This window comes from Micrasema longulum, unplaced genomic scaffold (genome assembly GCF_059751315.1).
Source record: "Micrasema longulum isolate JH-2025_06_02 unplaced genomic scaffold, ASM5975131v1 h1tg000740l, whole genome shotgun sequence".
Lineage (NCBI taxonomy): Eukaryota > Metazoa > Arthropoda > Insecta > Trichoptera > Brachycentridae > Micrasema > Micrasema longulum.
Window position 1 is genome coordinate 116,378 of NW_028277934.1, and position 62,909 is coordinate 179,286.

General features: G+C 34.0%; 2 protein-coding genes across 3 annotated transcripts; one reads left to right on the plus strand and one right to left on the minus strand.

The window, feature by feature from the left end:
- Nucleotides 1-1,009: 1,009 nt before the first annotated feature.
- On the minus strand, nt 1,010-23,971 carry LOC148279255 (uncharacterized). 2 transcript variants are annotated; one of them, XM_088230211.1, is made up of 5 exons: nt 23,878-23,971; nt 12,006-12,247; nt 9,444-9,599; nt 5,464-6,168; nt 1,010-2,712 (listed from the first exon to the last, which is right to left on the minus strand). In XM_088230211.1, exons 1-5 carry the CDS (start codon nt 23,885-23,887, stop codon nt 2,371-2,373), a joined length of 1,455 nt encoding a protein of 484 aa, XP_088086337.1. In that variant the 5' UTR covers nt 23,888-23,971; the 3' UTR covers nt 1,010-2,370. The 2 variants fall into 2 exon arrangements, with proteins under 2 accessions (XP_088086337.1, XP_088086338.1); XM_088230212.1 differs by lacking the exon at nt 9,444-9,599.
- A 30,585-nt stretch (nt 23,972-54,556) lies between these two features.
- Nucleotides 54,557-59,496, plus strand: Pdf (Pigment-dispersing factor). Its single transcript, XM_088230218.1, has 3 exons — nt 54,557-54,603; nt 56,488-56,616; nt 59,098-59,496. The coding sequence occupies exons 2-3, from the start codon at nt 56,506-56,508 to the stop codon at nt 59,251-59,253; spliced, it is 267 nt and encodes an 88-aa protein (XP_088086344.1). The 5' UTR covers nt 54,557-54,603; nt 56,488-56,505; the 3' UTR covers nt 59,254-59,496.
- Nucleotides 59,497-62,909: the final 3,413 nt, after the last annotated feature.

Here is a 62,909-nt window from a genome sequence, read left to right on the forward strand (position 1 = left end):
TTTCAAAATCCATATTGTTGTGATGAGAGAAGATTATTGCATTTTAATTTAACAGGAAATATACCACTCGCAAGTGAATCGTTAATAAGGGAAACAATATGCCCTGCTAGTTGATCTCTTCAGTAGGAGAGTGGAAGCGGCCTCCGTGGTGTACTCAAGACGCTTGACTCACTCAGGGAAAGCTCCGGGTTCGATTCCCGGTGAGAACACAAAAATTCAATGTAATTTTTCTCTCGCCTGGGTGTTTTGTGATGTAATTCACTACTGTAATTGGGCCTCCTGGCCTGTTGTGGTGCAAAAAATAAAATAAAATTAAAATAAAGTATTTTAGCTGTAACTCCATCTAGACCGGGAGCTGCTTTTAGTTTTGAGATAAAATTAAGAATTCCTTTTTTATTCGTTTTTGCCATATACATGGTTTGTGGTGCTTTGGGGTGTCTATAAATTGTATTACAATCATTCGGATGGTATTAAAAATTTGCTGCTTAGTTTTCTCCAATCGATAGAAAAATAAATTAAACTCTGCAAATATTTGTTTAGGATCTGTTCTCTCAATATTGTTCCCAATGAGACAATCGATGTTCTTTTTGGTGACCTTTGATTCATTAGACATAATTTTATTTATCATAATCAATGTTTTTCTTCAGTCATTAAGATTCAAGAAATTCAAAACTTTAAAAAATCGTAGCACGATGTGAGATAAAATATTCAAAAATAGGCTCAGTTTAACCGTCATTTAACAAATTAAAAAAACACTGAACTTATTCATTGTAATGTCGGTAATTACCGACAAGTGCGCTCATTGTGATTGATGCACTGAAACACATACATAAGCTTTTAAATACCATATTTTACTGGCAACAATATTTTTTCAGTCACCCACTAAAACAACCCGACTATTTTGCAATCCTATAGTAAGAGCATATTTACAATTTGGGTAATAAATAAACAATGAATTAAAATGTTTTTTATTTATATCTATCAAAATTTTAATTAAACTTTACACATTTCTTCATCTCCAAATAAAGTATTGCTAAATTAAATAAACTTTTTGTTTTGTTTCTGTAGTTTCATTAAATTTTGATTCCTTGATTTATCAATGTCCCGGCCCTATGGGCGTTTAAATAAACATTTTAAATAAGGGCAGAGTGGTAATAGTTATTATACTTAAATAGATCATAAGTTTTATAAGTGCATATACATAATTGACGTATAATAAATAAATACGATATCTTTACATGCAATATATGCAAATATTGAATTGCTCTCGACAATTTGAAAAAATAGACATGGCAAATCAAGATGCACATGCAATAGGGTGGGCTGATACTATTTTTTCTGAATTTCGAAATGAAAGGGGTCTAAAAAGTTGCCTTTGGATTACTTGGAATGCAAAAAATTTCAAAAAAAATATTCGATACTACTTTTTGCCCTCAACCAGAGCTTTAAGTTTTCGAAAAAGTAGATTTTTTGCGCTAAACCGGCTGTCATTTCGTATTTTGGTAAGAAAATCAGTACAATAAAATTTTATAATGTGCATTAAACCTCATAAAATAAGCATCTAAGGGCGTAAGTTGCACTTTGTTTTGTGATAAATGGGTAGAATTGTTTTAATGAGCCATTGTTTTCGTCAATATTAGCCAGGGGCTCAACGGAATCAGTTCCACGGAGTGTAAACTTTTTGCATTTCGGTAGTTGTAAAACGTGTTCGAAATTGTAATGAGATTAAGTTATATCTTTACTAACAAAAAAATAATTTTATCAATATAGATAAATTACAAAATGTTCAGACACTGATAAACTTCAAACCTCGGTTGAGGGCCAAAAGAAGTCTGAAATACTTTTTAAAATAATGTTTACGTTCAATGTGATTCAAAATGCAAATTTTTAGACCCCTTTCACTTTGGTGTCTAAAAATATAAAAAACTTCATTCATCATCGGCCCGCTCTAACGTGCAACCATTAGGGTAAATGTAAAATAAACATATATCCTTATTTCGCATTGTCTGTTTCTGTGTTACCATAGAAGCAATGCTTGCAGGCAGCTGTCAAAATTTAGAAAGATGTGTTCGAAAATACAGCTAATTATCTACTCATTCCGTGAATCGGATTGTATTCAAGAATGAAATGATACGCTTGTTTTGTTTTTCACGGTTGTAGAGCAATTAAAGCATTTTTGTCACATATGCAGCGTCACGTCTGATCATAGAAAAAGTTTTTAAAAAGATTTAAGGGACGGACGTCTTTAAAAATGCCATTTTATTCACAAATTAAAATTGCCCTTTTCACTCTAGTACCGTGTCTATTTAATTAAGTCATTGTCAGATTTCAATTTCAGCATCTTAAATGGTATCAGCGATGACGTTTCTTTCAACTTTTTTGTTCTGGTTCGATTTCAATTTGAATAAATATTGCATCATCTTCTAAATATAGTCTCTCGTTTAAGGTCTGGTGGGAAACGAAAGAGTAGAATCCATATTCAACGTTTTTATTTGCTTTAGACGGGCGTTTTCTGTACTCATGGTCTTGATATGGTAACCACGTTTCGATGTGTTTCAAACTCTTTTTAAAGCCCTGTTCCAGAAGTCTGAGGGTAACTTTGTAAGGAAAGGGCCATGTTAGAATTGCGTCGTACTCTCCGTATAATATTTTAAAAAACAGTGATATGTGGGTATTAATTTCTGCTCCTGTTCCATTCGGGTATATCCGCATCTTAAAAGAAAAAATATTTGTGAATGACAATGTTCATCGTAACATCTTTTGTATACCTAAATCTGCGTTTACATCATCATGCTTCATCAGCACCCAACGGTAGAAACACCAAACACCGAATGCACCATATCTTGATCATCCGTTTCATAATGGAAAGGTGATCTGTCTTACGCTTTAAGTGCGAATCCAGCGACATTTAATAATGAAAAAAATAAACGGTACACTTACATATCAACGGTCGAAAGGAAAAAGTTACTAAGCGACATGTAGCAAATAAACAGAAGAGCCAATCACAGATTTGGCGACATTATTATTTTATTTTTTTTAAATAAAAACCTTTATTAGCATAAATAAACAATACATTCAGTAAAAAAATGGAACACTTAAGGTCGAACTTGCCAAAAAAGAGTCTAGCTCTTGTGTTTTTAGGTAGTTATTACGTAGTTTCTACATAATTTAAAATATGAGATTTAATGAAACTTTTATTTGCTCTTTTGTAGAGTTGCTACACGTCACTTAGTATTTTTTTTCTCTTTCACCGTCGATGTCATACCTTTCAATGAAACATTCCAGTCTAGAACCATTGAGGTATATAACTAGAGTAAACATGAGCGTCCGAAATATGTTCCCTCAATCTGCGGCCAATTGGCATATGTTTGATAGAACCTTAGAGTATATACATCTTAGAGTCCGTACTATTACAAAATTTGTAAGAATTTTTGAAAGGGGGGCGTGGTCGTATGTTTAGTGAAGACGTCTTTCGTTTCCAGATGTTAATATGTTAATAATTGTAACAAATGCACGAATTTGGGCGAATTTTTACAGAGATTGGTAGGGAGAAGGGAGTGCAATAAGAACGTTTATTTTAATTTAGTAACAAGTTTACTAAAAACATTTTTGATGAATAAAAGTAAGCAATAATAAACTTTATAAATGACATTGATGGGTACATAAATGAATTTAATATACAAATATGCAATTATAATAAAAAACGTTTATTTATATGCAATTATAATTAAAAAAATTGAAAAATTAACCAATTTGTTAAAATTTTGTCTCACTCTGACGGCAGGTTGTAACTTACATCTTTAAAACTGGTTAAATGAGGTCTCCAATTTAAAAATATTCTCCGAATTCATTGTTTTATTTGAGAACAAATTTTTATGTTTTACCATTCTTTCGTCGTCCATTCGTTCTACGTGACCAAACCATCTCAACATTGTTTATTAATTTCGAATTCATTCCTTCTCACTTACCTTACCTTACCGCCTACTCATATTCGAGAAATGTAGCTCATTGTTGATGTATTATATTTATACATATTTTTATTTTTTAATTCGGGATAAAAAATAATTATCCTATTTTACATCTCACCTCTTCGGCTAACCCTATGAAAAAAAATATGTTTGTCGGTCGCTCCGTTGAGATGCAAAAGAAACACAAACACGCTAACTTTTGCATTTATAATATAAGTAAGAATATTCGAGTACATATATATATTTTAGCATTCATTTGACAATGCATAATAGTAATATGCTATAATGATTCGTCGTTATTGGAATGCTGAAAATATAATACGATAGGAAGTTTTTAATCTTGGTTGCGATTTTTTTTACGAAAGCATCTTGGTGAGTCATTTAAAAAAAAATTAAGGTACAATAAATAGTACTCATTAGAAAAAATCCCGAATTGATTATTATAAAAAGAAGCCTATACAGTGTTGTCTTTTTTTTGTACCCATTTTTTCACTGTTGAATGCGGCACCTGCTAATCCTAGCAGCACACCAAGGGTCTTTTTTTTAAAAGTTTTATTTATTTTAACAAATAAGTAACATACATAATTGTATTTTTGCTCCCGCAAAGCCGAAGCTTGTCTGCGGGTTACACTACATTTTTTTTTTAATTTATAAAAAATAAGTACACAGTTTAATAATAAATGAAGAATAAAATATATTTATGTGTACACTTAAGTTACATTTGCTGTTTTTAATAAGTTTTTGACTATTTTTTTTAGTGAGTTAAGGTTTTTTGCCTCACAATTTTCAGCTGGTATTAAATTATACGGTTTTGGTAATATACTCTCCATTGTTCTATCTCCATAGTGGTTCTTCTGTCGTGGCACCGTCAGCTGCTGTGCCGATACTTGTCGGGTCACGGTCTGATGGGTTACTTTTGTTTCTTGAAAACTGGCATTTTACGTGATATACTTTTCCAAGGATTTAAACTTGCGACCCTACCGATCTACGAGTGTAATCTCTGCTACCAATGACTTGGCCAGACAAAGTCAGGGGGTATTGGTTGCAAGTTGCAGGTTGCAGGTTGCAGGTTGCAGGTTGCAGTTAATAACTGCTATAATATTTCAATCGTGGTGCTCTTTTCAAAGAGCCGAAAATAATTCTGCTTGAGCTTGCAACTTTTCGTGTGTACCAGGCGATATTACCAAATTAAATTATATATAAAAAGTCTATGATACCTGAAGAAATCATACCAACTAAAGCGGAAAACATTCAGGATTGAGAAACATTACATTAAATTACTATGATGTCACTGAGAATCAAACCTGGAACCTCATATGACGACGTAATTATGTTTTATAATATGGAAAAAATATTGTATATGACCTGAACATAAGACTGATTATCTACCTTCATGTAACAAAACAATATCGAGTTATGCTGCGACAGGTGTTCCAGTACACTGCCCATTGCACCAGTAGGTGCGAATAAGTGTGTGCTAATGATAGTACTTTACCTGAAACTTATATCCGCAGTTATCGGTGTAGTAGGGCGGCGAATAGTAGTATTTGTTATCCGATTTCTTTGCTTCGTTCAACTTCTCAGACCAGTTGTCCACTTTCCAGATGAACGATGCTTGACAGCTCAGTGGCCGATTCAAATAATTTTCCAGTTGTTTCTTATGCTCGGCCGATTGGGTCTCCAAAACTAACAGCTGCTGCTTTTGCGACCCCGTTAGAGTTTCTAAGTCTTTTAGTCGCTGATATTGTTTGATTTTTTCAGCTTTTGAGGCAACTAGCTGCTGCTGAATTGTATTCGTCAAAGTTTCTAAGTCCTTTTGCTGCTGCTGTTGCCTGTCGGTTATTGTTTCTAGGGCCGCCAGTTGTTGCTTATTTCCAACTTCCATGGTCTCTCTCTCTTCCTCGAGCCGTGCAGCCAAAGTGGATAGTTTCTGCGTTTGCCGCATCGCAAGCTCTTTCGAAGAAATTAACTTTTTTTCTAGGGCCATCAGCTGTTGCCTATGTTTTGCTTCCACAGTCTCAAAGGCCTCTATTAACTGTTTTTGCCCTGCTGCCAAAGTTGACAGCTTCTGCTTCTGCCGCGTCGCAAGCTTCTCCAAAGCAATTAGCTGCTGCTTTTGAGTCGCCACTAGAGTTGCCATCAAGGCCAGATGATCCTTGCTCTTCTCTTTTAGGTCGCATTTCAGGTCGGATAGAGAATTCTTAAAGGAAAACATAATTTATTACATTTATTTAGTGATTAAGGAAACGCTATGAGGAATCCACTAACAGAGACAGCACATTCAAATATCATCTGGATTTTTTTTTGTAAGAATATTGTTAGAAAGATATTAAAGTTTCATTTAAATAAAAAGGTGAGGATATAAGATGAAAGATAGTAGATTCTTACTCAACCACTATACTAACCTAGAAATTGACGACATGATAACTCCATTCGTCAGGGGTGGGATCTTTCTTGGGCTGGCCATCCAAAAATATTTCGCAAGTGCATATAAAGGGAAATGCAAACAAATATAACAAAATAATAATAATAATAGAAAGAACAAGAGTTGGTAGTAACAAGCTCTTGTAATTACGGAAGTACATTCTAAACTAAACTGTAATTATAAAATCCTAAAGGCCATTTTACTAGACGTGATGTGACGGCGGAAAAATTATGTATATGACTGAAGGGGTCACCTTGAGCTGGTCCTTAATCACTTAACAAAGGGATGCGCTGGTACACTTGGCACCTGCCCATTATTCCATCCACATGGAACTTCAGCAACGGGAATTATTATTCCATCCACATGGAATTGTTATTCCATCCACATGGAACTTCAGCAACGGGAAGAAAAGGAACGTCTTCAGACACGATGCGCCCTGTCATAACACGTACCGGCGGACATCAAGGAAGGTGCAGGTGAAAACGCATCCAGTAGTTGATCTGTACAGAATCCGCAGACATCAACCGAGGGTCATAGCAAAACTCGGTTTGCTGCCGTCAATCTCTAGGGAAACTCGGCAGAGTTTGTAGATTGGGTAAACAATCTACTGACGGAAAATGGATGAATTGCGGAACACCTTTACCTGAGGTGTTAACGCATTTTTACTTAGCTTATAACTATTTTACTCACTGACCCACTAAACTGTATCCACATAATGCGTGCGTATAAACACAATATATACATCACGACACTCGAGGAAATATTTTATAAAACACGGTTATTACTTTAAATAATATAATTTTTTTCACTAAGTCTGTGGATTTTGAAGTTGCCAATTTTGTCAGACAAACTCAGACGTTCACACGGTGTTAAGCTAGGGTTTCCTAGGACAGCGGTGCCCATATTTTAACGGTCGTAGTGAACGGTGATGCGGTGGACAGCCGTCGTAACGTCGACAAGAGAGTGGTTTCCTAGGGAAATGGTGTAAAATGGTGTTGATAACACCGTTTTCCTAGGAAACCCTAGCTTTACTCCGTAAACGACCCCCCGAGAAGTGTCGGCGCTGACTCCCGTCGTAATATGAAGTCAGACTATAAAAAATATTCGTTATTCGGTGAAAAAGACTAAGTCATTGTTTTCAGCAAGTTGAAGGGAGAGAGACATGAGAAAAATACGTTAGTCATTAACACGTGTAACCGAGGCCTTGCAACTGGCGACTGAAATCTGGGATGTTGTTTATGCAGAAATTTTAATGAATACCTGAAAGTTATCAAATAAACACTTGTACTATTTTTCAACAGATTTAAGCCATATGGTGGTTCATAAATAACGTTACTTCAAAAACAGGGAGGTTTAAGATAATACAATATAGTTACTGATAATTCCGTAACAATATTTTTGACACATTTTCAGAAAATTCAAGAAGCTGTATAACAAACGAGGCGTGACTATCCAATGCAATGTGAATGCCTACAAAATATGACAGCTTATAAATAGTAAAAGTCTAATTTACGGAACATGAACCAGACTTGGAAGACTACATAAGAGTTGGCGATCGATATAAACTTCTTTTTAAAAAAATACGAAAATTATTTTTTGCTTTCAAATAATCTATTTATAAAAATTAATCACGCTATTTTAAATTCATAGAAAACAATTTACAAGTTTATTGATGAAAATACATTAAAATGTATATTTTTCTCTTTGGATGATTTTTATATCATGGGAGGAAAGTATGAAAATCGGGTGCAGGAAGAAGTTCCAGACAGAGTATTTGGTCAAGTTTGAATAGTAATTGGACATAATGACTGGGGTTAATAGAAACAAAATAATCCATTCCAACAAGTTCGTCCTTAGATGGTCTGTAGAAAAATAATGTTGCTAGACGTTGTACTAAAACGATAGTTTTCTAAGAGAGCGGTACCATCATCTATCGGCCGTCATGTAGCGGTTAAAACGTTATCCGTATAAACTAGATAGCGCATGTTTCCTAGAGACCATCGATTGTAAGCAGGATATAAAACATCAGTGACGTCAAACCGTTTTGAAAAGAATTTTCTAGTGTAACGATTGAGTGACTAACTTTAAATACCTCGGCAGTCAAATCACTTCTGATCTGGATCCGGATAAGGAAATTAGATGCAGAATAGAAATAGCACGATCAGCGTTTAATGGCATGAAATCATTCTTCTGCAGTGATAGTCTTAATTTAAAACTGAGACAGAGGATGGTCAAGTGCTATATGTAGTCAATACTGCTCTACGGGGTTGAAACATGGACTTTTAAGGTGAATGCCATGAACCGATTAGAGGCTTTTAAGATGTGGCTTCACCGGAGAATGCTGAAAATCCCGTGGACAGATTTAGTGACCAACGTGGAGGTGTTGAGACGAGCCAGTGCCGAAAAAGAACTCCTGTCCTCAATAAAACAGAGAAAACTCGCATATCTGGACCATATCATGCGCAGAAGCAAATATACGCTTCTACAGCTGATTATGATGGGAAAGATCGGGGGAAAGCGTTTTCCTAGAAATAATAGTTTTTGACTTCCGATGTATACCAAACAAATCTAGTCATGATGGTAAGATTGTCTATTTTCCGCCGCAGTTTATCTCAGTTTTTAAATAAGTTCATAAAATTAAACTTATGTTAATAAATTATTTTGTTCAGTTAATAAAATTGGTTTATCACGGCCGTATCTCCCGTCGTTGGTCACCGTTAATATGGCCGTTTTGTTAAGCCCCCGCATATAATGGCCGCTAGATAACGGCACCACTTTCTTAAGTCTAAAGCTAGGGTTTCCTAGGACAGCGGTGCCCGTATTTTAACGGCCGTAGTGAACGGTGATGCGGTGGACAGCCGTCGTAACGATGACTAGAGTGTGGTTTCCTAGGAAAACGGGGTTATCAACACCATTTAACACCGTTTCCCTAGGAAACCACTCTCTAGATGACGTTACGACGGCTTCCCACCGCATCACCGTTCACTACGGCCGTTAAGATACGGGCACCGCTGTCCTAGGAAACCCTAGCTTAAGTCGTTTATGCTCACTTGACTCTTCACAGGGCTCTCCCCGCGGTGGCTATCCGCACTCGCACGCGGCTCGGCGCACTCCGCTTTCCCGTGCCGTGCTAACAGCCGGCGCTGGACGTTCTCGCCGCACTTCTCGCCCAAGAGCATCTCGAATCCACAATTGCGCAAGTGGATCTATGGAATTATTCAAATTTGCATGAATCGTCTACTTTAAAAGCCAAGCAAGTTATGAGATTTTGTGATATTGGGATTTAAGGAAAATTAAAAACACTTAGTCATAATATTTTAAGTTGGTCCAAAAGTCAACACATGGAAGAGTAGAGGAAATGCGTTTATTCCGATATAGACAGAATAATGAATGTTACAGTGTGCAAAGTGGTCACTCAAACCCGCATATGATTGGTCATAAGACCTGTAAATGCGTAGACTTTCATATTGTTTTCTAAATTGCAATAAATTTCAAGTTCGTTCTAAATATTTAATTCATTTTAAAAATCATTCCCGATTTGTAAAATAACCTTTTCTTGTTATTTTATATTATTATTTAAAAGTCATGTAAATCTAAAAACGTTGAAATTAAAAAAATATTTTACAATGTTTTTGACACCGTAAAACTAATTTTATGAATACTGTGTTTTGATGTTTTAAATGTATTTTGATAAAACATTAGATTTTGTTTTGATAATACATTAGATTTGGTTTGGATAATGTATAAGATTTTGTTTTCATAATATTTTGATTATATATTAGATTTTGTTTAGCGTCCTTGGTCTCGGACGATGGTTTGTGGGCATATATTTTCCTGTCATACCTACAATACTTACAACCCGTCTCCGGGGCCGCGCTTATGATGGAAATCTAAGGACGTCATTCCTTAACCATGACGGTATAGTTTAAGATAAATTTTCTCGCGCGATTACGAAGATACACTACCGACCCCTCTCCTTCAAGTGTTGGGTAGGTACATCGATATAAAAACAAGGGGAAGCGTAGGTAGGTAAGTAACAATGCTTCATTATGACCTCATAGCTGGATAAAGTCTCATGAGCGATTGCAAAGATACACTAGCGATCCCCCATCATCAAGTTTGATCTAAGTACATCGGTGTGCACCGAAGGATCTAGTACCCCTCAATACGCATCAAAATTGACAAATTATTTGTCTATTGAGCGATTTTTCCTCATATTACGGTTTATTTTACTTTTTTATCGTTCTACGGTTGGCTTTTTTCTTAAAAGCCAATTAAAAATACAAGGGATATATAAATAAAGTTTGAGGTCGAATTGAATTCATAAGTAACTCTCAGTTTGGAAAACAAACGCCTAGATGCGTGGCTAGAAGTGGCTAGATTCTGCCCTATTAACATATAAGAGCATCTAGGCATAAAATGTCACCACTATAAAAAATAAATTTAGTTATTATATTTTTCTCATCTGTTTTACTACCTTCCTGAGTGTACGTATCAAAACGTTAAAGGAGCCGGTTTTGTAATCGCTTGGTAGATAAATACCGTTAATATTTAAAAATTTTGACAATTACCAAGACGGTATACAAACGGTTGTTAAGCATACCGTCTTGGTAATTGTCAAAAATCATATAAAAATCAAGTTCAAGCGAGCATTTTTGCTTGAATTGGGATTTATTAGAGTTTATAAACGCTTTGAAGTGGGCACTTTTTATCAAAGAATCTTATTCAAAGTATAAATGAGAAGTATTTTTGATTTTAATGAAGTAATCGGATTTGATCATATGACGTCGAGATGACAAGTCAGTAGAACATACCGAGGTAGACAGAGATAGTCCAGACATAAAATATACCGCCTCGAAATGTACAGATGGAGATAGCATAATCGCGGCATTGGAAAACTGAGTCACCTTTTCAGTTCTCACTGGAAATTATTATATCATTCAGCGCGTCCACGCCGCATCGGGGGTGGGCTCCTTTCACTTCAGTAGGCCGAAGTATTTAGTTGGCTTAATTTGGGCGAGGACCCTGTATTGCGGGGAATAACGCTATCACTGGTCCAGGCCTCAACGGCTGTGATGGCGGAGATGAAGTGCGTCAGTACGGCGGAACCGGCGGAAGGGGCACAAATCTTCTCTGAGGCCTCCCGGACATAATTCGGGCTATGGGCTGTTGGAAGATAGCGGCTTCGGGCAGAGCACTGTGTTGCGGATGGCAGCAGAGAAACAATAGCCGACGGTGGCATTCTAAGCTCCAGTTAGCAAGAGGGGTTACTGCCTTGGCATCGAGTCATCGAGTGGCAACCGGCCGTAAAACAGAAACCACAGAACAAATCTCCTAGTCCGACGTGTGGACTGAGGACTGGGAAGGCCGACCCTAGATTAATGCGCCTGGTAAATAACAGCCAAGAGGAAGAAGAATATTACATTTATATTATGTGTCGTAACAAAAATGTAAACTCCGGACGGATTTTTTTTTTGAATATTAACGGTAATATTAATTTTTATTTTTTATTATTAATTTTAAAAAATATTACTAAATAAAAGTAAAAATAAACGGATTATTTTTAAAAATATTAAAAATAATCCGTCTCTATAATGACAGTTTGTAGGTACCTTTTGGTGCTTCGTAATGCGTTCCATCGTTTCCTGTAAACTATAGTCATCATTTTGCAGAGAAAGACATTCCATTATAATTTTTGACTCTCGGACCTCCTCTTGTAAATCATCAATCTTCTTCAATTGATTCAGAATTTTAGCTAAATTATCTTCATCCAGAGAAATCCTTGTTGTTTTGTAATTATCGGTATTCGGTTCATCTTCATCTTCACTGGTAGACAATGTCCTTGAAATCCTCGCTGAAAACAATTCGAAAAATATTTGTTCTATGCTCTATGTATTAAATCATCGATTGTTATCACTAAATCACTGCAATTACTGAGTTCCAGCATGAAGTTTAGTTAGAAATGCAGTTACTTCTACTCATCATCGCCATTACTCACGCGCTCCACAGCACTGTGTCGTATCTTATTCAAAATGCAATAAATGCACGCATTCAAACCGCAACCTCACCTCACCTCTTCTGTTCTTCTGTCCATCTCCAACTGGGACAGGACCAACACTCACCATCATCCTCCAATAAAATAATGAAGAGGTCAAAAAAAACTACCATAAATCTAAAATTTTTTTTTTAAAAATTTCAACGGTCTCGTAGATTTGAATTTGTTAGTTATGTTTTTTTGTATTTTTGAAACCCATCATAAAATTATCAATATGCTGTGTTAAATGAGGAATCTGGAAGTATAGGCATTTACAGAACTAATGACCTACCATTGGCTGGTTTAGGTAGCTACACTGTAGCCTGTGTGACATTCACAATTTGTCTATGTTTAAAAAGAAAAAATAAAAGAATTTGAAATTAACAAGTCACTCAAATACCAACCAAATATTAAAATTCCTAAATTGCATACAAGTCATGGTCAAAATAGCTTTGTCTTCAAAGGTGTAAAAATTATAATAATCTTCCCAATGAACTAAAAACTATTCAAAATAAAATATTAGTAAATAAATTTAAAGTTAATCTAAAGAAATTTTTTGAACTCTTGTAAAAACAACATTAAATTTTAATTAGTATGAATGTATTATTGTTTTATGTTTTTTCTTATGTTTTTATTTTTCTTTTTCATGTACTCGTATTAAAAATTATATAAACTCTTATAAATAAACAACTAAAACAGTGTAAGTTACTCTCCAAGCACAAGAGTTAGTCTCTTTTTTTGGAGAGTTACAGTAATAATATTTACTAGATGTGTAAAAGTAGATATGTTTAGAATTTTACAAAAACATATACTAAAAAGTATGATGTTTATAAATGAAATTTATGAATATATTTTTTTAAAAAAACATCAACAATTCTCTCGATTCTTCCATATCTCGATTGTAAAGTGGTTTCTTAAACCTGTCAATCCTTGTAAATGCCTTTACTTCCATATTCCTTTCTCAAAAATATTGACCGTCTCTGTTGCAATAAATGCCAATATAAGTAACACCCCGGGGTGCGAAAGCTATGTCTGCAGACATTCGGACATACTAAAAATATTATTAATGAAATCACTTAGTTTGCACTGGACGGATTCATATAGAGAATGCACCACTGTCGGTATTAACCGATTACTCTATTTAGAGTAAGTAGAGTTTGGCATTTGCAAGAAGAGTTCTATATTTGAATATAAATTATTTTATGTTTTGGAATTCAACCATAAACAAGTACCTAGGTACCTAATTAAATTCAATATTTAAATATTAAAAATGTTAGTTTTGGAACCTACATATCAACGAAAAGTCTGTTTCCTTTTATCCGGACAGTTTTTGCACGCTTTCATGACTTGATCATTTTTCTTTTATTATTATTTATTTATTTATTGACGGACCTTTAAAGTGCATTCCAACAACACATTTACTTATACTAAATACAGGTACAAATGAAATAAAATACAACTAAATAAAATTGACGCTAAGACAAAAAATATATAAATAATTACTATCTAAGATCTAATCTATCTTTTCTTTTTTTTTCTTTATTAGGGCCTACTACCAAAACTTGATAACATCGGCCAAAAACAAGTTACATTTATAAACATAAGAAAAACATAAACAGACAGGAATAACAATATACATACAAACAAAAGACAAGAAAAATATGAGTACAAGAATAACATCAATATATCAATTGTAATAATAAACACATATCCAAACCAATAAAAATTTCAACATAAATTGAAATAGGCACTAACAGAAAAACCCACCAAAACCTGATAGTGCCTATTTAACAGAAAATAGAAACTTAGAGTAAAATTAGAAGGAAGATAGAACTTAATAACTAGAAAAATTACAACAAAATAATCGAAATATTAACAAACTTAATCTTATATTAATGATAAATTATAACTATTAAAATTAAAATTAAAAATTAAACGTCGGAAGTAATAATGACAAAATATTTTACGCAAACCTAAAAATGTAAGATAAATTTATTGTAAAAAAGTAAAGAATTAATTTAAACATAATTATTTCAATGACACAATTATTACAAATCATAATAGGGAACAGTTTGAACTTAAGAAAATATAAACAGAATTGATCAATACACAATTAGTACAAGAAAAAATTTGAGATAAATGAATTGGAAAGGTTATAAAAAACATAAGTAAAATATCAAATAATTTTTTCCTCCCAGTCATTAAAGGACATGTAAAAAAAATGTGATTAAGATCTCCAATGCCTCCACATTCGCAGGCATTGGAGTCTAAAATTTTAATTTTAAAAAGATGGGACGGAGTGCAACAGTGGCCAGATCTGATACGGCAAAAAGTTACAATCCTAGACCTATTGAGTTTACACGCGCTATTGTACCAAGGTTTGGAGGGAATATCAGGCTGGATATTACTATAAAAAATTCCCTTCGACAATTTCGAAAAATTCCACTCCACTTTCAAAGCATCGAAATTAACTACTCTTATCAAATTAGAAATATCGGAGAAATCCACCCGGTCGTATTTTAAATTACCAACTTCAGATCCCCACCTTGCAAGAGAATCCGCTTTTTCATTGCCTGATATTCCAATGTGGCTTGGAATCTAGGCGAAAACAATATTTTTGGCGCATTGATATAATTTAAAAAGAGAAGCAAAAATATTACAAATGATAATTGAAAAGTTAGAACTGAATGGGGGATGACTGAAGTAATTTTAAGCAGCTGAGTGAATCAGTAAAAATAACGGACTGCGAATAGTTCATTTTTTCAATATGGATTAAAGATTCCAGAATTGCTATGCATTCAGCATTGAAATTAGGGAGTTTAAAAATACCAAATAAATTGTCTTGTTCACAAAGAAAGGAAGCGCCAACGCCATTATCTAATGTCGAACCATCGGTAAATACATACTTGTGATTGGGCCACTTACAGTTAATAATTTCTGAAAATTCAATATTAATAGAAGAAATCGATTATTGAGTGGTTTTAAATTTTTAAATTTTGAAAAGCCAAGATCGAGATGAATTTCAACGTTTGAGAAAAAACTGAAATATGGAGAAAAATAAAGTGGTAAAGTATGATATCGAAAAATCTTAGTAGTAAAATAGGAAAAACGCTCGTGACTAATCGAAAGAGTAGGGTGATTTTTGTTTCGCCAAAGAGGAGAGTTATTGCAAATGGAATGAAGATATTGGACTTTAGACAGAACAGGATGATTTTGAAAACGGATGCGTTTGATGAAGAACGAATCCGCTTGTTGTTGTCTTCTAATGTGAAGGGGGGGGTCAACATTTTCAACCTGTAAGATATTAGTTGGAGCAGATTTCATGCAGCCAGAAATAAGACGAAGTGATTTGAATTGAATTTTATCGAGTTTAGAAGACAAATGTTTTGTTAGTGGTTCGAGCAAGAATGATGCATAATCCAAATGGGATCTAATAAGAGCATTGTAAAGGAGTTTAAGGGTCTTGGGGTGAGATCCCCACGAAACGCCAGCTGTCGACTTTTAAATATTTATAAATCTATCTTAGTTCTTTCTTTTCTTTTAGTTTCAAATTGAAAATCAAATATCATTATGGTACTAGAGTATTGATTTTTGCACGATTTTGATATCAGCACGACGAGGACTTTCATGATTACATGAAGAAATAAAACGAAAAAAAACCCTTTTTACGAATATATAAATAGCTCAAAAATGCAAAAAATAAATAACGTTTGTCCTTATTTACGAAAAAACGTTTGTTCAACCATTTAATGGCTGGCAAACCAACGTTCGGGCAACGTCTGTCGGGTTCGCTATTCTATAAATAAATGAATGTTTGTTTGTTTGTTTGTTCGCGATAAACTAAAAAACTACTGGACCAATTTACACGCGGTTTTTTGCAAAATAACTAACGTTGTCTTGAAAATGTTTATATATTTTTCGATGTCATCAGAAGAATAAAAGTTAGGAGACTAAATTAATGTTTAACATCAGTTTTTTTTTATCATTAGTAATCCTTGAAAATCGAAAGTTTTTTTAAGAATTATTTTAAAAATAAAGTTTTTTGTATGAAAGGGGTGATCAGGTAGGTACATTGAATTTTGGACTTTTCCTAATGATCGGACAACTTGTCCAGTCTTTCTAACTGATCCCGGCAATGATATGATAATTCGAGGACCGGCAATTGACACAGGCTACTGTTTATCCTAGCTAGGCTATGTTATATTATTATATTATATATAAAATATATTTATTAGGTATTATCATTTATAAGCATTTAGAGTGGCACGATCAGGTTAACGAAGTTAGTCGTAAACTTTATAGCAGTTTGCACTCACTTAAAAGATTACAGAATTTCTTGCCAATTAATGTTAAGCAAACATTAGTCCAGAGCTTAGTTCTTCCACTCCTTGACTACGCGGATGTATGTTATCCAGATGCTAACTCTGAATTGCTTGATAAGTTAGAACGATTGCAGAATATTTGTATTCGTTATATCTTTAATCTTCGCAAATTTGACCACATAACCGAGTATCGCACGCAACTACACTGGCTCAGTATCAGGCATAGAAGAAACATTCGCATTCTATCACTTCTTCACAATATTTTAAATAATCCCACTTCGCCTGTTTATCTGAGAGAGCTCATCCAACCTCTTTCACAACACGGACTATCTCTTCGTTCTAGTAACGAGAGAACCCTTTTAATACCCTGTCATCGCTCTAATTTTTTTGCCTCCTCTTTCACAGTAGTGGCCGCTCGATTGTGGAATAATCTACCCACTAATGTTAGAGACGCCCCTTCATTATTTACATTCAAGTCAAGATTGAAATGTCACTATCTAAATATTTAAATTGTTCCTTTATCCTTCTTCTTTCCTTCCCATCCCCTCTCCTCTCTTCATAGTATAGTGTTATTTTTTTTTATATGTATATTTATTTTTGTTAATCTTTGCTTTTAGTTTTTGTATAAAATTGTAAGATTCAATATGTCCATGTATTTATAATTTTCTCAAACTGAACGGTTTGGGTAGGTAGGAAGAAATTGACTTAAGGCAATATGCCCGCCCTTATATGTATATTTATTGTATATGTATATAAAGTGTCAAATAAATAAATAAATAAATAAATATCCCAAAAAATATATCATTCCATCAGGAAAATTCTTATTGCTAAACAAAAAAAACAATAATTTCCAACTATTATATTTCCCCAATACCACGCAAGCGTAGCCGCGGGTAAAATGGAGTATATTATATTATTTAAATGAACACAAGATAATTATATTATTGTTCAGGTAACCCTCCTCCAACCCGGCAGATAGGTTCCTATAAAATGCCATGCGGTGTGAAGAATAAAGACAATCTCGGTTAATTCAGAACCTATTCACACATTGCATATACCAATTTAAAGGGAAATTAATCTTAAATCATATAGTTATGGATTTTTATTTATTTTAATACTTTTGCCACAATATGTTTGCCATGTTGTAAAATGAAATATTTCCCAAATATTACATGGTTCCGCTGTTAATGTTTCTATGTGTCGAACAACTTCAAAATAGTGTTCATTGTTGTAGGATGCGGAACTTTAAACGTAAGACAGATAGAGGAGAAGAGAACGGACCGTTGTATAATGTATAATGCCAAGGCCCAAGACGCATGGCTTCACAAAATACCTGAGATCCCGAATGGAGCAGCTTGGCCTGTAGTAGCAACCCACGTTAACATTATGAACACTTCTATGAAAGCTAGAATATGTCTTTATAACCCTAATATGTTTTAATACTAAGATTTAGCTCCTTCTTTTGTTACTGACCGACTTTGTTGTCTGATGCTATTTTATCTCAGCGCGTTATAGAAAATAAAAACCCTCAGCCAGAGCTCTCCAACATCCCTGTTTATTCCACAGCCACAACCCTCTAATATTAGAAACACCATTAAGATTACAACAGGGATGGAAAACATTTTAGAGAAGGGAATGTGGGAGTTTAGACATTTACAGGGCTTATGACCAGTCGTTGGCCGGTTTAAGCGGCCACATTAAATGTCAAGACTTCCCATACTCCCTTCTCAAAATGTTTTTTTTTTCTCTCTGTTGCAATAAATTTCGTTTTACTATTATATATTTTTATCAATTTATATATCGTTGGTTTGAAGGTAAAACTCGTCATGTGACAGGGTGGGTGGATACTTATTTATAACTTCTTTTTTTTAAATTTATTTATTTGGTTTCTACTCGCGGCTGAAAATTTTGCTAAATGAACTAAATGGAGATTAGTCGGCCTAATGTTGTACTGTTTTGTGTGTTTACCTGCCTATTCATAAATTAAATGATCAAAAAATTAATTATTCGTAAATCTACCCTATATTATTTCATGCTGCTGTGCTATGCTGAACAATCGGCTAAATTGGCGAATAGGAAATTGACCTCTATTCTTTAAATAAATAGGATTAATTTTCGTTTGTAACAATGCAAAACTTTCAAAACTTGTGTCGAAGTGATCCGAAACGATCGGAATACACATGCGTCCTAAATCGTTTTATAAAGCGCTGGCTATCTCAGTATTACATGAAATATTTTACACTGGACTGGTACGACAGAGACAACGTTTTACAAAGTTGGGATTCTCATTCGTTTCTTATGTTATTCAACAACTGTCGACGCGTAAACATACGAAACGGGCTGTCAAATATTTTTAGGTTATATTTATGCTCATACTACATTATTCATTTGGGTTATGGGTTTTCAATAGCATGAAATCAAAAAATTCGTAAACGCGCTGTAATTGCCCGTTTACTTTGCGTTAGTTTGTTTATGACGTGAAAATATAGTGAACTGTGGTCATATGTACACAATGAAATTTTGTTTAACTTTGAAATGCTGAAATTAGAGAAATAAACGATAAAAAGTATGTTCGTGGTATATGCGTTCAATATATGTACCATGTACGGTTGATTTCTGATCAAAAATGTTCAATTACGAGTACTTCCTTTGTTTTTCATATTTAACTGCAATGGCAACACGGACAGTTTCGGATCTTATTTCCAGTAAGAGCACAATAATTTATGTACATCTTTAGGTTTTTCGTAATTTTAAGCTTGATAATAAAATAATAACTAAAAATCGTTAAAATAGGGTACCTACGAAATTTAAGCAAAAAATACATACGTTATATTCAATTCAATTCATTTTTTTAAATAATACACACATTACAAACAAAAATTGAATACGTACATATTATAAAAAGAGAAAAAAGGTTCTTGTAAAAATAGTAGGAGAATCCTGCTCCGGAAAACCCCTTCGGATACATGGAACAGATCAACATCCAGAGCGATGTTGTTCGGCATAGCGGTAGCCCTTCCAACAGGCATAACTAACGCAAGGTTGGTCCTGTATATCGAAATATGAAACGATCTATGTTGACGCTGCCTTAGGTAATTATCGGAAACATACAAACCAATGCTCATCATAATCTCAGAATTGTCGATCATACCGCGCAACAATCGATAAAAATGTGTAGACAAATACAAATTCCTTCTAGTCTCTAAACTGTTGTAGGCCGAGCATACCCTGGAGAAACTCGGTCGGGTAGAGCCGATAGTAATACCCGCACTCTCTCATGTAGAGATATCTCAGAAACTTCTTTTGGATTTTCTCCATCATAAGAGAGTACTTTAGTTCATGTGGCCCCCAAATCATCGAGCCACTCTCGAGTCTACTTCGCACCAAGGAATTATAAAGAGTTCTCAGTACGCGGGTATTTTCAAAAACCCTGGCAGTACGTAGAACAAATCCTAACACCTTCAATGTACTACCCCTGATTGTCTCTATGTGTTCATGAAATGTCAGGGTGCTCACAAATCTAACGCCTAGATCCTTAACATTCGATGTTCGTATCAGATTCTGGTCATTCATTTTGTAGCGAAAAAATAGAGTTTTCTTCTTTTTTTATTTTAAATTTTGAATTCGGAGCTTAATTGTTGTGAACTCCTGAATCTCATTAACTTCAAAATACCTAATCGAGTCACTAGAAGTACGGAGTTGTTTGCAACTACGAGTACATACGTGGGTACTAACTACGCACGACACTCTCCGATTCCGCGTTTACATTCCTTAGCCAACAAATTTACTTGTGATATAGACATTTTTAATACGACAATTATCCATTTTAAAACGTTTTTAAATGCACTGTTTGAAACAAATTATTAATGTCGTAATAAAACTTTCTTTTACATACATTTCTTTTTCTGTTTTTGATGTCGAGTCATGTATTATTATTTATTATTATCTTTTTCTGAAATTAATGTATCAATTATTTTTGTGTACCAGATATTATGTTATTATCTTATATATACTCACTGTAAACTAATTTTTATTATTTGTTTTTAACAACAATTTGTTAATACCATTTTTTTATACGCATAAGTATATGTAAATGTATATATTTTTTTGTTCAAATTCTTTACAAGTTATTTACAATTTGTTTTTTAATTCAATTACTATTCTCATATCCATATGTTTTTTTATTTCTTTTTTGCTACGTAAAGTTTCCCTTTTTATTTTGCATGGCAGTATGCTTTTTATTGTTTCTACATGTATACAAAAAGCGTTGTTTATCTTTTAAAGAATTACTTACTAAAATTTTTGGAAATGCCCCTTGGGCGTATTGTAAAATTAAATAAATAAATAATATTAAATAATAAGTTATAAGTTTTTTGATTGTAAAGTTCTACTGATAGTCCATTTAATAAAGTAGAAACTGAAATTATGAAGAAAAATGACATAATTTTATGCTAACCAATCAACGTATGTACATGTACGACCGAGGTATAAGTAGTATTCAAAATAACTAATAACATAATCTTAGAGTATATTATACACCTTGTCTGAATATAATACATACTAGCAGATAACGACGGGCATATGCTAGTAACATAATATATAGGCATCATATTTATATGATGTAATAGGCGGCCCCTATGGTGTAGTTGTTAGGAAGCTGTTCGATTCCCGGTGAGAATACAAAAATTTAAAATGTAATTTTTCTTAAGCCTAAGTATTCTTTGCTACAATTTACCACTGTGATTAGAAATTGAAATTATTATTTAATTTTTTTTATTAAAAAAAAAAAAAAAAGAAATATTTGCGTTCTTATAATTTGCGCAAATATTTAATTTGAGGGCCGTTTTCAACGAGTTGTAAACAGCTCACTATTAGAAAATGGGAATCAAGTTGGGGTAGAGTGGGATTCGAACCACGGACCTTTGATCCGTGAGTCCGAGACACTAGCCACGGGACCACAACCCGATAATAATAATAATAATGATAGACAGGCAGAAACAGTAGCTTTCTGGGCAAACATAAAAAAGTGAGTATTTGACTTATTTATTAATAACTGGATTGCCTATTTTGGGAACAAATAAATAGTTTAAAAAAGTTATTTAGAAAAAAAATAATGGGAAAAAATCGGTGGAATTTTGATTGAATTCTGTAGATTTCTCCCGAAACCGGTAGATCTCGGGAGGATCGGGTTGGCACCCTACCGATTGGTTGGTTTTTTGAGAAAAAACACATTTAATTTTTGTGTTCTCACCAGGAATTGAACCTGGAACCTTCCGTGCGTGAATCAAGCGTCTTAACCTTGATTGTATATATGGGTGGGTCAGAATATTAGTGGATCAAGTCCAAATTTTATAAAGTTGGATTTTAATGTTTCTATGGGTAGATAAAACAGATTTCTATATTGTATGTTAGTAACAGAATAAAAGCTTTTCAATTTTCTCCATAGACGACAATACTTCTATAGATTAGAGATGAAAATTTGAAACCTTTCAGAATATTAGTGAATCATGTCCATTTTGACAGCTCGTTCACCATCAGAGGTAATATTATTTTGACTGTTGATTGCTAAAAATGAGTTTAGATTAAGACTTTAATTTGTCCAGTGATTCAGAATATTTACCAGATAAAGAATCTACCGATAAAGAAGAAATTATTGATGGTTGGATCATTTGCAATGCTTTATAGCTGAAGGTTTTTAAAAAAATCATAATCATAATTGGACACATTCGATGATATGGTGGCTCTATTCAGAGCACTCTTACTGAACAACACTGATATTCATTTTTAGATGATACAATCCATGATACTGTTAATATTTCTACATAAGTATCATTAATTCAAAGAAAATTTAAATGATGATATGCCATTTTATGAAGTTGACCTGACTAAAAAAGGTCGAGCAAGACCTGTCCAGTAATCGAGCAAGACCTGTCCGCAATCGTCCAGAACCCTTTGTACATCTGTCGTCGAGTGGTTACTGATATTTAAAAAAAAGATATGCTAGATTTGCTTTCTTATATCCCACCTATTTACCACTGTTTTTATAAACATCTCCCCACACAAAGCCACCCTCGACAGTCAGAACAAAACGACCGTAACCATAGTGAGAAAGGTTTTGAAAATGATGAAGCTATTTACGATTAATGTTGTATTTTAATGTTGCTCTGTTTTAATTTTTTTTATTCTGCTTCATTTTTGTTGGGAAAATTTTCATAATAATAGTGAATCATGTCCATTCTATTTTATTTTGTTTGTACTTTAGATATTTAAAAAGCCTTCGTGTAACTTATTTTTTGTCTATTCATTTAAATTGATTCATGTACTATCAAAATAAACTAAGCGTTTGCCGCGAAAACATCCCTAGATTTTATAAAAGTCTTTCAACTTTAGGTCTAATTATCTCAGAATCCGGATCGATGGACTTGATCCATTAATATTCTGACCCACCCATATTATAAACGGGTTGAGATCCCGTGGCTATTGTCTCGGACTCGAGGCTTGAAGGTCCGTGGTTCGAATCCCACTCTACCCTAACTTGATTCCCATTTTCTAATAGTGAGTTGTTTACAACTCGTTGAAAATGGCCCTCAAAATTTTACATTTGGGTAAATCATAAGAATGGAAATATTTTTTTGTTATATTTGGCGTTATTCTGATGGACAGATTATTCATTCTTTTATTTTATTTTAGAACAAATTATTTGTGTTTTTATGATTTGCCCAAACATTTCAATTTTTTGGGGTAATTTTTCTCACTATTAGAAAATGGGAGCCAAGTTGCGGGAGAGCGGCGTGCGAAGCTCGGACCTCTGATCCGTGGTCCGCACGGTAGCGGTAGCACGGGACCACAACCCCGCTCATTATTATATTTTGCAATCCCTAAAAGCAAAAAATAGATTGTGAGGCTCAAAGGGGTGAAATTTATTAGTGCCCGAGATTCTAATTAATCGACCGAGGACCGATCAACTGAGGCCCGAAGGACAGATAAAGTTAGGCTTGAAGGGCCGATTTTCTTAGCATGTAACAGCCGGCGATAGCCGACTGTTGCCCTTTTAGTTTCAATGTGTCTGGCTTAAAAATACAGATAAAAGAAAGAAAGAAAAAACAAAAAGAGTGACAAAATAAAAACCTTTGGCCATATTGCAATAGTTCACAAGAACAAACACGCGCTTGGTTTTACACGAACGTTTTGTTGAGTATTACAACGACGCGCGACGCACGACGCGCGACAATTGCTGTTTTACTTTTCAATTTTAGCGAGTTTCCTAGATAAGTGAATATTATAAAAATAGCTTATCGTAGCCATAGCATACAAGAAGGTGACTCCAATCACCAATCACCAATCGCTCGATTATCGTATCTTATATCTATCAAATTTTATGAGTATTTTCTTACTAATTCTTGTAATCCAACACCAGTTCAATCAATACTTTTAAGACCATTTTGTAGATTAAAACGTTTTATTTTATTTATTTATACTTTTACATTGTTTGTATTCTTTTTTTATACAGAATAAGATTCCCTCACTGGGGTGGGGTGTCCCGTGCCAAGGGAAACATTTTACAAAATGTGAAACATGCCTTAAATTATGTAGTTATTTGACAAAGTTAACATAATAATAATAATAAATTCGTTTTAACAATATCACCCGTAACTGGCGTATTGCATAGACTTCGTGGCTTGCTTCCTCATTCCGTTTTGTTTGCCGTCTACTATGCTATGATGCATTCCCACCTATCCTATTTATCATGTATATGGGGTTTCGCCAGCAAAAATCAGATTTCGGAAATACAAGTTCTTCAGAACAGAGCTCTGAGAAACATTCTTGGACTGAAATGGGATTCCCAAGTCAAGGATATCTGTAGTATTTAGTGAACATGATAGAAATAAAATAAAAAGGAATCAATTCATTAGTTACGTAAACCTTGACAAAGAAGCTTGTTTGCTTTGAAACCGGTCGGTGAAAAATAAAAATTAGTGGTTAAAAACAAAGTTGTTCTATTTATTTTATTATAATGAATAACCACAAAGTTAGTGCTTCAAATATAAACTTTATAAAAAAAAATACTTACTTTCAAGGTGGCAGTGGCATCCAGCCACTCGTTTCCGAAACTGAAAGTTATGTCAAAATTTAATTCGAATTCAAACTTTACTTATTTTCCTCTCATATTTTTAATAGGATTTTAAGAAAAAAAGTGCCAACCCCAAAACGCTTAAAAATTTAAGTAAATCGTAATTTCTCGGTGGAACAAAATTTTTGGCAATTTTCATGCGTAGATAAACGTATCGAGGGGTTCTAGACCCATCGAGACAAACCGGTGTACTTACATCAAAACTTGATGGTGGGGGGAACGGTAGCGTATCTTAGAAATCGGTTGGGAGAATTTTATCTTCAGCTATGACGTCATACTGGAGCTTTGTCATTTAAGTGCGTAGATATGTGTACCGTGACGTAAGATTCCACTTGTTTCATATCGATGTACCTACCCACAACTTGAAGGGGGGGGGGCGGTAGTGTATCTTCGCAGTCGCTAGAGAGAATTTATCTTCAACCATACCGTCAAGGTGAAGGTATGACGTCTTTATCTACGTCGAAAAACGAAATGTTGATTTTGTCGGTTTTAGTTGGGAAGAATTACAGTTCGCACAGTATCAGGGAGGCATTTACATGAAAATGACGAAAGAACCATGTTCAAATACTTATTCGTTGAAATTCCCGGACACCGCCATTCTTTTTAAAGATCTGAGTATTGAGATAGGTATGCGATTCAACAAAAAATGTATTTTTTGAAGGGCGCTAATCGTCCTTTGTGCCTCGCCTCAACCTGTCCACGGGTATTACGGACATTCATTTTTGGCTTCCAAAAATGAGATGACATTTCTGTAACAATAAGTGACACTTGTGTGGGCAATAATAATATGTTCCGCAAATGTCACCGAACTCTGGACGCCATCACGTGGCAATGCAGTGCTGAAAAACCGTTTTTAATCCTCAAGCCGTATTTCACGAATTTCAAAAAACGAAGGCTAGGGAGGCAAATTACCTACTTACATAGAATTAAGACTAGCCCAGAAACCGCGTACGCTCATCAAACAGAAGGCGACTAAACTACTCATAAATTAGTAGATTTACGTTTCGACCCATTAGTTTCTTTGCAGACGTCGCTCAGTACGCAACTCCTGATTTGAATTCAACTATGCCGCGTTGTGTCCTTTTAAAGTGTAGAAATACTGCTAGGATCAGGATTCAATCACATTTCATGTGTAATTAGCAAAATAATGTATATGTAACAAATGCTTTACTTAAAAATTGAATTATTTTTTCATCAGATTTTCGAAGAAACAAAATAAACATTTCGTTGGTGTTGCCAGGGTAGTCAATTTTATTACCCTACTTTGTTCATCTAATAAGAGAACTAATGAAAATTGGATCTCGTATAAAACAACTCTATCGTGGACATTTGACCGACATTATCTTTAAAACATCAAATATAATTTAACATGATATAAAAATATCCGTTTTATGTAAAATAAAATTCGTTTTATATTTTAAGTTTAAAGTTCATTAATTTAATTACTTTTTTTAAATGACCCTTCACTAATCCACTCTGCTGTGTCAATCAATATTTCCGCGTGCACAATAAAATTTTAGATAAATTAACAGATTGATTTTTTTACCTTACATTTGTGTTATAATTATATTTTTTCCCATCGCGCAACATTACGCGGCGGCATTACGAATGCGCGCGGCGAAAGTGAGGCATAGTGGGGGAATTATTGGACACAGTCTGATGTATTCAAATATGGTTCTACGATCCTTCTAGACTATTCTTAATTCTATGCCTACTTATATAAATGCCATCGACTGCGACTGCTTATTTATTTAAACATAAATAACAGTAAATTTATATTTGAAGCACTAACTCTTTGCTTATTTATTATAATAAAATAAATATTAAACAACTTAACAAATAACTTTACTTAACTTACAACAACAACAAGAACAACAACAAAACCATCAGGCCGTTTCCCGCAAGGGTAGGCAGAGAGGATAGAACGCTACATTACTCTTTCTTTGCTCACAACAGATCTCGTTTTCTCTTCATTCATGCATCTTCTCATGCACGCGCGCCGATTATTCCGACTTTTGACATGTCCATCTTCAAGTATTTGTTGGATTCGGTCATGCCATGTCTTTCTCGGTCTTCCTCTATTTCTGCATCCATGAACATTCGCACTGTAAATATGTTTAGCCGTTCTTTCGTTGTCCATTTGTTCTGCATGTCCAAACTAGCGCGGAGCTCTTTTTTACACATTTTAGGTATTTACCATTGGCGTATTGTTTCGTTTTTTAAAAAAAAGTTTTTTATGGGAACTACAACCATCAAAACCCGTAAAAAAGCGCCGTTTTATTTTTTATATATTTTTTTTTATTTATTTACAATTTTAAAAAACCCATTAGGGTTACATTAGAAAATTAATATTGTCTAGTCATTTTATGTCTCGTATAGTCTAGTTAGTTCAGTCATCATGTGCTTTTTCAGATTTATTTTAAATTTGTCTCCAGTAAAAGTTTTCAAGTAGTAAGGTAGGTCGTTGTAGTGTTTAAGTCCATTATGTAGTATTTATGACTGTCCTGTGTTTGTCTTTGCTTTTTCAATATGATAGTGTTGTTGTTGTCTGGTGTTATATTTGTGTATGCCAGCATTTTTGACTAATATTATGTCGTTGTCTTGTATGTTTCCCAGTGTTATTTTGTGCACAATTTTTAAGGTCTTAATTTTAGTCAAGTAGTTTATGTCAAACTGGTGTGTTTTTTTTTGTACAGTTTAGTCGTAGAGGTCAGGTAGGGTAGGTTGTATGTTAGTTTAAGAATTTTATTTTGTTGTCTTTGTATTCTTGTTATGTCTGTCTTGTTACCAGTTTCCCAGAAGGTGATCATGTAACTCAATTTACTTTTGACATAGGCTTCAGCTGTCTTCGGGCAAACGGCGCACGGTATACAAATATATCTTTTTTTATAAAACGCAAAACATACCGATACAGAAAATTTTATTCTGTTACTCTGTCTAAAAAAATAACATAATTGTTTCAGTTTTGAGGTGCGGAAAACGGTACAGCGATACGTCGATTTTGTCTATTCTAACAAACGGTCTTACTTGCAGTGTTCTTTTTCGCACAGCATCGGGGAGGCGTCTGCAAGACAGGGACAGGAAAACAATGTTCGAACACTTACTTATCAAAATTCTCTGTCCTCACAATTTATCTAAACCAAAACACAAAAATAAAAATGTATGCGTACATATCTTATTTGGACTATTTACAATTTTTTTTTTTTTCATTAATAAATTTCATAAAAAGTACATGTTTTTGTAAAATTCTAAACATATCTACTTTTACACATCTAGTCAATGTTATCACTGTAACTCTCCAAAAAAAGAGACTAGCTTGGAGAGTGACTTACACTGTTTTACTTGTTTATTTATAGGAGTTTATTTAATTTTAAATACGAGTACATGAGAAAGAAAAATAAAAACATAGGATATATAAAGAAAAAACATAAAACAATAATACATTCATACTAATTAAAATTTAATGTTGTTTTTACACGTGTTCAAAAATTTTTTTTTTGATTAATTTAAAATTTATTTTTTGATTTATTATTTTTAATAGTTTTTAGTTCATTAGCTATAATCAGATGTGACGATGATACAAAAGAAACCAATATATGACAAGGGATAAGACAGGGATGCTCACTATTACCTGTTCTTTTTAACGCTTATAAACAGGGTGCGATTGACGACTTGAGAGAGACGATGAGTCACAGAGAAGGTGTAAAGGTACACGGGCAAAAGGTGGATATGATAAGGTTTGCTGACGATATTGCTATGGTTGCTGAAAGTGAAGAAGAACTGCAAGAGGCCTTAACAACTATGGAAAGCATTCTTCAAAATAATTACAGTATGAAGATAAATAAAGATAAAACAAACACCAGATGAGAGTAGTGATGTCGGGAATACCACTAAAGAACACCAAGGAGTTTGTCTACCTCGGAAGCAAAATAACGTGGGACGGTCGGTCTAAGAGCGAGGTCGACAGCCGTATACATCAAGCTAGACTTGCATTTAATAAAATGTCAAAAATAATAGAAACAAATAATATAGACCTAATACTAAGAATACTCCTAATCAAGACCTATGTATGGAGTATCTTGATGTATGGCTGCGAGACACGGTGCCTATCCGAAAGAGATAAACGGAGACTAGAGGCTTTTGAGATGTGGTCCTATAGAAGACTACAAGGAATTTCCTGGAGAGACCACATTACAAATGAGGAGGTTCTCCAAAGAATTGAAGGTGGAAGGCACCTGCTCAGGACCTTGTCCGAAAGGCGAGCGAGATGGATCGGCCATGTAATACGTCAAGAAGGCCTCCTGCATGTCATATTGGAGGGGATGACCGAGGGGACGAATTCTAGGGGACGCCCACGCCGAGAGTACCTGGAGGACCTATTAGAGGACGTGCGCTGCTCATCATATATTGACTTTAAAAGAGCCGCACAAAACAGGGAGGAATGGAGGAGAAGAATGAAAGTAATTGCTGCCAGCCAATCCCAGGATCGAGACCAGAGAAGAATAAGTTCATTGGGAAGATTATTATAATTTTTTACACCTTTGAAGACAAAGCTATTTTGACCATGACTTGTATGGAATTTTAATATTTTGTTGGTATCTGAGTGACTTATTCATCTCAAATTCTTTTATTTTTTCTTCTTAATAAATTTGTACATTAGAATTTATTTTATAAAGAGTGTCTACTGTATGAACCTTAAATATTTTATATAGACTTTCCGTATTGATATCAAACTTTCGATTGTGGTCATTTAATCTATTTTGCAATATAATTTAATCTATTTTGCAATACATTAGCAAAGCATTGCCGGGTTCAGCTCGTGTTTATATAAACCTAACGGATTAAAAAAAAAGATACAAGATAAAAGATAATAAACCAACAGTTGACGTTGGCTGCTAAAAAATGTTTATGTTAATATTATTTTGGATCCACATTATGTATGCACGTTAAGCCATATTAATTTGTCTGGTGCTCTCATTACTTATTACATTAATATTATTATAATCAAGCATTATACATGACTATTATTAATACTGATTTGTAGCTTAGCCGTGTAACTCCAGACTTACTAAATTGGGATCTGTCGTGCAAGCTCAGAAAAAAAAACTTTTTTTAAGCAACAGACATTTCAGTCGCAAAGTCTTGAGTAGAAAATATGAAAGAGCACTTTTGCTCTGTCACAGGCTGAACAATATTTTAAGTATTTGAACACTTAAGCTAGGGTTTCCTAGGACAGCGGTGTCCGTATCTTATCGGCCGTAGTGAACGGTGATGCGGTGGACAGCCGTCGTAGTGGTGACTAGAGAGTGGTTTTATTTTTTAACGGTGTTATCAACACCATTTTTATAGGAAACCACTCTCTAGTCACCATTACGACGGCTGTCAATCGCATTAATGTTCACTACGGCCGTTAAAATACGGGCACCGCTGTCCTAGGAAACCCGAGCTTTACTCTCATACAAATATACAAACAAACACACGCTCTTACATATATACATGTATGTCTACGCAACGACACATTTATGAATGTACCATAGTTGAATATGTGTGATTATTATTTGGGAACTTCGCTGGTCTATCTTTTAACCTTATCTTTACTTCTTCTTTTTCTTCTTCTGCAGCCTTATTCTCTCCACTGCTGGATAAAGGCCTCTTCCAAACGTCTCCATTCATCATCCACGTTTTACCGGCAATAGAGGCAATGTCGTCGACCTATCTTTTCTGTGGACTTCCAACACTTCTTTTGTTTGCCCATGGTCTCCGCTTTATTATTCTGGGTGTCCATCTGCCATCATTTTGTCTCGCCAAGTGCCCTGCCCACTGCCATTTCAATTTCGCTGCACGATCCATGATATCCACGACTCCGGTTTGGCGCCTTATTTCTTCATTTCTTATTCTGTCTCTTAGAGATACACCGAGCATCTGTCTTTCCATGAATCGTTGCGTGCATTTTAATTTCTGGATACTTTTTTGTGTTATAGACATATTTACTATGTAATTTAATCATTGTTGACTGTATGCTTCTATAAAATCAATAAGTGTCTCCGAATCGTCATCATCATAAGCTCGACAGCTCTAGGGGCGCCTTGGCGGTATCCGGGAGTCTCCCCCACTCACGCCGGTCTGTAGCCCTTCCTCTCCAGTTCCTCGCTTCCAACGCTGTCGTATCCGCACTGATGCAGTCCATCTATCGGATCTTGGATCTCCCTGCTCTTCGTCGCCCTTTTGGCACAGAGAGAGTTAGGAGTTTCAAGGGATTTTCGTCGTCCATTCTAACTATAGTATCTCCGAACGTTTGTAGACAAATCTTACTATTGCTACAAATCTCGCCTGCTATTCCTAGCCACACTCGCTTTGAAAGCTGCTATTTTTAGCAACATATACTCGCAGGTATTTGAAACTCCCGACCCTTTCGACGACTTAGTTTGACTCGAGTCAGGGGATTTTGAGCATCAAGGCACATGGGTTTTAGAAGTATTGGTTTGTAAACCCATGCATTTAGAGTACCTATTTAGCCTTTCTACTGTGACATCAAGACCACTGACTGAATCGTCAAATAAATCAATTTCTTGAATTGTGCGACGTTAGTGTACTTATGTTTATACTATTTTCATGTATGTAAAAGCCTTATGGGCGTAAAAATTAATTAGATAATATAAATACTTCTACTACTACTACTACTATCACGCCATTTCCCCGTAGGAGTAGGCAGAGAGAATTGACTGACACACACGTCTATCCTGACATACATTTCTAGCTTCTTTCGCATTCATATATCTTGCCATACAAACATGCCCTTCGGTTCTGCCTGCTTTTGACATGACCAGACTTAAGATTTTGGTTTATCTGATCATGTCACGTCTTTCTTGGACGTCCTCGTCCCACGTTACTGTTGATTCTCGCCGTATATACCTGTAGCTCAATCGCAAATAACTTTTGACGAGCTTTAAAACATGCTAAGCATTTGAGCGATCACAATAAACAATAATGAACGTGCTTAAGTTATCGCAGTCATAAGTCAACGCATGTGCAATCTCTAAGTCAACGCTTGTTTTTTGTTCCTGTAAATAAATACAGTTCACTGGCGAAAAATCGGCGTTTACTATAAAAAATAATACAATATTTTGCATTTGCAAAACAGTAAGGTATACCTTATACATAATAGTGAAAATTTAATTACAATTACTATGGCGACTGCTTTTCTTGACATTTGGCTCACCAACCACCGGATAAATGAAATAAATAGCATGATAAATAATAAATAAATAAATATTTTGTTTTGGAATATTTTCCATATTTACAACGATGAAATTCAAATATGTGATTGCGCAGCAGGATGATACGTCGCGAAACGTAAATATTTTGATATTTAATATAGGTGTTCACGGATGTTGCATTGTGATCGCGAATACTTTAAACAGTTGTTTCATAGTTATGATGAATCATAGTTATGATGAAAAATTGTTATCACGTCGATAGTTATTTGTGATTAAGCTACTGTTTTACTATTCTTTCGTCATCCATTCGTTCTACATGACCAAACCAACTAAGAGACTCTTTCTTAATCTCATTAATTATACCTGACTCTAGCTAGATTTACACTAGCTTTTTTTCATTATTCGTAACCCTCTCATAAATTGATTTCCCACGTGTTCGTCTAAGAGATCGCGTTCACTCATAAAAATAAATCAAAATATCACGATTATCAATAGACGGAAGAATGAGGAACTTCAGCCCTACGGGAAATTGGATACAATTTTTTTTTTCTCATGGGGTAAAAATTAGAGCATTAAATTGTAGTGCAAAGTTTCTTGAAAATGTACAGAAAAAATAATAAAAAATATTTTGATAAAAACGCACTACTTTAAATGACGTCACTGGTTCATGTGAATCGACCTATGATCTGAGAGCTATGGAAGATTTCCGGTATGCTTGTCGCTTCTGGACCAATGGGAAGAACTGAATGAGAATAAGCGGAAATGAACCTCTGACGTTACACGCGGAGTTATTTCAGAAATACAAAACTTTGAAAAATCGTAGCGCCGATAATACGATATATATATATTTTTTTTAAATTGACTTAGTTTAACAGTCTACAAACAAATAATTAATTTTTTTAAACCACTGAACTTCCTCATTGCTTGAGTTGCCTGTGGAGATTTTAATGATATCTATGTAATCTCTCTGCCTTTTCTTCTTCTTTATTTCTCTATAAAAAATTGCGCATATTTTAAAGATTTTGTCAAATATTAGAGACACTAATACCTCGCTATCTAATTGTGATTTATTCCTAACCGACGTGACGCGCAAAAAAGAACGTTTGTCATTTTTTTGTACTGTTGATCGATCCAATAATTAAATCAATAATTTTCTAATCCGCCCGCAATGTAATAAATTAGTTTCATTTTGCGATAAATAATACGGTTCAGTAGCTTGTTCGGTTCCTCCCTCTCTGCCCTTGTCACAAGGTCACCCCCTCCCCTCTTTCCGACTTAAGACCGTATAACACGAATCAGAAAAATGAACACAAAAATCGTCAGAAATCTGTAGATATTTTTTTACAGAAGTACACTGTTTTACTTAATAGAAGTGAACAATATTTTGAGTTTATCCAATTTTTTTAGTTTATCCATATGGAAGTTGCTTTATTTTTTATCTTGCTTTATATATACAAGGTTGATATTTCAAAAAGACGATTTTTCTGCAATTATATTACTTTATTTTATTTTTTATTGACCATGTATGATACTACTTCTCGTGTGAGTTCTTTATTACCTATCGCCGATGGGATGTCGCAAAGATCTTCACCCAGGGTTCTGCATCGCGCCTCCAGCTGTTGTATGACCTATCATGCTGGTTTAAGTTTCAGCTCTTTAACTTCACAAACATCAACAGATAAAAGAATTGAAGTAATATAGATATTCAAATATGGTCAGAATAGTGAATGTTACACAGTGGCCCCAATGACAGGTTTTATGACCTTATGGCTTATGCCCTGTAGATGCCTAGACTTCTATATTACCTTCTCTAAAATGTTCTTCATCTCTGTTGTAATTGATTTTAGAGTTTATGCATTACACATAAGTGTATAGTCACTAACAAGTAATGTGTTGGTACAATATATATGTTTAAGTTGCGAGCGGGGCGAGGCGGCCGGCTCCATTCATTCGGGTGTTTCCTTCCTAGTCACTCACACGTCTTTGCTATTATATATAATTGTATTTTATTTTATTTTATTAACATAAACGGCAAATCTGCCTTTTACAAAAATTTATAATACTAACATATTTGGCTTAATATTGAACTGTCTAATTTAATTTTTCATTTTTTTTTATAATAAAAAGGAACATTTGTGTTCTTACGATTTACCCAAATATTTCAATTTTGGTGGCTAATTTCATCGAGTTGTAAATAACTCACTATTAGGAAATGGAAATCAAGTTGTGGTAGAGCGAGGTGCGAACCTCGGAACTTTGATCCGTGAGTCCACGAGTCTAGCCACAGGACCACAAGCCAATTCATTACTAATCTTTAAAGTATTTATCGAACCTATCAATTGTGATCACTTGCGCCCGGAGTATATTGGGATCCAGGCCAAGGACTTTAAAAATACGTGGTTCATTTTTAAATTTTAAATTAAAAACCTGGTATGAACAAGCTCGAATTAAACACGCCAATTGTTTTTCACGAGAACGTTTAGCACTGTTTCCTTCAATGGTCTCTTCCCCTAGATAAAATCATATTTTTAATATTTCTCCTGAATGTGGCTTTTGTTTTGGAGATCTTAATATGTTCATCCAGGACATTGAACACTCTGAGGCCACAAAAAAGTGAGCGAAAGTCGTTTTACGTATACTTTTCCGACCCTAAAGGTGACAAAAATCCGCGAGTTGCTTAGAGGGAGGGGTACAAGGAATACCCTAGCTAAAATACTTGAATTACGACTTAAAAACATTTTTAAAAATATGTTACGTTTGTTATTTTTTGTTTTTTTTTACAATATACATAACAGGTAAAACATAGTATTCAAAAAATAAAGAATAATTACATAGTAATGAAATACATGTTAACAGTAAAAATAGTTCATAAAAAATCCCACAAAATGTTAGTGTTTATAAATCTGTTACCTAATATATCGACTTTTCTGTGGAATCCATACATTTTTATAAAATACTATTGCGTGGGGATGCTATATGGGATAGTGCTGATCTCTCTGCGACGCGTTGAACAGCACTGATCGAAAGCGCATGTAAAATGTAAAGCACGAAATCCGTTTTTTCAGCAAAATAGCAAAATTTACACGTGCGAGCTAACCAGTATATCAAATTTTTGCCGTTTGCACGGGGGAAGCAAAGACAAATGTGAATTATTATTGAAAAAATTAGGCAGGTGATATGAAATGTATACCATTTATTTGAGGTATTTGATACCAGTATTCTTATCTATATAATACAGCCTTAACTATAATTCAGAGTACGTCTATTATAGAAATATATCCTTTGCTAAACAATATAATCAAAAACCAGTTCGTAAGGAGTACAAAGAACAACTGGAATTGGATCCTAAAAAGATCTGATGAAACTTCTTCTTCAGAGAATCCATCTTCTTCTCTCGTTCTTCCTCCGTCCACTAAATCGGTTTTTGTTATGATCGTACTCGGATCGGAAATCAATAGATTACAATTTCACGGAATACGTATCGCATTTGGCCATACTAAAAACATGGTTGATATACATAATAACTTTAAAACTTAACTTCTGAGGATTTTGTCAGTTGATAAAGCTCAAAAATTAACATATGACTGCATTTTTAAAGATGTTTTCTTAAATTTCGACAATTAGTCCTTGGCCATAGTGGCGAGCGTATGCGTTTGCGATGCGGGCTGTTGCCCGCGTTGCTTTTTCTGCATTAAGTGTTGGGATCAGGAGATTAAAATAAATAAAAGTTTCAACAATTTATTTATTTATTCATTCAAAATTATAAAATTAAATATTTATTAACTTATTAAGGCTTTTTAGGCTATGCCCATGTCAAGCCACAATAAATAACAATAAAAATGTATTTTACTTCACTATGTATAGTAAAATTAAATAGATCAAATTATTATGGCATAGAGTAACAATCTAGGAAAAAAAAGGTAAATGTAATAAATAATCAAATTCAAAAGAATACAATGCAAAAAAAGATAATCAGAAATAATTTTAAAATATAAATTATACAAATTAAGAATCACGCATAATCAAATATACAAAATAGTCGTATCATTAAAATCAACAAAATAATAGTAAAATATAGTAGTATTAAAAAAAAACAACATAAGAGTATCATTTAAATCAACATAAAAAGAATATATATATGAAAGCATAATTGAAATGATAATTGAAATATTTATTCTAGAAACTCACTCAATACTATTAGTAAGAAATATAAGAAATAGGAGCAATAAATCATATGCCAAATAATAGTACGTACTAAATTAAATTAAACAAAAATACATTAAAAAAAAAAAAACATAAAAATTATATTAAATTATTTTGAGTTTGTCCAAATTTTTGTAGACGAGGACTGGATTCAACTCCCTTTCTTTCTTTCATCTGTTCAGTTCTATCCAGTCCTTGTCTTCAAAAATTTAGACAAACTCAAAATATTGTCGATAAATTCATCAGGTCTATGTAAAAGTATAGAAATTAAAATATTTTCAGGCGTTGCCTTGTATGTAGATGAAATAATTCAATTAGATGAATCTCACCCGCATAAATAAAGGTTTCTGCTCTTCAACTTCACAAACACCAATATATGAAAAGATTGAAGGAATCTAGATGTTCAAATATGGGCAAAATGGTGAATGTTACACAGTGTGTAAAGTGGCCACTTAAACCAGCCAATGACAGGTCATAAGCCCTGTAGATGCCTAGACTTCCATATTACCTTCTCTTAAATGTTCTTCATCTCTGTTGTAATATGTTAAAATAAAAATTTAATAATTAAATACTTTAAATATGGCTGGGATGGGATTAAGTGTTGGGATCAGGATTCTATACTCGAAGTGGGCCAATGAGGAACTTTCTAAAATCAGGAAATCCACTCAAAACCAGGGAGATTGTTCTGTATCCCTTGTGTGACCTGATAGCGATTTGTCTTTGGATGTAGTCCAGTTTCCCGAGGTTGTCTTTTTTGTCACTTAGTACCTTATATATATACAACACCGCTTGTTTACAAATCTGCGCAAATAGCACAATACCTCGTGACGCGTGTGTCAAGGTTTGAGTTCCCCATAAACCAAGTGGTCAGAACCTTAAACGCGCGCGGCGCCCTCGCCGCAAAACACTCGCCAACAGTGGCCACAGGGCCACGCACAGACGATTTTATCAGTATACCGGTAATACATTATATAGTGTGGCGCGTTTTGTCTAATAAATCCTTATCTATATCCATAGAAGACAAAACGCGGCACATTATTTACTCTTGTATATTAGTAAATAAATGTAGTATTCATCCAGTTGTATTTTAGATACCTTATTTTTTTCTTTGATGCCTTTTTATAGCAGAGATACAAGCGGTATCTTGTTCAAAATTAAAAACATCCTGAGCATTTATTTAAATTATGCAAGATTAACTAACTGTGACCCAAACTTTACGTGTAGCCGGAACATAATCGTAGTTTCTACGCGAATTAAAACATGGCGCTTATCAAAAATTAAACCGGTATTTTTGGCTTTAATATCTATATATTTTGTCATTGGATTAGCAATGGCATTATGGGCAGTGGCGAACTGTATTTTTTTTATTAGGTAAGCTATTTTTTTTTCTAATTTGTATCTGCATGTAGATACAAACATATCAATTATAAAGTATAAACACGGCTTTTTTTTACTTGACTACAAAAAATTCTATACTTTGTAGTTCATTGTTATATTTTAAAGGAATAAATCAAATTACTTGGTTTTATGAACCACTTATTTAGTGTCACAACTGACTAGTTTCGGCAACTCACGTTGCCCTCTTCGGGGTTATATAATAACTAAATATACATGCGTAAAATAAACAGTGAACAGTGGGTGTCGATAAGGTTAAAGAAGGGGGGGGGGGATAATTGTGTTTATGGTGGTACCCCACCATACCTGGTAGGGAACGGGGTAATTTAGTTGAAGGCAGACATAGACTTTACAGCGAAAATATTAAAAATAGGGCTTTGACTTAAGTTCAATTACAGGGCGTAAAGTAGCCCCTTAAACCAGCCAATGACAGGTTATAAGTCCTGTAAATGACTAGACTTCCATATTCCTTTCTCAAAAATGTTTTCCCTCTCTGTTGAAATAAATTTAAATATGAATAACTCCATAGGGAGGAAATCCAGGGTGTCTGCAAGCATTTGGACATACTCAAACATTGTTTTAAAAATGCATTTATTTTGAACACGTCGCGTAAAAACCACATTATATTATTCTTTAAAATATGAACTACTCATCACAATCCGATATGTCATCACTCTCGTCATCAGACACGTTCGAAAACAAATCACTGTTTTCGGTGAAATCATCAAATTCGTCCCGCTCCCAAAATGTATGTTTTATTTTGCCTACTGCCTGTAGGCTTTATTCCACTCAATGCTGGTTATTGATGATACCTTTTCTTTTACTAATTTTTCGACAGAACTCAATGTCATTTCGACATTTCTAGATGCTACATGCCCCTTTATAATTGACAAAACCCATGTAAAAGGGAACGTAATATTATTATAATATATTAATATGAAAACTTGACCGTTCTTTTGTTTTGTGCATATAAAAAGCAACATTGTTGCTTAGAGAAATAGAAATAAATTATGAATATCTCATCGTGTAAATATTATTTTATATCTAGTACCGAGTGACTGGTTTCCTAATAGAAAACCTCCCCGGACGCCCCGCCCCTGTGGTGCTTTTCTGAACCGCTATCGCGGCACGAGAAAACAGTTTTTCTCGTGTATTTTGTATGTAAATACACGAGATAATAAGGCCGCAAGAGCGCTTGGAATACCATCCCTGTTCTTTAGATGATTTGCGATTTGTAAGCCAATGCAATGCGCTTTGTATCCACGTAAGAAAGGGTGGATTATGTATACCTATGTATTACGAGAACCGGAAGATAGAAAGAAGATTTATTGAAATAAGTTTCCCTTCGATCCTGCGCCTCTTCCTCCCCCGCCGCCCCGGCTGCGACCCGGTGGTCCTGTCGCTGACATCCATCGACGGAACACAATGTCAGTCCCGGATATGTCAGCGAACCACTTTACGTAGTTATTCAATGTTTTTGTATATTTCTCCCTGTTTATTTACGTAACTTTTATCCATTTCTTTTCTTGTGTTCATGGATGAAAGAAAATCGTGATTGTAAAAGAAGTTAGGAAACGTGGAAAAATACCACCTGAAGCATAAGGTTAGAAAATATAAAAATAAAGCTCCCAAAACTAAAATGTTTCCGCTTCCCTACACTTTTTTGCACAATTGGCCAGGGTCCGTATTCTAATGAAAAGTTAAAATGTATCTTCAATTTTATCTACAAAATTAAATTCAAGTCTTTTTGTCTTTAAAGGATTGTTGGTTGAGAAAAAAGTTATTTTTATTTATTTTGTCATTAATAAGAAAATAATTTTACTACTAATTCAAAGTTCAATAAAGAAAGGGAGAAGAAGGGTGAAGGAAAGGGATGCGACAGCAGGGCCTCGATTACAATGAGACGTCAACGTAAGACGTTGATCTTTGACTGTCTATAAAGAAAACTCGATATTTGCGTACAAAAATGAGTATATTTGCATACCCATTTAAAGTATCTTCATCGGTAACCTTTAATTAAACATGTTTTTAAAAAATGTGTGTATATTCTGCTTTTCTGCGTTGATAAAACTGAAGATAAATTTTAACTTCCTATTGAATCGGAGCCCTGAAAGGAAAAGGAATCTTACCACATAATATTTATAACAATTCAAACAGTTATTATGTTGAGTCATTGAGTTTCGTGATAAAAATACCTCAGTGGGAATAAAACATGTTAAATGGTGCAACCACTAGATTTAAACTAAGGAAACGGATTAAACAAATTAACATAAATATACAGTATTATGTAGCGTAATGCGAGTGCTTTAGTATGGAACATTATGAGAGATTTGCCCACCAACAAAATTAATTTATTCATTTAAACGCCCTAGCGGGCTTTTACATTACAAAAAATACACAGATATGATCATTATAAACTTTAAACTACATAGTTATAGCGAGTATAAAATAAACTAATTCAATGGAGAGAAATTCAAATAAATAAAACCATAAACACAATAGGGACTCAAACACAAAATGGCTAAATGACCCAATAAATTATTACATCAATAATAAAAGTCTTTCTTTAAATTTGAATATTGAACAGCAAAAGATATCAATAGAGTTAAATTCATTTCCAAGTTGATGGTTGTCTCTGAATAGGCGAGTGTATATAATAACTGCTACTAAATTTGTTCACCACTTCTTTATGTTCCTGTTGCGAAAACGTGAAATTTCCTACTAACAGCAAATCCCGATATTTATACATCCATTATCATACACCACCCCCCCTCATCCCCACTCGCCCCCTACCGATACTCGGGACAGAAATTTCACAACGATGAAAATAGCGGCTAGGCCATTTTTTCACGTAATAAATTTCTACGCATTTGGTGTCTTTCCCAATTGACCAATATTTAAAAATAAGTTTGTGATTGTGAACAATTTAACCATTGACTATTTTTAAATATTTTTGTTTGAAAAGCTTTACTTTACTCAAAATTAAATTGTACGTGTATTTTATTAAATAATCTCGAAAAGAAAAATTAATCTCTATAAATTTTAGGGTTTAGTACAAAACAGGATTACTATTGTTGACTTTCGAAATTTTTTTTATAAACCCTTACGGATTATTACATTCATTTTACAAAGAAAAAAAAAATTCATACTCTGTTGTTGATAATATTATTTTTTACATCTTTTGAAAAGTTTATCCGAGTCTTTTGTTTAGTTTTGTCTGGTAGTTTATTGTATATTATTGTTGTGGAATGTTGTATGTGATATTGTTCTCTTTGTTCTTGTATTAAGTCCATGTTTATTACAATTTGTTTCAAGTTTTAGATCTTTGTTTACAGTGATATCAGTGGCTAACTTATGAATAAATTTTAAAGATTCTAGATGAAAAAGTTCATTAACATTGAATTGTTTTTTTTTATATATATTTTTTTTATTTATTAATAAAACATATAAGACATGAATATCATGATATTATATTCCCAGGAGTTGTACGAGAAAACTCATTTGGGACGGTACATAAAAAAATAGTACATTTCTTGTAACAATACATAGTATACATTTAAACAATAAAAATTTTAACAAATTTTAACAATCTATGAACTTAATATTAAAAAAGGAAAGAAAACATTTAAACAATCTGTGAACTTAATGGCTTATTTCTGTTTAGTTTCTTTAAAGAGTTCTTTAGTTGGTATTAGATAAGGGACGTCATATACCAGCTTCACTATTTTATTTTGCTGTCGTTGTAGTATATTTACATAATTTTGGTTTCCTGTTCCCCGTAGTTGTTGCATATAACATGCTTTAGATTTGACATAAGATTTTTTTCCGTTTTTGGAACAAAGTTTTTGATTTTTGAAAAAAGACTCCATATTGTTGATATTTTGCTAATTATTGACATGGACTCTGTCTATTGTTAGTCCTAAATATTTAACACATTTAATTTAAATTAGTAGTGTGGGTTTTGTTATATGTTTTTTTTCCGAATCACCACTTTACTCTCACAGTGTGGGGGTCGTGGCCTTTGGCTTACCTGTCGGGGTCTCTCTGCACACGCTGTGTGTAACTTTTATACGCACAGGCGTGTGCGTGAGGTAGGATTAGGCAATCGTCCGCTCGGGGCCTCGCGTCCCTGCTGGAGCCTGCAATCGGTCCCGTCGGTGCCTTATGGCCTCTCGCTCGACACCCTACTACGTTCTTTTCAGAAGGTGGCGGGGAAAAGGATTCACATATATATTATCACACAAGAAATAAGAACGGCTTACTTACATGGATAACACTATTTATTTTATAAGAAAACTGGCGTGTAATACAAAGATATTTTATTACACGTTTAATGAAATCTAACTTACTTCGAATTTATATCTAACACGTGTTTTATAGAAGACTCATTTTATGTAAGGAAGTACGGCAGTCGAGTTTCGGACAAGGAGAGAAGGACGGGCCTTGAACTTCGCGCCTTTTATAGCCTTTGTTCTGGTCGCCCTCTATTTCCGGCTGGGTATAGAACAGCAGGCTGGTAACTTAACGAGCTGCGTTCGCTTGCGTGGTTTCGCTCCTCGGTAGGTCCTTAAGGATTGTTTATGACGGAGGCGCCACAACAGTTTTGCACTTCTACTGGGAGACCGTTTCTTGCGACCGAAAATTCGCGTTCATCGAATTTGATGCGCTGATTTTGTACATGCTTGTCCTATCGAATGCATAGTTTATTTAGATATTCCGGAAACACGTTTTCTTGGATTTGTCTTCTACCCTTTTAAAATGTTTTATTTTATTTACTGTTTATTGAGTAACCTGTTGAGGTTCACACTATAAAAAACATTGTAAATACGTTCGCGAGACCTTACTTCAGTCTAGAAGCTCTGTACCTACTGTATGTTACTAATTTCCGTATGTGCGGTAGGTCATCGTACATTTTCAGTCAGGTACACCTGTCGAGATGGTGATGATGCGACGCTTGAAAAATAAAAAATGAAAACTTTGGGATTTGAAACACATGAAAAATTTGACATTTACTTACTTCTTGTAATCGTCGGTCAACGCGTATGTGCAAAAATTAACAATAGGCGTGATGGTTTTTCAATTTCTTCACAAGTCTAGCTACCATCTGAAAAAACATATATAAAATATGCATAGTTGTCGTATTAAAGGTATTTATTCATTTATTTATTCATATTTTTTGCTTGCAAACTATATTAATGATAGAAATAATGTGACCTCACTGGGGTTTCCAGTGCCGAGGACACTTAACAATATACGTTTTTTAAATTACATTTGAGAATAAACAAAGAAGACTAACTTAAAAAGACGAAGATAATTAACAAATATTCAGACAGTTTTAAAAACAAGGTATTTATGTACATCTATATTATTTATATTACAAAACACACAATGAAAATAACAAAAACCTAACATAAGCCATACACTTGTGGAGCAGTTGATTCAATATTGGTATGGGCGAATGAGACAATCCATTTTACTTCTACCTAGCTCCACTATCCATTTTTTATAGCCTTTTTAAACATTTTCTCGTTACTAATTGTTTTAATAGATAGTGGAAGTAGGTTGTAGATTTTAATTGAATAATACTCAAAATCCCTTTGTCCGAAAGTGGTTTTAGTTTGTATTTGTTTAAGTTGTCTATGTGTTGAGGATCTAGTGATCATATTATTTGTATGTGATGTATTGCGGAGGTTATGTCTTTCATTAGAGTAAGAGTAGTTTTTGAATCTATAAGTGAGTATTGTATGTTAGTAAATCTCCCGTTTTTTTATTATTTACACTCTGTAATGCATTTAGAAATGTGTTTTTTTAATATTTTCAATAAAACTTTTATTTAACATAAAAACATACGTAAAGTAAAAAATAAAAACAATTCTAGTTGAACTTGCCAAAAAAGAGTATCTTGTGTTTGGCAAGTCTACAAAATAATTTTATGTTTTTTTTATTTTTAAATCCATTGAGAAACAGCAATGCGTAACAAATAAAAATAATAAATAAATAAAAAACAAAGAATTTCTAAAAATGCAAAAAGTTAAAAACATATATTTTTTTAAACTAAATTAATTCATATACACAGGCATATGAATATACTTACTTTACGTATCCGGCTGGATCATATCCTGCCACTCCAATATGCGGCGACGGATATCGCCTTGTCATTTGCCACAATTAGAAAAAGTTCGGCAGCTGAGAAGAAGAATGGTTTACATTATTATTATTATATCAATAATTATTTTTTGTAAAACATTTAGTGGTCCTTAGACACCTAAATGTTCAATCTTAATAAGCGTTGAAAGCCCCTCCCCATCCGACTATTGCACATTTAATAACTGACTGTACTAGAGCATAATAAACTGGCTTCAATTGATTCGTCGAGATACCTCTAGGCTTTAAAAATATGTGGAATAATTTTCAATTGAATCAAATTGAATCTATTTATTCTTTCCGTTGGATACTTTGATCGATGATTATTCCCGGATATTTTATCATGGATTTTTCGGTCAGAGTAACACATTAAGATGGACAGTTTGTGTGGTTCCTGCAGTTTCTGTCACGAGATTTTGGGTCTATATGGTTGGGTTTTTTTTATTGTTCAATGTAAACGCAAGGTAGTGGGTTTCTTTGCGAATTCATTGTCAAATACCTATTTATATTGACAAAACAGAAAATTAATAGCTGTGGAGATAAAATAATACTTACATCAATCTCGAGCAATGAATTACCGGATGCCGCGTCGCGTCGTCACTCTTAGCGGGCTATATTTTATCAGTCGGAAGTGAGCTTTATGGGATGCTATGTTTGTCGATGGAGTATTCTAGTAATCATTGTGTGTTCTATCAGTCGTAGTGAGCTAGGGTGTTATTGGCTCGATATCACACGAGTCACGAAATCAGAATATTTACTTTAACAGCAATCTTCGAGGCAAACGTAATTTAATTCAATCTTCTCATGCACTGTATCGTCGTTTGTTCGTAACGCAATTCAATTTTATGTTCTTGCTTTATTTCAAATCGACGTTAATTCGCATACAGTACAAAGATTAATTATTAAAGTAATTTTAAAGAAACCCTCAACATTCAATACGAAAAGTCTATATAAAATATTTAAGGTAAATTAAAAAAATAAATGAAATTTAAAATAAATTCTATTTTACAAATTTATAAAGAAGAAAAATTATTTATGTATGATTCATCGAATTTCTTATAATCGTCAATAAAATTATAACTTTAAAATATAAATCGATAAATCAACCTTGATTCAAAATTCAAAAGGTTCAAAGTTCAAGATTCAAAATAATTCGCTTTAGCGAATTATTTTGAATCAAGAACACAATTTATATCAACAAACTAAAATAAATAAATTAAAATCAAAATCAACAAACAAGATTGATTCTTATGCCAAGCTGTCTTGTCCTGCAAATAATCTTTTACTCTGTAGAGTTACTATAGTAACTCTTTCCAAAAATCCTGTGCCAAAATCTTTAAAAAGAAATTCTTGGCAAAGCTCGAATTTCAAGAGGTATCTTATGTAAAATCGTATGCAGTTTAAGGCAAAAGAATTATTGATTTTTTGCAGTCTAGTAATGGGCAACTAGCATTGTATTTTTGTATTTGTACATTCGTCAGGACCGTAGAACAAGGACGGATGTGCGAAAAACGCGACATTGACTTTCTTTTACATTAATTTGATGTTGAAAAGTTATAAAAAGGCTTTTTTTTCCAGGTTTGGTAAAATACGTTTATATAATATAACTAACACAAGTATCAAATGGTATACTTTTGTACTTACTTTTGTTGTGACAAAAAGAGTCAAAAAAATGTTTAAACCGCTCTCACATAAAGTTGAAGAAAATCCCATGCGTCGTTGTTCTGCGATCCCGACGAATTGTTTATAACCTCTGTATATGTAAAAGACCTTTGGACGTTATAATCATCATCATCATTCCCTTTCCGCACCTAATGGTGCATACACAAAGGTAAAATGATCAGTCTTACGCCTAAGGTACCAGTCCAGGGACTGTGTAAAAGCATCATTTTAAATAAATATTTCATGTCAACCACGTCGGGAATCAAACCCGAGACCTCTAGCATGGTAGGCAAACGCGCTGTCCATTACACCACGAGGCCGACACTCGTTATCACTTAGACTAGCCAATGATAGGCCATAAGCCCTGTAAATGTCTAGGCTTCCATATTCCCTTCTTTAAGGTATTCTCCATCCCTGTTGTTATTTGTTAATCTTAATGACTCCCGAGGCGGTGAAATCCGGTCTTTTGTCTACCAACATTTGGACAAACTCAAATATTGTAATTGTAATTATGTTAATGGATCGACTGTGCCAATATAAACTCACCCCTTGAATGCACCCCGGGCCACTCCTATATAAGGGTGGACAGACACAAAACCTCAGTCACTTCTCACAGCTCAGCACAAAGCGCAACCATTTCCCGTGTCACAATATTCGTGACATTTAAGGTTAGTCGGAATCGATGGCAGATCGGTCTCTAGCGAGTCCCTTCAGTTTTGTGCATTTAATGTTTTAACGCTCTTAAAACCCCATAAATATCTTACATCTCCTTAAAGTGGTGTAGTGGCTAGCGCATAATTACGCGCGGGATCGGGAGTTTGATCACCGTCTGGATTAAATACAATATTTGTTCATAATGGAAAATAAATTACCCGTATTATTTTCCATTTTGTGACTAAAGTAAATATATAGAAATACGTGCTGTTGACTATGTACTAATCTAGTGTCCTGTGCACTGATATATTATAAGAATAAGGAGGAAGACAGTTTGATAAACATTTATTGTCTATTACTTGCCTTCCGATCGTTTAAAAATATTTATACTCGTAGACATGAATATTGAAACTTATAATATAAAAAATCAAACACTGATTTGAGTCTACTGACACTTTATTTTATTTTTACAAATACAAAAACAAAACTTTCGTGACAATTGTTTCGCATTGTTAGGGCATTTTCAAACGAATGTTTACATTATTACTTATATAGTTATATAATTCAAGGTACTTAAGTAAAAGATAAAAATAATCTTAAGAATTAAAGCATGTTGATTAATCATAATTGTGGGAAAAACCAATAGTCAAGGGCAAGGCTAAGTGTTTAATAAGTATGTAATGGTGAATTTAGGTATTTATATTTGAATTCCGGAAAAAAATATTACACAGTACGTATTTATTGACATACATGTATGTATTATGAGATAGTGAATGAAGCTTTATAGTTTTATATCTGTAGATAATGTACATGCTACAGTTCATAAAATTATTTTTATTTTTTACCTAAGTACCTTGAATTATATAACTATATAAGAATATTCAATCCATCAATCCAAACAAGGCGAAACAATTGTCACGAAATTTTTGTTTTTATATTTGTAAAAATAAAATAAAGTGTTCAGTAGATTCAAATCGATGTTTTATTTCTTATATTATAAGTTGAAATGTGGAGTTCTACAAAATCTTTCTAATTCTACAAATCAATCAACGACATGAATATTTTTTAATAAATCAATTTGAATTCGCCCAATCCTTAAGAGTCTCATAATAAGTATCAGTCATTAAATCTCTCCACTTTATATTCGTTTACTGTTTTGTAAAGTAAATTAAGTCCACTTAACTCTTTTTGTTTATTAGTAAGTTTAATCACGATTTTTTTATTTTTTTTTAGTTATTTATTTCTTTATACACATTTTTTTTTCTTTTTTATCGCTGGGGTGCTCAAAAAGGCGATACATCTTTCCGCCGTGACCCCGTTTCTTGTTACTTCCTCCGGATCGTTAAAAATTACACCATACTGTGCGTACATTTGTACGTCATTTAATCTGCTCTCCTCAAACATGGGACAGTCGTGGAATAAATAGAGGACGTCCTGAGACATTAGCCCATCGCAAGAGAGCAATTATTATTTCAATATTTGAGTTTGTCCAAATGTTCGCAGACAAAATACTAGATTTCACCCCCTCGGGAGTCATTAAAATTAACTAGTTACAACAGGGATGGAGAATAATGATGAATTAATGACTCCCGAGGGGGTGAAATCCAGTCTTTTGTCTACGAACATTTGGACAAACTCAAATATTGTAATGAAACCAACCGGTCCAAGAAGAAGTTTAAAAATTGAAACATTGTTTTTAGGCGTTGCCCAGTGAAATAAATTCAAGAATTAATAATGAAATAATTCAGTCAGATGAATCTCTTCACAACAATAAAGGTTTCAGCTCTTTAACTTCATTAAAATCAACAAATGGAAGAATTGAAGAAATATGGATGTTCAAACATAGGCAAAATGGTGAATGTTACACAGTGTGTAAAGTGGCCACTTAAACCAGCCAATGACAGGTAATAAGCCCTGTAAATGCCTAGACTTCCATATTCCCTTATTTAAGGTATTCTCCATCCCTGTTGTAATTTGTTAATTATTATTTGTATTAGTATTTGTTAAAGTAGTATTTGTGTAAGCTGTCCGTCCAAATGATGGCGGCAAATGTTTGAAAAATAATTTCGTCATTTCGCCCGAATCACTTGCGTGCCTCTTTTTGCACGTTTATAATGAATTCGCGATTTTTATTTTGTTAAACAAGCACTAAAGGTGTAACTAGATGTTCCAATTTTGTTTATACAACAATGTAAATAAATAATTACATTACATTTTAAAACTGCGCCGTAGTTTTTTTTAACCGCAAAACTTCATGCTAGTAGAATTGCCCATAATCAGGGGCAAAACAAAAATGACGCCGTAAGAAAATTTTATAATGTCGTCATTGCAATGCTTATCTGTCTGTTTACTTTGGTCTTTTATAAGATTTAAGCTCTGCGATAAGTTTACATGTGAACGGATATTTGCTTGGCAAAACTGAAGTGGTTTTGTAGAAGGCAAAGTGTTGAAAATGCAATACTTATCAGGTCAATGAGGAAGTTGTTCGTATGGTATTTGAAAACCAAAGATGAAAGAGACCGACAGCCGTTGAGCGGATGTGTGCTAAAAGCTATCTAAAATATCTTCGTCAAGATCCTTGCAGCATGAAAATCTGAGGCTAGAATTATCTACACAATTAAGAAAGGGGTGTTGCGTCGGTTTGGACATGTGTAACGAGTGGACAGCGAAAAAACGGCTTAAAAGATTTACGATGCGAATGTTGATGGATGCAGAAACCGAGTAAAGCCTTTCGGCTTTTTTTCTTTTCAGACATGATATTTGATATATACTCGTATATAACCCAATCCAACAAATACTTGAAAATGGGCATGTCAAAGATCAGAGTAATTGGCGAGCGAACATGAAAAAATATTAGGCCTATATGCAATGAAATAGTGATAGGGCGTGCTATTCTTTTATGATTTTTTCAAATACAACTTTGGGTAACACATCTTTATTTTACTGATTGTAGAATTCCATGTAATTCTATAACAGTGAGTTTTTTACAACTCATTGTTAATCGCCCCCAAAATTTAAATATTCGGGTAAATCAAGAGATAAATGTGTTTTGAAAGTAATATAATACGTGAAGCATTTGGTCTTAATCTTACAACGAAACGTCGTTAATTTATTGTATTTGTACTAATGTAATGTATTGTATTTATACTAATGTAATGTATTGTATTTATACTAATGTAATGTATTGTATTTATACTAATGTAATGTATTGTATTTATACTAATGTAATGTGTTGTATTTATACTAATGTAATGTGTTGTATTTATACTAATGTAATTTATTGTATTTATACTAATGTCATGTATTGTATCCGAAGTAATTCACAAGGATGTTGGCTGTCTTGTGTCTACTGAGCTTGGGGGCTCTCCTAGCGGCTTCCGCAGTCCCCGCGGCCTCCGCCCCCGCGCCGGACTGGCCTTACAGGTATCTGGAGAGGGAGGTAATGATCACCTTATTCCTACGCACGTCTCAGTACTATATGGCAGTTAAACGTGAATTACTGAAAGAATATGGGCGGGATGGTGAATGTCACACAGTGCGTAAAGTGGCCACTTAAACCAGCCAATGACAGGTCATAAGCTGTAGATGCCTAGACTTCTATATTACCTTCTCTTAAATGTTCTTCACCTCTGTTGCAATATGTTTTTTTTTCTATTACCACTTTTAAACAACGTTTTCAAATGAATTTTTGTTTTTAAAACACTTATCATGTGATCAATATGTTTTTTTTTTTTATACGCCTCCACTCGTTTGCGAGTGATTTTGGAAATGATGATCAATATGTTTATCCTATTTTAAATGCCTCTATTTTTTTCCTTTACTAATTTGATTTTTTTTTTCAACAGTTATCTATGGAACTTTACGGAATGCTCCAGAATTATGCCCCAGAAGGTCCCTTGTCGATGGGCAGAGTACCAGGAGCCAAGAGAAACTCCGAGATCATCAACTCTCTGCTGGCTCTTCCCAAGAGTATGGCTGATGCAGGACGAAGATAACTCACTCACAGATGCGAGCACGACCGACCCAAGGATCCCAATCGGCAATTCATACATAACTTCGAATAAAATCTAAAAAGAATCTAACTTAGTAAAGTATAATTCTAATACTGTCTATGCTTTTGCAATATGGCGGGACATTTTATTCTAATTTTCAATTCATGTAATTTAAACTTCAAAAATTACGTTTTGAAAAATTAATTATCTAATTTATTTTGATCGGTCATCAGATTCTTGGCATTTAAAATTGATTGTTGAAACAGAGGAACATATTTTTTTTATTGCATTGTACTAAATATAACCTAGATTATTATCTTTATTAATATGACTCTTATGTGAAATGAAATTAGGGAGAACAAAGGCCAATAAAGACGTTTTCCTATAACATGTTTTATTTATTATTATATTTATGTTCAATTGACCCAATTAGGTATGTTAACAGTTCAATTAAGTCAACTATTTTCTTCTTCTAAGTCTTTAGTAATATGGAATCGTTGGAACTAAAAACGTAGAATTAAGAAAAACCGCATACGCCCATCAAACATAAGGCGACTATCCTATTTCTCAACTCACTCTTTAATGCGCCTGAACTACTGAGTTCAATACATCTAGAAACCTAAGACAAAACTTACTCTTTTATACCGATAACCATAGAACTAACTATGGTATTCATTCCCCTATGCCCAGAATTCTTAGGTCTGCCAACAAACATACCAGTCTTGATTTCTTTGATAACAAGTTGTCTTCTTTCAAACGATCACTGAACCAAATTCAATTATAAACACCTCTCTCCCGCTTCCACTCCCACAAAGTCTACTATATACCACTGAGTCTTTCTACTTTTTTATAATAATTTTCTATGTATAAATATGTCCTTAAAAATGCCCATTGGGCTTATATATAAATGAATAAATAAATACTACTCTTAAAGGAGTAGTTTTACGTTTTGACCCATTAGATTCATTGCAGACGTCGCTCAGTACGCTTATCCCGATTTAAATTCAACTATGCCGAGTTGTGCCGTTTTAAAGTGTAGAAATACTTCTGAGATCTTAAAGAAATAGGATGGGATCACATTGCATGTGTAAGTAGCAAATGCATGTGTAAGTAGTAAATGCTTTACATAAAAAATGAATTATTTTTCCATCTGTCAGATTGTCAAAAAAAAACAAAATGGATATTTTGTTAGTGTTGCCAGGATGGTAAAGAATTTTACGCTACTTTGCTCATCTTATGGTAGAACTTATAAAAATTGGACCTCTCGGATTAAACAACGCCGTGGTGGACATTTGACCGACATTATCTTCAAAACATAAAATATTATTGAACATGACATTAAAATATCCGTTTTGTGTAAAATATATATATATTTTTTTTAAAGTTCAAAGTTCATTAATTAAATTACTTAAATTAAATGGCTCTTTACTTATCTTCTCTGTTGTGGCAATCAATGTTTCCGCGTGTACAATAAAATTTTAGATAAATTAACAAATTGCTATTTTTTAATCTTATGAATCTTATGACGTGTTATGATTATATTTTTCGCAATCTGGCAACATTACGCGGCGACTTCACGCATGCGCGCGGCGAAAGTGGGGCAGAGTGGGTGGTTTTTCGGACACAGTCTGATGTATTCAAATATGATTCTACGCTCCTTCTGGATTTTCTTAATTCTATGACTAAAAAGTAACTGATTCCCGTATTAGGTTCAGTACAATACATTTGAATGTATTATCGACTGTATAAATTAATACAAAAATTTAAACGATTAAATTTTATAAATAAAGCGTAAGAGTATTATTTTATAATCCAGTTCTAATTATTGGGAAACATTTTTCAAATTAATAAAAAAAGTGTCAGAAAACATTTGTATTTAGCATTTATTCTTCATCCCTCTTCCCTCAAATAATGGTGCATAGGGCACTTCATGGGTACACCAATCGCAGCGTATCTTCATCATTTTTGTTACATGAAGGAAAGATGATCAGTCATAAGATTCAGGCGCCAGTCCCCGTGGACATAGTCCCTACTATTAAATGTTCTAGTGTTAAAATACCGTTTTAAACAAATATTTCAGATCGACTACGTCGGGAATCAAACCCGAGACCTCTTGCATGGCTGACTACACCACGAGGCTGACATTTCATTGGCATTGGATTGAGGGGAAACTATAAAATATTCCAACAACGATATAAAACACCATGTGCAACAGGACAGTAAAAATCTGCCTTATAAAATTAAATCGCAAATTATTTTTAAAAACTACATTTCGTTTAGATTTTTTGCAAATTTAGTTTGGGCTTGTTAATAAAACAGCATCCCTTCAATCAAATATTGTATTTAAATAAACATTCCCATATTATTTTAAATAAACTAGTAAAGAGAAAATAACAATCATAAATTGACATAAAAAAATTACGAAAATTTTGGGTTCTACTTTTTATATGGAAATTTTCATTAGAAATACCTTCCTTAATAGTTCAAAAACTGCTAGTAACATATCAATCCCTCCTACTTATAATATTGTAACCCACGGATGGTCCATTTAGAATTTATATGTATTTTTTCCATATATCATTATATTTTTAGTAACAATGAAGAAAAAAATTATTTTGCAATTAGTTAAATTAGTAATCTCATATTTTATGAACCCTTGCGATAATTTTCGCGGATGACCGGAAGCGGCGTTAGTACCAGTTACGATTGTGTTCTTCGAACTAGATTATTTGTTCTTTTTAAAGTTTTTTATGTATGTTTTAATGTTAAATACAGGTTAAAGCTCAGCCAAAATCAAGTGAGGGTTTTCACTAGAGCCTGCCCAGGGCACTGCAGATTGACCAAACACCGCGCTAAAATGAACCTTTCCGAAACTTCGAGATGTAGGTTCTGCAGTGCAGATGAGGAAACACCTACACACATTCTATGTGAATATGATACTTTATATCACAAAAGTAGCTTCATTTTCGAGGGACCACTGGTAAAACCTGAGGAAGTTAAGGGGCCCGCCCTCTACCTAATAGCCCGATACTTTACGGATCTGGGCTTAGTGGGGGAGATTTAGCAAAATGTAAACTCTCGCCTTCCACACAGTAGCCAGGCTCTTTATAGACCTGGACTCGGGGGGCGAGAACTATTTACGGGGACCCGTCACAATAGATCTTCACAGGTCGCAGTGACGTCGGAAGCTTGCGTAGCACTGACCCCCACCACAAAGAGTAAGGATAAAAGTTACGTAGCACCGTTTTCAGGAAAATCATCTCAAAATAGATTTTTATTTTTTGCTATTTTTCTGTAAAATACATGTCTATTCTTTATATTTATATATGTAAAACATGTAAAAGCCTACAAGGCGTTTAAATAAATATATGAATTATTTAAATATGTCGCAACAGAAAGGAAAAACATTTTTGAGAGGGAATATGGAAGTCTCAAGCATTTGGACATACTTAAAACATTGTTAAAATTAATAAGTTCTCAAATGCCTAGACTTCCACATGTTGTTTTCAAGGATATTCTCATATAAATAGGATTCTGCTTTCAATTCCCGGTACGATTTCAATAATTAAACCTGATTTCTCTCATTCCTGGGTGTTCTTCGCTATAATTGACAATTCGCATTTGGTTTGACCATTTTTGATAATGTGTCATAGTGTGAATTGATTCCTTTACCTACCTGTCTCATTTTCAATCCGGTCCCTTTCGCACCCATATGAAGTTTCGAAAACAATTTGATAGTTATTATTTGTCACCTGGTCTCAGTATCCGCTTTGAACTTGATGGAAGTATAATATGTTAATCGCAAATCGATTTCGCTACAAAACGCATGGCAAATTATAAAATATAGTTAATAATAAAATAAATTTACCCTGTAAAAGAAAACGAAGATCCCAACAGTGTGGAGTTTTGCCGCCGTTTTCCAGAAGAATAATAAAAATCTTTTAAAAGGTTAATCCATTCACTCCATTTCCTGATTAATCCATTTGCGCTGTGACATTACCAAACTTTAATATACCTGCTGTCGGAAACTAGCGCACGCTTCGCCGACACATTCGTAAAAATAGCATAACTTTTTTAATAATGATATTGTCTTTTATTTTTTTACATATTCGGCTTAACTCCCTTCGCCTTTCTCAGTCCGATATATTAACGTAACCATTTATATAAGTGTATTTTTCTCATAACTAAACGCGTAATTCATTGCTAAAATAAATAAATTTATCGATTGATACATCCTAACATCACGTTTCGTTGAAATCATAAAATATAATGTTAGATTTTTATGACGTTTATCTTCGATTGTGTGACATGTCTGCGGGGTGGATCTCGTGTGTGGGGTCGACAGGTCGACCACGCATTTCGACAGTATATAAAGATGGACAGACTTCATCTTCTTCAGTGACTTCCCAGAGTTTGCGACCCTCACCTAGTCTCGTAACATTATATTCTCTTAAAGGTTAGCTAGTTTCATGAAACTGAACAGATTTATTCAACAAAACTATATTTAGTTTTAATACTATTTATTATTTCGGTGATTACACATGTAGTGGTCAGTGCGTTTGTCTACCATGCAAGAGGTCTCGGGTTCTATTCCCGTCATGGTTGACATGAAATATTCATTCAAAAAGGCGTTTTAACACTAAAATATTTCACAGTCCCTGGACTGGCACCCGAAGCGTAAGATTGATCATCTTCTCTTTATGTAATAAAAATTATCAAAATACACTGTGGTTGGTGTACCAATGGAGTGCCCTATGAACCATTAGGTGCAAAAAGAGAATAGGAGACGACTTTTGTGTAAAAAAAATAAGGTTTACCATTACAAATTTACAGTCAAAACATTATTTTCGATATAACAAACAAATTTATTTTGAAAAAATATTATCTTCTTTTTTTAATGGCATCTTTACCTCTCTGCCGGAATTTTTTGCTAATATCGAGTTTATTACACGTTTTTCCACTTTTTTTCTTTTTTTAAGATTAGTTCGTTGATATTTTTTAATTATTACGCTATTTACAACCTTATGTCATTAATTAATATAATATTATGTACATACAGTTTTATATATACACAAGTTTAAAACATCAACACAACGGTACACAGCGGGTTTCGGATAGAGTAATATATCTCAAAAATATCGTGTGGAAAATTTACAAGAACCCTAAACGAGAGTTTTTGGCTCTGTAGCTACTCTCAGATGAAAATCCTGAAAAAGTCATCCAGCGGAGATAACTCCGCCTCGAAGTGTAGCGGTTTGCATCATGCTTGAAGTCTCGGGGTCGATTCGTGGCAGAGTGGCAGAGTGGACGTGACATATTGGTTTTAATGGAGGTTCTACGAAGCAATATTTCATGTCGAAGCGTGAGTAAGACTAATCGCCTTGTAACAAAACAATCCAGATGCGATGCAATCAGTGCTCAATGTCGTTACGTTTATCTGATAGAGAAGCAGTGTATTTTATTGCGTGCAGTTTAAAAATACGAAAATGTATACACGTTTTATTTTTTGGATCAATATTTTCGTTTTTATGATTTACCTAAATATTTAAATTTTGGGGCCATTTTCGACGAGTTGTAAATAACTCACTATTAGAAAATGAGGATCAAGTTAGGAATCAAATATAGTGGAATTCGAACCTCTGATCTGTTAGCCCGCGACTTCTTATTCTTAACTTCTTCTTGCAGTGCCTTATGAGGTCCCCCGACGTTGGCGATCACTACAGCGAAAGCATCTCGGTCCTGCGCTACTCCGAGGCCAGGACAACTGCCTGTTGGATGTACTCGTCGTAGTGATTCCTGCGAAAAGATTACCAGAATGGTTTCCCGTTGCCTTTTCTGGTGGATATTTCTGTCGGGGCTACCTTCCCTTTGCCGGTTGGTTCTGGTTTGAAGACGCCAGAAACTCGCCTTTCATCCTTTCGTTATCTGCTGTGATCACACCGTTATTAGTGTGATCCCATCGCACGGGGTTCGCGACGTGGACGCTAACGAGTCGGATTAGTGGAGTCGGAGTAGTGCTGCCGGTGGAATGCAGCTGGGCGTTCGCAGCATTTAATAGAATCACACCCTCCAGCGAGATGTGAATCACTGCGACCCTACTGACGATTCGAACCCCCCTGCTCTGTATTCAACTACAAATATTTCATTTTTCTTATTTATTCTATTAAATTATTTTGACGTAACACATTATCCAATGCCGAGGATTTCTTCTTATCAAACAAAATACAACTTCAACGCCGATCTTGCGCTTAACGGCGGCGGCGCTTCGGTGTTGTCGATAGATCTGCCTACACATCAGGCGCAATATCGATGTTTTTTTACATGGGTATTATTTTTCTAGTCAAGTATATCTCCAAAGATGCTGGCTGCCCTCTGTCTACTGAGCTTGGGAGCTCTACTCGTGGCCCCCGTGGCCCCTGTAGCCTCCGCCCCCACACAAGACTGGCCCGAGAAGTATCTGGATAGAGAGGTATCAAAGCAATTGGGCTCTTAGCCTCCTTAAAAAAACCTAAAAATGATAATCTCACGTTGATTGATTCGTAAATCACGACCTAGAACAGGTGGTAATATCTTATTTGCTTACTTTACATAACATATTTATTTGCTATTATAAAAATGTTTTGTTATTTATTAACTTTTCAATAATTCGTACCACATTTTCTTGAATAGATAGTCACCTAAAAAGCTACACTGTTGTTTAGGAACATTTCGCACCCCCAGAAGTATACTGTGGTATGTCTAAATCGGCCATTTTAAAGGTCTTACGGCAGTGTGCTTTTGGGGGTGCGATTTAAGCTTGTCTGTGACTACCTGCTATTAGGAGGTAGGATCCTTCCCCTTATTGTGCGTGAAGTTGCGTATAGAATATAAATCATTTACATTCCTTTTACTCAGTATAATCTTCTGCCTATTCATTTAAAAACGACTTCTATTCAGTCTATAAATAATATTCATGTCCCACTAAAAAATCATTTCCTTAAGCTGTTCTCCAATAACCCTTGACTTATGTGTGTAAGCCAGTGTTATATTTTGTAAAATTGTCTTGTCTTAAATGTTTCCGAGATACAAGTATGTATGTTGTACACTACTTTATGTTTTATTTATATTAAACAAGGATGGCACCATCGACTATGACGGTCAGTCTCTCAGACTGTCTAATTTTCGTAGAATAACAAATAATTTCGCTCACCGGAACTATTTGAAAGCTCTAAAAGTATTATAAAAGTTGAAAATCGGGTTGTGGTCCTGTGGCTAGTGTCTCGGACTCACGGACCAAAGGTCCGTGGTTCGAATCCCACTCTACCCCAACTCGATTCCATTTTCTAATAGTGAGTTATTTACAACTCGTTGAAAATGGCCCTCAAAATTAAATATTTGGGTAAATCATAAGAACGCAAATATTTCTTTTTTCAAAAAAAAATAAAAAAAATAATGAAGTTCAATTGAAATAAAACATTGACGCTCCCAACTTGTTTTCTACTTAACAACAGATTGTAGATTATATTCACTGAAAACAACTGATTGTATTACCTCTATATATCTGATTATGTCTTAATTTAATTAATTGCACATAACTGTCCCAGAATGAGTTTTCAAACTCATGGGAGTACAATTATGTAATGTGCATATTTTGTATTTCGAATAAAAATATTTTAAAAAGATTAAAAAATCTAAATAACCAATGTAAAGTTTTTACCGGTGCTTTTTATTTTATTTTTCATTTGCGGTTATTAAATTTTTTGTGAATATATTTTTTTAAACGAAATTTAATCGCTTGTAACAAAATACAGAATCTCTCAACTTTGTTTTGAAAGGCCATAATCCACTTATTAAATAATGGAGAATAATTTAAATTTGAACCCTGGAGTACATTGAAAGCCTTCGCCTGCGCCTTACCAGGATCCATTTCAAGGGTCTTGTGGCCTCTTTTCAAATCCGCACATCACAAAAACAATATTTTTTAGCTGTAATAAACGATTAATTGTTATTTTTTCAAAAATTCTTTGTTTACAAAATATTTGCGTTTTTTTTTAGAATTTACATTTACTGCTTTCAATGCTATCGCCGTCAGAGCAACCTAAGTATATCTTATAGTTAATTTGTATGCCACCCTCAACCCAATTCTGATGACGATAGGGTATGTTAGCTCATTAGCTTGTTAGTAAACCGGAAGAAACAAGCCCAATCGGGAGAACTAGAACCGTTTCCACCCATCCACCAGCAAAATAATTTTAAAAAAACTTTGGAGTACAGTAAAACTTCAATTATCCGTATTAATGAGTGCCAGGCGTTATCACATAACAAATTTAATTGATTTGACACAGAAACGCACCGGCCGCGAGCGCCCTTTTTTATTTGTAACGTCTCCTATATTTTTTATTTCCTGATATCGAACCGGATATTTGGCAATCCAAATGACTAGAGTTCGGATAAACGAAGTTCTACTGTAGCTATTTATTAAAACGTTAAGAGAATATTCGCCATTCTTATTTTATAAAATTAAACAAGCATTTAAAGTATTATTTAGAGTATTATTCAATTAAAATCTATAACCTACTTCCACTATCTATTAAAACAATTAGTAACGAGAATTTTCTCGTTACTAAATAATATAGATGTAAATAAAAATCATTATAAACTTACATAAGTAGTGTTTAAAACTGTCTGAACATTTTGTCAATTATCTCTGTTTATTAGTTAGTTAGTCTTCTTTGTTTATTCTCAAATGTAAAAATATTTTTAAAAAGTATATTGTTAAGTGTCCTCGGCACGGGTAACCCCTAGGGACCCCTTATTTTTATTATTAATAATTATAGTTTGTAAGAGAAAAAATACGAATAAATAAATAAAAATAATCAGAAATCATCCTTAATAGGATGAATTTTTCCAATAAAAAAAATATATGTAACTTTAAAATAAAAAATAACATAATTGTGATTTTTTTCTTCAGTTGGCAATGGAACTATACGGAATGCTTCAAAACTACCTGAGGGAAGGTCCCGCGTCAGCGGGAAGAATACCCGGAGCCAAAAGGAACTCCGAGATCATCAACTCTCTGTTGGCTCTGCCGAGGAGTATGAGTATGGCTGATGCTGGACGGCGATAAGATACCACAAGGACATGATTGAACTCTCCCTCCTACTGATTTAAAGAACACGGAAAAAATTCAAAGCATTTTCCGGAAAATATGTACCCGAAAACCCATTAAAAATATATATTGCTTTGTATTCTAGTCAAATTAAAGAATTATTTTTACTATATTGTTTAGTAGATTCAACTGACTCATATATTATTCTGCAATATGTATTAAAACATAATTATTTATGTATTGTTAGGATAAAAAGAGATAGTAAAGACCAATAAATAAGTTTTGGCAAAATATGTGTATGTTTTGTTATTATTTTGAAAACGGATACTGATGACTTCTCAAATACCAAATTTTAGCAGACGATAGCCTGCTAAGATTGAAATTTTCAAAACGCTTGTGGGTTTCCTAACTCTTTGGAAACGATGCTATCACGTCGTGTGCAAAAGACGAGATATTTTTTAATACATCATCATCATAAATCCCTTTCCACGCCTGATGGTGCATAGTGCACTGGATTGATACATCAACCGCAGCGTGTCTTGATCATTTTTGTAACCCGATGGTAAGATGATTAGTCTTACGCTTCAGGTGCTTGTCGCTCCCGCGCAATTGTTCTGCTGAAAATATCGGCAGAAAAAAAAACATTCTTGTTAAGTAGTTAGTAATTTAACAATTCTTCTTCTATCTATATTCTTCTTTTATATATATAAAAGGCGTTCGTATGCGTGTCCTTGATAGACTAAATAACTACTGGACCGATTTACGTGCGGTTTTTTGCAAGATGATGAATCTGTAGAAAACAAAATAGGAGCGTAATGTTTTATTCATCGACCTACCTGCAACCTGTTGCAATCGGCGAGAAAGCATCTACTAAAAAATAAGGAGGATTGTTATATTTTTGTCTACTGTATTTAAATGTTTAAAAACACCATTTGTTTTTGTGGACCCCTATTGGACTCTTCCCTTAAATTCCTTTTAATTTCTACACATTTATTTCTTTTTACTGAATACTGATGACTTCTACTACCCATTCAGGTAATACCAAAATAAAATATGACATAAATGTCACGTATTAAAAATAATTAAAAAAAAGCATATTCCTACATTAAATACACCCCTGTTCGTAAAAACAACAGAGTTTGACTTTTTTCCATTATTAGGGGCCTTCTACCAAAATATGATAACATCGGCCAAAATCAAATTACATGAATTTACAAATTATAATAAACATACAAACAACACAAACAGAAAGGAATAGATTTTGACGTACCCATACAGAAAATTTCATTCTGATGAGTATCAGACAGAGTTGTCTAAAAAATAAAAACAAATTGGTTTAGTTTTTAGGTGCGGAAAATGGGACGATGAAACGTCGATTTTGTCTTTTTAAAATTCCCCATCACCGCACCCCATATCCTCACAATTTTTGTAATCCGAAACATAAAAATAATAATGTAAGTACCTATTATATTATATCTAATTTTAACTAAATACGTGGGGAGTGGGGATAAGGGCGCCTCGAAGTGTGCTACTGCTCTGTTTTTCTACCTTGTTTGAGGTCCCATTGTAATACTAGATGGATATAAGTGAAACGAAGAAAATAGTTTTTTGGCCAAATTAGATTTTCCTTTTAGGTGGATACAGCGAGTCCAACGATTTTCTAATTTTTTAGTTGTCCTTCAGAAGCTCTCCAGAATAGGCCTCAGTTTCAGCTATGAATTCCTCATTTGAGTAAAATCGCTTACCGGTGAGCCATCTTTTTGTTTGGAAACAGGTAGAAATCGCTGTGGGCCAGGTCTGGCGAATGCAGTGGCATGGGAACCTGTTCAAGAATAAGCGGGCACATTGTCGTGATGATAGAGATTTTTTTTGTGAATGCAACCGAATTCAATTTTTAAACGATCCAATAAAGATAAATAATATATGCACCAGTTATGGGTTTACCCTTTTCAAGATATCCAATGAATATTACTCGATGCGTATCCCAAAATACGGAGACCAAAACCCTCCCCCTCCATTGTTGCGTTTTTGGACACTTCAGGGCACTTTCACACCGAGAAACCCATTGTTTTGACTGTTGCATGAACCCTGGCGTGTAGAAATGTATCCATGTTTCATCCATGGTTATAAATCGACGCAAAAACTCCATTGGGTTTCGCGTAAACATTGCCAAATTCTGCTGGGAAGTCGCCACACGAATTTGTTTTTGGTCGACTGTTAGCAAACGCGGCAACCACCGCAAGCACAGCTTCTTCATACCCAAAATGTCATGTATGACATTGAACACACTGCCATACGACATCTTTGTGGTCTCAGCTAGTTCCCTCCATTTCACTTTGGGGTCATTCATAATATCGTGAATTTTCTGTCATTTTTTGGGCGTCCAGATCATTCAGCGTCATCGGTGCCTGTCGGCCACAACGAAAGTCAGAAAGCCACTTTTGAATTGTCTTCATTGACGGTGCAAAGGCCGGATAATACTTATCTAGCTTGGCTTCAATCTAGGTTATCGTTTTCTTGCGTAATAACTATTAAGTAATAATAATAATAATATTTAATCGGAACACAAAACTCAGATTTCTCCATTTTAAAAAAACACAGATGTCGGATGCATCTCACGGCTGTAACTTATAAATGCGTAACAAAAAAAGGCTGAAATTTTGAGACGTCTAATGAAGGATGGATCTTTTTATGATTGGTTCACATCAGTGCATACTAACGCCATCTCCTAGGATTAATCCAAACTTTTTGATCCACCTAGTATTTCTGGGCACCTGAGTACAAGACGTGTCAGTATCTTTACCTTCCATGTAACAAAAATTATCTAGATCACCAGCGAGTGCGGATAGGGAAATAATGGGATGAAATAATTATTAAATTAAAATCTTATTAAGTTGTCAAAAGTTTAATATTACATATTTACAATATCAGTAGGTGCAGCACACCACGCGACCTCCTTAGGGGAGGTGAGTTGGACCACATACAGCATTACTCCTTTTAGCTAACAATCGAGAAACATTCCGTACAAAAATTCAATCTGCACACCTTTCATAATTATATATCAGCGAGTTCTAACGATGCGCTCTAGTTGGAAATATCAACAGACAAAAAACAATGTAATTAATGTTAGCGTCGATCTGTGAAAAAAATAGAAGTTACTCCGCTTATTTTTACATTTCTCTTGTGGATGTTTCAAACTAGAGCTAGAACAAAGTGTAATTAATCATTTACATCTATATATAACTATACATACATGCTTAAATAGTCTGATTTCTAGCAGTTAAATTAACAATATTGTATTTCTAACCAGTTAAATAAGTTTATTATAAACGAGTAATTTATGCATTTATAAAGATCGGAATCTTGTAAGTAATCAGACTCTGATTATACGCAAGTTAAAATCTACATAAATATCTTTCACATCAGTTTTTTTTCTAAACATATTGACAAAGATGGGTGCGATGCATAAAATGGCAATCGACAATTCTTAATATTATTGTGAGGTACATTGGCAGAACACTTTAATTGAATATATCACACAAAAATAAATTTTATTAATACTCGGCTACATCAAACAGCCGATCAACATTAATTTTCTATTGTTTAAATTTAATTCATTTTTTGAACAACGTATTTGATAATACAGTAAAACCTCAACTTTACATTTTCCCGCT

Coding starts and splice junctions, on each gene's coding strand:
- LOC148279255 (XM_088230211.1), bottom strand. Junction 6,169..9,443: donor AGAGCCCTGTGAAGAGTCAA/GTGAGCATAAAC, acceptor TTTTCCTTTAAG/AATTCTCTATCCGACCTGAA. Junction 2,713..5,463: donor ACTGCGGATATAAGTTTCAG/GTAAAGTACTAT, acceptor TTTTCTTTTAAG/ATGCGGATATACCCGAATGG.
- Pdf (XM_088230218.1), top strand. CDS start 56,506: ATGCTGGCTGCCCTCTGTCTACTGAGCTTGGGAGCTCTACTCGTGGCC. Junction 56,617..59,097: donor AGAAGTATCTGGATAGAGAG/GTATCAAAGCAA, acceptor TTTTTTCTTCAG/TTGGCAATGGAACTATACGG.